This window comes from Strongylocentrotus purpuratus, unplaced genomic scaffold (assembly GCF_000002235.5).
Source record: "Strongylocentrotus purpuratus isolate Spur 01 unplaced genomic scaffold, Spur_5.0 spur5_scaffold_16, whole genome shotgun sequence".
NCBI classification, from domain to species: domain Eukaryota; kingdom Metazoa; phylum Echinodermata; class Echinoidea; order Camarodonta; family Strongylocentrotidae; genus Strongylocentrotus; species Strongylocentrotus purpuratus.
In genome coordinates, this window is record NW_022145601.1 from 19,787,638 (window position 1) to 19,859,726 (window position 72,089).

At 36.8% G+C, this 72,089-nt stretch overlaps 3 protein-coding genes across 5 annotated transcripts in view; 2 read left to right on the forward strand and 1 right to left on the reverse strand.

Moving 5' to 3' along the window:
- Positions 1–15,657: 15,657 nt before the first annotated feature.
- Positions 15,658–38,965, forward strand: LOC586463 (coiled-coil domain-containing protein 150). Of its 3 annotated transcripts, none has more exons than XM_030986997.1 (27): positions 15,658–15,746; positions 16,816–17,080; positions 18,208–18,357; positions 19,483–19,692; positions 20,215–20,283; positions 21,194–21,310; positions 21,921–22,050; positions 22,675–22,718; positions 23,350–23,442; positions 24,315–24,392; positions 25,254–25,375; positions 25,880–25,964; positions 26,339–26,431; positions 27,022–27,090; positions 27,613–27,705; positions 28,403–28,594; positions 29,221–29,283; positions 29,871–29,999; positions 30,410–30,579; positions 31,054–31,147; positions 31,623–31,792; positions 32,402–32,639; positions 33,231–33,481; positions 33,846–33,996; positions 34,584–34,772; positions 35,998–36,144; positions 36,949–38,965. In XM_030986997.1, exons 2-27 carry the CDS (start codon positions 16,886–16,888, stop codon positions 37,018–37,020), a joined length of 3,414 nt encoding a protein of 1,137 aa, XP_030842857.1. In that variant the 5' UTR covers positions 15,658–15,746; positions 16,816–16,885; the 3' UTR covers positions 37,021–38,965. The 3 variants fall into 3 exon arrangements, with proteins under 3 accessions (XP_030842857.1, XP_030842858.1, XP_030842859.1); XM_030986998.1 differs by having other exon boundaries at positions 18,211–18,357; XM_030986999.1 differs by lacking the exon at positions 24,315–24,392.
- A 1,060-nt stretch (positions 38,966–40,025) lies between these two features.
- Positions 40,026–59,106, forward strand: LOC578222 (solute carrier family 35 member E2A). Its single transcript, XM_030987000.1, has 8 exons — positions 40,026–40,121; positions 42,326–43,224; positions 43,891–44,026; positions 44,640–44,888; positions 53,227–53,280; positions 54,466–54,538; positions 57,581–57,711; positions 58,625–59,106. Exons 2-8 carry the CDS (start codon positions 42,555–42,557, stop codon positions 58,815–58,817), a joined length of 1,506 nt encoding a protein of 501 aa, XP_030842860.1. The 5' UTR covers positions 40,026–40,121; positions 42,326–42,554; the 3' UTR covers positions 58,818–59,106.
- An 11,398-nt stretch (positions 59,107–70,504) lies between these two features.
- LOC373516 (C-type lectin domain protein) overlaps positions 70,505–72,089 on the reverse strand; it is a 19,782-nt gene continuing 18,197 nt past the window's right edge. Inside the window, 2 exon segments of the mRNA NM_214640.1 lie at positions 70,505–70,738; positions 71,821–72,010. Coding sequence (NP_999805.1) covers positions 70,505–70,738; positions 71,821–72,010 — 424 coding nt within the window.

Sequence of the window (72,089 nt, forward strand, 5' to 3'; positions counted from 1 at the left end):
ATATCTTTAATATTGCTATTATACCAAATCATTTCATTTTCAATATCTGTTACTTTAAACATATCAATGTATTTTAAATCAGCCCAAGAACAAAACATGTCAACATAAAAGTTAGGCAACTGTTTTTTTTCTACAAATACGACACATATCGCTCTTTTTGCAATTAAAATGCAAACAAAGTGGCAAATCCCCATTTTCTTGATCCAATATCTAAACAAAATTTTCCAAGCACTTTGTTCATCTCTTAAATATTTATGAATCCATGAAAGACGGAGTGACCGGCATTTTGACTCTAAGTCGATCATTCCCAACCCCCTTAACTTCAGGATTGTGACAGATGTTTCGTTTCACCTTTTCTGTTTTAGAATTCCATAAAAATGTGTAAGCCAGTTTATTTATACGTTTAATTATTTTAGGAGGGATCGGAACTGCCGTGGCAGTATGTACTATCTGAGACATAACTAAATGTTTAATCACAACAACTTTTCCGTACAATGTAAGTTTTCTCATTTTCCATAAATCCAAGGTATTCTTTATTTTCTCTACCTTACTTTCCCAGTTTAAATTTTGAACGTCAAAATAATTTTTACCTACATAAATACCAAGACATTTTATAGGGTCTTCGGTGAAATATAAATCTTCAACTTCATCATCATTTATATTAAGTTTCATAAGATTTGATTTGGTCCAGTTAATTTTTGGTCCCGCATGTGCTCCAAACAGTTCTACTTCTTTCATTATTTCTTTAACACATCTAGTAATAATCGTCGTATCGTCTGCGTATTGAACGATACGTATATCTTTAAAATCAGCTTGATCTTCCTTGAAGTCTGGGACTTGGATTCCCTCTATTTTGGCGTTTTGTTTAATTCTTTTCCCTAAAACCTCTGCAATTATTATAAATAAAAGTGGAGAAAGTGGACAACCTTGCCTAACGCCTCTTTCTATTGCAAATTTGTCGGATATCCAACCAAAATTTAAGAAATGACCATGAGCACCATTATATAACGTTTCAATCCATCTTAAAAACGAATCTTTAAATTTAAGTTCCCGTAACAAGGACAATAAAAAAAAACATGACCAGTGGTATCAAACGCTTTTTTGAAATCCAAGAACATCATAACAACTAGTTTGTTTGCAAAAAGACAATAATCAATAGTATCCTGAATTAGTCTGGTACATTCAGATGCAGAGCGGTTTTTAAAAAAACCAGCCTGATCCTGTGATACAAGTTTATATATAACTTTCTGTAATCGTATTGAAAGAATGCGAGCTGCAAGTTTATAATCAATGTTTAACAGCGAAATAGGTCGCCAATTATCTAAAACATTTTTGTTACCTTTCTTATATAATATAGTAAGGATAGCTTGACTTTGTGTGCACGACAATTGTTGTTTGTCGTAACCCTCATTCAGACTGTCAATTACCATATGTTTGATATTCCCCCAGAAGCATTTATAAAATTCAACACTGAGTCCATCGCTTCCAGGTGATTTGTTCATCTTCATTGACTTCAATGTTTCCCAGCATTCATCCTCTGTGATTTTTCCCTCACATAAATTTGCATCTTCTTCATTCAAAACATTTAAGTTGATATCAGATACGTATTCTTTAAACCCAGCCTCGGTATTATTTCCCTTATAGAGTTTACAATAAAATTCTCGTATACCTGTCAAAATTTTCTGTTCATCTTTGATAATTTTTCCGTTACTTTCAAGACAATCTATTTCTTTCTTTTTCCCTTTAGCTTTTTCAAGCTGAAGAAAATATCTTGTTGACTTTTCACCAAATTCAAGCCAAGTTGCCCGAGATCTCACAAATGCACCTTTGCACTGATATTCATACCACTTGTCTATCTTTTGTCTCAAACTAACACTTCATTCTATCTATATCATATGCACATGATTGGGTGTCGATCCCGGGGGGGATGGGGGGATATATCCCCCCAATATTTCAGGTGGGGGGGATGGCCTGTACAATCATCCCCCCAATAATTCACCATCAAAAAAAAAAAAAAATGAAGAAAAAAATTAATAATGAGAGCCCGATGAGAGTAGTTGATGGTTATTACTCGCAAGATGACCATCGATATACACATTTTGCTATCTCATTTTCATAATACATACGTAAATGAGACAACCGCTCATATGGCTTCATCAGGTATTGATGAATGTATTCAATTATTCAATCAACAGCATCATAGAAATGCAGTGCGCCAAATGCAAAGCCGCAGCGTCAAAAAAGCAACGAGCTAAATGTTAAGCGCGAAGCGCAAAAGTGCAAAAAAAAAGAAGTAGAGAGTGTGAGAGAGAGATAATGAGAGACAAAAAGGATACAGGCGCGTAGCCAGGTGGGGAGGCGGTGGGGGCGGTCGCCCATCCCCCCCCCCCCAAAAAAAAAATGCCGGCCAAAAAGAGAGAGAGAGAGAGAGACAGAAAGAAGAAAGGAAAAGAACGTAGGAAAAAAAAAGATTAAGAGTCGAGAACGGTACAACAAATCGTTTATTTCTCTAATAATGTGATGAAACGCCAAAGCTTCCGCGCTTTGCGCGGGAAGGGGGGGGGGCGGAATTCAGACAAGGATTAAGAGTCGAGAACGGTACAACGAATCGTCTTCTTTCCGTAATAATTTAATGAAACGTCAAAGCTTCCGCGCTTCGCGCGGGAGGGAGGGGGCACTGAATTAAGAGTCGAGAATGGTACAACGAATCGTCATCTTTCTTTAATATTTTAATAAAATTTCAGAGCTTCCGCGCTATGCGCGGAGGAAGGGGAACGTGATTCTAACAAGGATTAAGAGTCGAGAACGGTAAAACGAATCGTCTTCTTTCTCTAATAATTTAATGAAACATCAAAGATTCCGCGCTTCGCGCGGGACGGGGGTGGAACTGAATTCAGACAATGATTAAAAGTCGAGAATGGTACAACGAATCGTCTTCTTTCTCTAATAATTTAATGAAACATCAAAGCGTCCGCGGAAGCTTTGATGTTTCATTAAATCATTAGAGGAACACCCCCTCCCTGTACCCACCCCCTAGGGAGCGCGCTTCGCGCGCTAGGTAAGTGATTCGCACGCTTCGCGTGCTCACTACCGCCCCCCTAAAATAAGATCCTTGCTACGCGCTTGAGAGGATAATAATCCAAGTTGCAAGCCCATTTTGGACCCACATGGGTCCCATATTCTCTGAAATGTTATCTTTATTGAGGGTGACTTGAGAAAGTTAATAACTTGTAAGGGAGGGGGTGCAACCTGCCACACGCTTCTACCTCTTGGTTGCTTTAATCCATTGTCTAAAATATTTTGGCACCTATCATCCTTCGCGCTTAACATTTAGCTCGTTGCTTTTTTTAACGCTGCGGCTTTGCATTTGGCGCACTGCATTTCTATGATGCTGTTGATTGAATAATTGAATACATTCATCAATACCTGATGAAGCCATCACTATGAATATGACAGACAAAGAAAGCGGACAAAATATACAGTTCCTCAGGTAAATAAAGGAACATCCCTTCACTGCTATTATGAAAAAATGTGTAGAACAGGTGAATATGCATGTGACACCTGTTCTACACATTTTTACATAATAGCAGTGAAGGGATGTTCCTTTGTCTACCGGAGGGACTGTATATTTTGTCCGCTTTCTTTGTCTGTCATGTTCATAGTGCATATGAGCGGTTGTCTCATTTACGTATGTATTATGAAAATGAGATAGCAAAATGTGTATATCGATGGTCATCTTGCGAGTAATAACCATTAACTACTCTCATCGGGCTCTCATTATTAATTTTTCTCTTCATTTTTTTTTTGATGGTGATGTATTGGGGGGGGGGGGGATGATTGTACAGGCCATCCCCCCACCTGAAATATTGGGGGGGGGGGGGATATCCCCCCCCCATCCCCCCCCCCCCGGGATCGACACCCATGCCCATATACATAAAGATGAATAGAAATGTTCTTTCAGTGTCTTTTTTGCTGGAGCATACACATTTATACATAAATACATTCGATCTTGATACGAAAATCTTAGTGCAATAGCCCTACCATCACCTTTGAAATGTTTGTCGATGACCGTAATAGGGAGACCTTCCTTGACTAAAATTGCTACACCTTTGGAATGGTTTGTACCATGATCAAACAAGCAAAGTCCTCTCCATTCTTTAGATACTATATTTTCTATGTTTCTTGACAAAAAGGTCTCTTGCAAAAATGCTATGTCGCACTTTTGGCGATGGAGCCAAAGGAATATTTTCTTTCGCTTCATCACTTCACGTATCCCTCGCACATTTAACGTAACAAAGTGAACATTGTTATCAATTTTATTTTTTACAGTTTCACAGTTGCTTTGTCCTTCGTTCATGTTGCTTCAGTATCAATTTTTCTGATTTTTTTTTGTAGTCACATTGTACTAGTATTTATTTCTTTTTCTTTGGTGATTTCTTCTTTCGTTTCAGAGGTATTCTTCCTTTAGTGGTCGAAGTTTTCGCGGGAGACTCAGGTGACAGAGATGAGTCATCCTCACCACTTTCGCTCTGTTGGTCATCGCTGACTGTTTCTTGCGCGTGCTTGATTTCATCGCGAGTCTTGCTTTGCGGTTTCGCGTAATGGATCGCTCCATCTGATGCGTAGGTGGAAGATGATTCAATGCGCGAGGCCGATCGTGTTCTTCTGGGTGATCGCAGATCCAAGACTTCGGCCGAGGCCGAGTCAGCATTGCTATTCTGCGCTGGCCGATGTACAAGCTTAGAAACGAAGTCCGCTAGACGAGTTTGCCTTATCTTGTTCGTGTTGGTTTGTTGGGTGTTTTCATCCTGCGTCGTGCTGTCTTCGAGTGCGGTATGCGAAGAAGCGTCAAGCGTTGCTAGGTTGCTGCGCAACGCCTGTCGGTTTTCCGGACATTCATTTCTCATATGCCCAGACTGTTTACAAACTTGGCATTTCACTTCGTTAGTGCATCTGGAAACGTGATGGCCTGCTTGCAAGCACCTGGAACAGGTTGCCTGGGCGCCGCGTGAAAACTCAGGTTGCCCGGAGTGATATACCCGAGCCATGAATGTGTTTCCAAAGACAAGCTTTCTTGGTAGAGGTTGAATTGGTGGAGAAATATGAAGCACACGATCTCCGTTCAAAAAATTTGTCAGTTGCCCATTTACTCTCAATTTTTGGCGATAAATATCTCCATGGATCTCATGTTTCATGGCCTGTAACTTCGCCCTAATCACATCATCGCTCACTGACATGGGTATATTTATAGCAACTCTCGTTAGATTTTTATCCCGTGACTTAGTAAACGGATTCACGTCAAAGACAGGGACGCTTGCCCCGCGTAGCGTCAACCCATTCGATATAAGCTCTACACGATCAGTATGAGAGTTCAAGTAAATACGCCAAAGTCGACGAATTTGCTGAATTCCCGCGATGTTATCCCCATTCAGCACTTTCACTAGACTAACATAGATCTCCTCACCTGGAATTGACTTCTTATCCTCATTTCTTATACCGTCAGTCCTGATAAAGACAGGTTTAGGTCCTTTGGGCAGATGCGATTCAGGGTGAGGTGTAGATTTCTCGGCATACATGTTTAGAACTCAGTTCAAAATACGCAATAAAACCAAAAGTACCGCTTTAAATCCAAAAAGAATCCCCGATATTTGCAATATATCGTAATAGAAACTTGATGTACTCGACGTAGCAAACGGATGGTTATTCCTTTCGGTGATATTTGTAGATGTTTTATTCCTTAAAGTAGAGGATGCAATAAGACGTCTTAACGCCGTTGTAGCGCCCTCAACCAATTTTCTCATGGCCCTGAAATGGCCCTGGAGAAGATTACCAAATCAAATTTTAGGTTCACTAAACAAGGGACAAGAGGCTATGTAGATTTATGCTCTTTTTTCCCCTTTCACTTACTGTATGCCTCAGTCACACCTTTGCGTATTTGGCTTGCGTATTGCTGCGCATTACCTGAACGCAGACAAAGGCAGTCATACTCAATAAAGCGCAATAAAACGTGCTCACTACGTACTCGCATATGCCTGCGTTGGTCGCTCGCTAGTTTTAATGCCTCAGTCACCCCTTTGCGTATGTTGCTGCGTATATTGCTGCGCTCTGCGGGGTATATCAAATCGCAGCCGTGCCCAGCAATACGCAGCAGATTTGAAGGTAGCAGTTACACTGTTGCGTATCTAGCTCGTAGGTAGCTCGTATGCCGCTCGTACAAAGACTACCTACGCCTGCCTATAGGCCTACGGTTGCGCATGACAACGCTATAGCTCGCTATTGCTCATAATACGATTCAATACGCAGTTTGCTCGCCATGTTGCGTATGTAGCTCGTTCTTTGCTCGTTTGCTGCTTGCTAGCCGCTCGTACTGATGCGTGCCAGCTCGCGCTACAGACAGCTCGCTCGGGCTGCGGCATATGTATAAATATTAGTTAATATTTTGCGGGACTGGGCATAAACATATTGGCTTCTGAAGAAGTTCTACAATGATTGATTGAGATTCAACTGATGAGGGAGCAGTGGAAGACGAGGACCAAGAGGCACTCACGAAATTTTTGAGGATAACCCCTGAAATGTTAAAAGAGTAAGAGCAGAGACTAAGACTGGAGAAGCAGGACACCTCCTTCAGGATTTTAGATCAGATTTTAACATTTTTCTGTTGGGGGGGGGGGGGTATAGGTGTAGCCTTTCAAAATCGTTAGAATCAAAGTACATGTATACAATCATGTATAAGATTTTTACTTTAATATCTTTCTTTCTCTCTCGCTCTCTTATTATGGTCAGCAGTTAGTAAAATGAAAGCAAAGAGATATGATTTATAACTTTCATTTTCATTATTATTACTTTAAACCCTGTAAAGGCCTACTCTATAATTCCTATAATGCCCATATTAATTAGATCCTTAAGAAAATTTGCGACCAGCGTATGCAAGTATATATCTGCTTGAGAGTCCTAGAACACGTTCTCTGTTGGAGATCGAGTTGGGCACCAATGTTGTGGAACAGTCTTCCTTGGTATCTTCGCTCTTGTATCCTGCTATCCACTTTCAAAACCCAACTAAAGACATACCTATTCCACATTGCCTACAACTACTCATCACAACCGTCTTTCCCAGGTGAATCGTAAACAGATTCAGGGGAACTTTATCCAACAAGGCCACCATGGACTTTTCATTTGTTCTCCTATTTCATTTGAAGTGTTTGCATATACCGAAAATTCTCTGCCTTCGTATGTTTATTTGCTTTTGATGTGTATTTTATAAAAATGAAATGAATAAACGAACTGAACTGTAATCAACATAATTCAGTAGTTTATCATTCTCATCCGCGCCTTTGATTAGACATTCAACTAGATATTGGCACTCTCTCAACATTTTTTGTTTACCTCTCTCTCGTTGTCAGATGGTGCCTATATGCACTGCTGTGGCCTTAAAAGCTCGCAATCTTCCTCTATCTCTAGCTATATTTATAGCTCTTACCATACTTCCACCTGACCAGACCTGTATTTCATCTGTCCAAGCTGTTGTCGGACAGCCTCTACCTCGATGTCCTTCCACGGCACCCTCATTAATTTGCTTCTCAATTCTGCTTTCACTCCTGACGATGCGCCCAAAATATTTCAGCTTCCTTTCTCTTATGAGAACTCTCACCACCAAACGTGAACCAATCCAAGCTAGTCTAACAACAACCATTACAAAAATGCTTGACGTTGTTGACAATGCTTTGGAAGGCTGGAAAAGATATGAAATCGATCGAATTTATATAGCATCGTATATATGGACAGTTGACACTAACTTTAAAAAGAGAAGAGGGAGAGACAGAAAGACAGAACATTTTAAGAATGTGTGTGTGAGGGTGTTTTAGGTGTGTTTGAGTGGTTGTGAAAGATAGCTAGAGAGAGAGATAGATAGCTAGAGAGAGAGAGAGCGATAGCTAGAGAGCGAGAGAGAGAGAGAGAGAGAGAAGTAGTAATAGTAGAAAAGGGTGGAAGAGGATTTTAGTGGGGGAATTTAGATTCGAGAAAGCTTTGACGTTTGGACTTTGACATCGAACTGTAACGTCATATTTTATTAGAGATGCTAAAACAGATTTGTATGTAAAACATAGATTGCGAAAATAAGTCAGAAGACCATGAATGACCTAGCTAAGAAATGGCAAATAGAAATTAGATTTTAACATTTTTTTTTGGTGGGGGGGGGGGGGGGGTTGTAGGTGTGGCCTTTCAAAATCGTTGAGCATCAAAGTACATGTACATGTATTATTTTGTATTTTAATATCTTTCTCTCTCCCCCTCTCTCTCTCTCTCTCTTATTATGGTCGAAAGGTAATATAATGAAATAAAAAAGATATTATTTATTTATTTCATTTTCATTAAGATTATTTTGAGCCCTGTAATCAGATCATAAAGATAATGTGCGACCAGCATATGCATGTCAATATCTGTTTGAGAGTCCTCGAAAAAAGGTAAAATTAACGTTAAAAAAATGTAAAAATACACATTTGTTTTCCCAGCGGGGAGTGGATCCGCCACTGTGTAGACTGTAAGATATTTTTTAATCATTTTGAAAAACATACAAAAATGCTATTTTGATTGTTTTGTTAATAACGTTTTTGAAACGTTTTTTGTAAAATTTGTACAACGTCTTAATGTAAGGATTACAACATTTTAACAACGTTTTTAAAATGTTCTGTTTATATCATATCAATGACATTTTAAATATGTTAGAAAACATTTCTTTTCTTCTTTGAAAACATTTGTATGATATAAAGAAAACATTTCATGTGGACCGTTTGTGAGATATTTTTTAAACATTTTGAAAAACGTTAACAAAATGATTTTTAAATTGTTTTGTTAAAAAATAAAAATGTTTTTGAAATGTTATTTGTGACATTTGTACAAAGTCTTAATGTAAGGATTACAACATTTTAACAACATGCTTAAAATGTTCTGTTTATATCATATCAATATCATTTAAAAGATGTTGTAAAAACGTTTCTCTTCTTCTTTGAAAACATTCTTATGATAATTCACGAAAACATTACATGTGGACTGGTTGTAAGATATTTGTTAAACATTTTGAAAAACATTCAAAAAATGTTATTTTAATTGTTATGTTAAAAACATTTTTGAAATGTTTTTTGTGACATCTGTACAACGTCTAAATGTAAGGATTACAATATTTTTACAACATTTTTATAATGTTTTTGTTATATCATATCTATAACATTTTAAAAGATGTTGTGAAAACTTTTCTTTGCTTTCTTTAAAACATTGTTATGATATTATAAAAACATTTAATGTGGACTGTTTGTAAGATCTTTTTTTTAACATTGGACGGGGGAATGGGGGGGGGGGGGGGGTGGTAGTGAGCACTATTTTTTTTCTTGCTCCCGAAAATTTGAAAATCACGCCGGTCGAAAATTCGCTCAGTGGGGGGGGGGGGGTAGTAAGCACACTTTCTTTTTTGGCCCTCGAAAATTTGCACCCCCCCCCCCCTTAAGCGCCCAACCCCCCCCAAAAGGTAAAAAATCACGTGTTCTTAAAGGGTTTTTTTTCTAAAGGGGGGAGGGGAGGCCGGGCCCCGCCCCCCCCCCCCCCCCTCTGGATCCGCCACTGGCTTAGCTTTCATCCTGATAAGTGTACTTGGCAAGTTACCGGCAGAAGCCGCTCTGTATTGTATGAAAAAGGGGACAGACTCTGTAACATTATCTGTTACAAAAGTAGAAAAGGACCTATGTCCTTGTAGATCGATTCACAAGTTCAAACTTATACATAATATATTATATACAAACCATCACCTCTTCCGTTTTGGTCTTGTCTCGACTAACTTATGCTCATTTTGCGAAAAAGATGAAGAAACATATAAACATTTATTCTATACTTGTGAATTTGCACAATCAGTGTGGGAAATGTGCACGAGATTTTTAGACTTTGAAATACATAACTGTAGTTTGGAGGAAATTCTGTATGGGAAAGAGGAGAGAAATAAAGGAAAATATCAATTAATGAATCATGTTTTAATTCTTGTTAAATATCTGATTTATAGAAATAGAGAACTTAAAAAAAAATCACCCTCTTTTAATGAAATAAAGAATAGTATAATAGGGGATAAAGTAGAAGAAAGGAAATTGGCAGCAATGAGGGGAACTCTCACTATTCATTTTTCTAAATGGGAAAACCTGAGTATTAGACAAACAATCGGAACCCAGAGCCAGTCGTCCACCGGTTAAGAGGGGGGGGGGGATGGGGATAAGGGAGAGGTCGGGTAGGGTAGGGTTAACAAAAAGAGAAAACTTTTCTCTCAGGACAACAGTATAAAAAGAAGTATAAGTTGCTACATTGTTAAAACAAAAAGAGAAAACTTTTCTCTCAGGACAACAGTATAAAAAGAAGTATAAGTTGCTACATTGTTAAAACAAAAAAAAATTGGATTATACAACTGCATATGTTTTCTTTGAAAATATGAATTTTGTTTCAAATATGATGTATAGGAACTAACTATGTAAGTTTCTTTTGAAGCCGTTTGTAAGACAAAAATTTATACTGATTTATAATGTCATCACATTTGCAGTGAGAGTTACATATGATGATTGTTATTTGTACTATGATTATAATTTGTTTCAAGAGAGAAAAGAATAAAAACTGACCTTAAAAAAAAAAGGATAGATATTGAGATATTGCAAGTCTTAAAAGACAGTGAGGGTAGATATATTTTTATAGACTGTAAGTTTCAAGGTGTTAGGTTGATTTTAGGCAATGTGTATTTTCCAACAAGAAATTTTGAGAGTGATCAATTGCAATTTCTTCGAAAATTACGCAATAATCTGGCTAAGTTAAATAAAGATAACTACCCGGTTATAATAGGTGGTGATTTTAACATGATTAGGGACATTGAATTTGATTATAACGGGAAATCTTTAAACAGGATTTCGAAAAGATTTAATCGAGAATTTGAAAAATTCATGGAAGATTTGCAGCTTTTGGATATTTGGAGATGTAGGCATTCTTTAAAAAGGCAATTCACTTATATGCAAAACAATCCCTTTATGCAAAGTAGACTAGATTACTGGATAATATCAGAATGTCTAGAGGAAATGGTTATGAAGTGCGATATAATTCCATCTGTTGCCCCTGATCATCATTCAATATTTTTACGTTTATTTGACAAAACAGTCAATAAAACGAATGGAAGAAAAGGGTCATATTGGAAATTCAATAATAGTTTATGTGAAAATGAAGATTATGTTAGAGAGTTAAAAAAGAAAATTTGTCAATTAAAAAACGAACTGCAAACTAAAATAAAAGACAAAAGGTTGTTATGGGATTTTAAAAAAATGAAAATTCGGAGCTTTACACAAAAAATTTCAAAAAAATTGGCTGATCAAAGAAGAACAATAAGAACAGATTTAGAAAAAGAAATACAATGTTTAGAACAACAATTGACGGAAAGCACTAATGCAGATACTTTAGAAAAATTGGAAAATACAAAAAAGAAATTAGAGGAAGTTTATAGCTATGTAAATGAAGGAATTAGGATTCGATCACGAGCCTCGTGGTACGAAAGCGGAGAAAGGGATTCGCGTTATTTCAATCAATTAATGCAAAATAACAAAAGAAAGAGTACTATAAAAAAATTAAAACCTCAGATGGTGCTATTTGCTGCGATGAAAAAAGGGTAACTGAAGAAATCCGGAAGTTTTACAGCATGTTGTACAGTAAAGTAGAGTACGAGTGCTCGGATAATTGTTATAATAGTTTCTTTCAAGGTTTACCGAAATTGACTGAAAAATCTCGAGAATACTGTGAAGGATCTATAAGTAATAAAGAATGCCTAGAAATCTTAAAAGAATTAAAACAGAACAAATCACCTGGAAATGACGGTTTTTCTTCAGAATTTTATCGTTCCTTTTGGCCGGATATTGGAGATTTAGTTAAAGATGCCTTGAATGAAGCATATAGATTAGGAGAATTAGCATCGTCTCAAAAACAAGCTGTAATTACGTTAATCGCTAAAGATGGGAAAGATCCCTTTTCACTGAAAAATTATAGACCCATTTCCCTTCTTAATGTCGATTATAAAATCTTAACAAAAATTTTGGCTAAGCGAATCAAGAAAGTATTAAATGAGATCATTATGGGAGATCAGGTGGGCTACATGAAAGGGAGGAATATTGGTGAGGCCATTCGCATTATAGATGATATTATTTTTCATACATCCCGTTACAATTTATCTGGTTTTTTGTTAGCTGTAGACTTCGAAAAAGCTTTTGACTCAATTTCACATCAATTTCTTCAAAAAGTTCTGTCGTCATTTGGTTTCGGTCCGTCCTTTCAAAAGTGGGTTAAATTTTTATACATGAACACTCTAAGTTGTGTATTAAATGAAGGAGGGTCCACTGGTTATTTCAAAGTAGAAAGGGGAGTAAGACAGGGAGACCCTCTTTCTCCGTACCTCTTTATCTTGTGTATTGAAGTAATGGCACACAAATTACGAATAGATAAATTGGTGGACGGAATTAATTTTGGAGATAAGGAAACTAAACTGGTACTTTATGCGGATGATATGACAATTTTTGTTCGCAATAAAAAAAATCAATTAATAGGTTAAAAGTATTATTTGCAGATTTCGAAAAAATTTCTGGACTGAAAATAAACAACGACAAGACTAAAATATTAAGGTTAGGTTCATGTCAACGTTTAGATTGTGATTTTGCTTTTGGCGAAATAGTTGACTTTCTTAAGGTTTTAGGGATTTTCTTTTCCCTCGATGAACACAAGAAAGAAGATCTAAATTATAAAGAAATCTTAAGTAAAATAAAAACACTTTTAAATTTTTGGAAGCAAAGGGATTTAACACTTATGGGTAAGATTCAACTATTGAAAGTGCACATTTATTCTAAAGTTCTTTATCGGGCGTCACTTACTCCTGTTCCAAAATGGGTTTATGATTCACTGGATGAATTAACTTTTGATTTCATATGGAAAGGAAAAACAGATAAAATCAATAGAAACACCATGTTCTTAGACTATAACCAAGGGGGGTTAAAGATGTTAAATTTTTCTGCACAAGTTAAATCGCAGCGAATTATGTGGATTCAAAAACTTCTAAACAAAGATGAAGACATGAAATGGAAACAATATTTTAACTTTGTCACTGAACACGTGGGTGGAGATTTGATATTTTCATGTGACTATATACCAAGTTTATTAAAAGTGACAGCTCCACAATTTTATATGGATTTATTAGAAGATTGGGTGAATACGAGACATATAAGGAGTATAGACATTGGTGATGTGGTAATTTTTAATAATAAACTTATTCGATATAAAGGAAGTTGTATATACGATAAGAGGTTGTATGACAAAGGAATTTACAAATCAAAACATATTCTGGAAAACGATGGTAAACTAAAAAGTGACAGGCATTTTATCGATTTAGGTGTTGAAGTAGATGAAATTGAAAAGATCAAGCACTTTTATGCCTGTTTACCAGTTTGTTGGAAAAATAATTTTAGAAAGGGAGAAGAAAACAACTAATATAGCTGATTTAAAATCAAAACAAATTTATGTACAATTAATAAAGAAAGATGATTTTAAACCTTTGGTTTTTTGAGAGAATTGGAAGGAACTATGGTTTTTCCTGTAAGGAAATAGAAAACATATTTTTAAGACTAAGACAGTGTACACTTAACAGTCGATTAAGAGAGTTTCAGTTCAAACTTATACATAATATATTATATACAAACCATCACCTCTTCCGTTTTGGTCTTGTCTCGACTAACTTATGCTCATTTTGCGAAAAAGATGAAGAAACATATAAACATTTATTCTATACTTGTGAATTTGCACAATCAGTGTGGGAAATGTGCACGAGATTTTTAGACTTTGAAATACATAACTGTAGTTTGGAGGAAATTCTGTATGGGAAAGAGGAGAGAAATAAAGGAAAATATCAATTAATGAATCATGTTTTAATTCTTGTTAAATATCTGATTTATAGAAATAGAGAACTTAAAAAACCACCCTCTTTTAATGAAATAAAGAATAGTATAATAGGGGATAAAGTAGAAGAAAGGAAATTGGCAGCAATGAGGGGAACTCTCACTATTCATTTTTCTAAATGGGAAAACCTGAGTATTAGACAAACAATTGGAACCCAGAGCCAGTCGTCCACCGGTTAAGAGGGGGGGGGGGGGGATGGGGATAAGGGAGAGGTCGGGTAGGGTAGGGTTAACAAAAAGAGAAAACTTTTCTCTCAGGACAACAGTATAAAAAGAAGTATAAGTTGCTACATTGTTAAAACAAAAACAATTTGGATTATACAACTGCATATGTTTTCTTTGAAAATATGAATTTTTGTTTCAAATATGATGTATAGGAACTAACTATGTAAGTTTCTTTTGAAGCCGTTTGTAAGACAAACATTTATACTGATTTATAATGTCATCACATTTGCAGTGAGAGTTACATATGATGATTGTAATTTGTACTATGATTATAATTTGTTTCAAGAGAGAAAAGAATAAAAACTGACCATAAAAAAAAAAAAAATTAAAGATCACGTACGGTTTCCCAAACAGTTCTCAAAGCACGAGTAGGCCTACTTGGAGTTATCCGTAGGACATTTATGTACCTCAATACTGATACTATGCCGTTTTTGTTTAAAGGCCTCGTTAGGCCCATTTTAGATTACGGACAAGCCGCATGGTCCCCATACAAATTAGGAGAACAGAGGTGAAAATATAATTTGTGGACTTTTTCATTCGTTTTATGTTAGTGTGGAAGAGTATAATATCAACAATAAAAAAGTCCCCTGAAGAGGATGGCACATGTTGGAAAGCGTACAAAGACGTGCAACAAAGATTATTCCTGGCCTTAGAAATTTATCATATCAGGAGCGCTAATTGACCAAACTCAAACTACCAACTCGTTCACAGGCGTAGAAGGGGGGGGGGGGGGGACATGATCTATGTGTATAAGTATGCGAATGGCTTGTACATGCACTGTGCAAGAGATTCCCTTTAAGATGAGTACAGAAGATAGAACTCGAGGTCACTCTAGAAAACTTGAAAAGAAATATTCAAGGCTAGATGTATACTTTTTTAGCAATAGAGTCGTAGAACTGTGGGTCGGTAAACTTGATAGTCACTGGTCAAAGAATGCAAGCCTTTTGTTTAAGCCGGTCTAGGTGTTGTCTATTGTCTTATGTTATTACACAACTTAGCTCCTCCCTCCACAAGTAGCAGTAATCATGGAAGAATCCTGGATCGATGAACAGGCTTAGACCTACAACATCGTAGCACATTTTTTTTTTTTTTGGTCCTCGAAAATTAAAAAAATTCACCCCCCCTCCCCTTGAGCGCCAGGGCCCAACCCCCCCAAAAGGTAAAAATCACGTGTTTTTACATGATTTTTTTCCTCAAGGGGGGGGGGGGGGGCGGGCCCCCCGCCCCCCCCCCCCCCCCCCCCCCCCCCCCCCCCCCCCCCCCCCCCCCCCCCCCCCCCCCCCCCCCCCCCCCCCCCCCCCTGGATCCGCCACTGAATATGTTACCACCATCATCCTCATATTATAAGCAGTCAATATTTTGTATATTAGTACCACTGGTAAATTCAATTCTGCAGATGGCGCTGTTTAATCTTAGTTTTAGTTTGTTATGAATTTGAAACCCGAGACGCGAATGGTGAGGAGCTAGATCGAGCCACTCTAGGTCTAGAGTCTTTAATCTGTAAAACTCAATAATTATCAGGTTCGTTTGACGGTTTTGAATTTCAACCCCATTTCGTAAATATACCTGATTGCAATTATATTAATGAATATGTTATGATTACTACCCGCCGCAGACCTAGGCGTAGGATTGATTTGTGGATGTTTTTTACGGTCCCATACGTTAAGATTTGTGTATCCCGATCCCCTCAGTTTCTATCATCTATGGCGCTGGCTTCTAAGTTCTAGCTTCTCCCCTCTCCCACTCCTCCTCCACCATCATGTCCACGTCCTCCTCATTCACGACCTCCTCCTCTTCCTCTTCCTTCTCCTCTAGCTTTGCCCTCCTTATTCTTCTTGAAATTTGTATCTTCATTAGGTCTATATATTCAGTTTCAGCTTTAAAATATTTAAAGACTTTATAAAGTTCTTGTTCTTTTTTTAAATAGTTTTATTTTGTTTTAGACCTCAGGCTCATGCATTGTAGGAGTGTTAAATTCCAGGACCACAACATCAGATGATCTTCTTCTAATCAAGTTCTTGTTATATTCTCTTTCTTCCAGCCTTCTATTTGACTTCCATCATTTCCATGACTTATTCTTCCTTGTCTTTTATGTCTCATTCTTTGCCTTTTTTCCTTTCTCTTTTCCAATCTCAGTTTCTTGTTATCAATTGTTAACCATCTTGAATACCTTGAATACCAAAGCTTCTGGAAGAAAGCCGTCTCCAGCTGCCAAGCTTCCAGGTCTAACTTCAAGGGGGGGGGGGGGGGGATGTCCCAGCTTCCGGGTCTTGCACCATAGTCATTTTACATCTGTATCTTGCTTGCTGGGTCATATCAGGATTGTCATAACTGGAGTGTCAACTGGGAGAAGGGTGAATGATATTGCTCCTTCTTCCAGTGTTTGTCAAGTCTGGCTTTAAAGCTGTTTCTTCTTCCAATCTTCTCTACTTTACGGCTATCTTCACCTTCATCATCTTCTAGCTCCTCCTAGCTCCTCTTCCTTGATCCCCCTCCTTTCTCATCTCCGTCTCTTTCTTTTGAGAAATTAGCCTATGGAAAATAGTAAATGTAAGGTCAAATTTTTACTCAAAGTTTTTTTTCTTTCCAGATGACCTGTAGTAAAGTGACCTCTCTTCTAAGAATCTGGTTCACAAAGCCAGTGGTACTTCTAAGATAGGATGTCATCAAAAGCGGTTCTTCCACCAAGTCGCCTCAGACGATCGTCTCCAGAGACTACTGTTCATCTCCTGCAGAAGAAGTTGGATGTGGCAGAAAAAGAGACAATCGGCCTTGTCCATAAGCTGTCAGGACTAGGTTTCAATGGCTCGAGCAGGCTGAAGAATGGAGGTGGAGAGCAGAGGGGTGATTCCTCGGTAAGAGGAATGCATTTGTACATTGTGTTTATTTTTTATATTTGTATACCGTAAATCTCTGTGTATAAGATGCTTTTTTGGGGGCCACAAAAACCCATGCGGGATTTTACTGCGAGGTGCAGTTAAAGGTGCCGATTTGTGCTTGTGAACTTGTCACAAATAATAGTAACAATGTCGTTTTTAAAACTAAAGATGACAGACAAATTTTCCTCAAAGTCGAAACAGAAATCCGGCCATACAGGTAGTGTTGGTCTAGTTTCTGAGTGGTGAGTCAACACACCTTGTATGACTGAGCTGGGAGACATTGCCAGGCACAGTGCGTCTTATTCATGGAGATTTACGGTACAAGTTTATTGACTAGTCATTAAAAAAAAGATATTGAGGGGAAGTCCACCCTGAAATTAAGTTGGTTTTAATAGAAGCAGAAGATTAAACAATTGGAACCTTTCTCAAACTCTCACCATTAGTCTTTCATTCAAATTAGTGAAAAGTTCTGTGTAACTTGAATTTCAAAATGTCAAAGGAATACCCTACCAGAAGATATCACATGAAAAGGAACTAATTCAATTCTTTTTATTCATCCAAATTTACAAGAATACATCGAAATTTGTTTTAGTCACACATTGTAATAATACGTAATATAATTTTATGAAAAACTATATCGTTGTTTGAAATCATCAAAATTAAAGGTAGACAAATAGAAATATTCTTTTATTCTAGTACATGTACCGGTATTACATATTGAAAATGATGACAAGGATAGAACATTAGTGTGAAATCAGGCCAGGGTGTTCCTAAAAAAAAAAAAGTTTATCACAGAGTTAGCGCCCTTCCGACTCTCAACAGACAAAACAGTACTTCTGTACTCAACCCTTCAGATTTCAGAATGTATGCATTTGAATGCCATCTGCGAATTAATCTTATTTTGTCCTAAAATTGAAAAAAAGGAGAAAACAAAATACATCGTACTGAATATTTAATTTTTTTGCCAATAAAATTATAAAGATGTGTACTCTTCCTTACACTGAGGACATTGATTATTTAATCATGTTGTTTCAGATAATGATCAAGTAAAACTTTTAAATTCTACTATTGCTTAGACTTCCTTCCTTTGTGGAATTTCCCAGCAGATGAATTCACCAGACCCTATCCAGCCCTTTATCCCGAGGTCGGCTGAAACGGAGGTACTTCACAAGAACTATCAGACGCTTGTATCAAGGTTGTGCCGCAACGAGAGTCAGATTCAGACACTGAGACTCAACTTTTGTTCAGTGCAGGTACTGTAGTACGGGACAGAATGGTTACTGACATTTTAAAGTGTACCAAACACCTACAGGAATAGTTTGTGTATAGCTAACTTGAATAGAATAAACCTGAAAACTCTTTACCTGGGATTCTTTGGGCTAATAGGTAATTAAGAGTAAAATGAAAATGAAAATGAAGAAAAACTTAAAGCCCCTCCCACAGAACCCGAGTTGGACTTAGGTTACATATGGACCGTATTCTATGCATATGCATACTGATGCCTCTCGGAGCTTACTTTTATGCTAATTGAGAGTGTATCTTAACTTGCAATATTTCTTTATAGAGTTAATATTGAGAACTCATACAGTGTGAGTCAGAATATAAATTACAATTCTATTACTTCCAATTTTAAGAGTAAATTATAAATATGGCGGTACGTGCTATGGGCGTATGTACTTGTAGAATATTTATCCCGGCTTCTTTTGGTACAATATTCAATTATGGGATGATATTTCCTGGTTGACTGCACACAGCTATTGTACTTTGGCAAGACATCAATCTACATTTGCCACTCTCCACCCAGGTGTAGTAAATGGCTACCTGGTAGGAATTTATTCCTTGTACGCTTTAGGCATTTACGAGCAGCTGGGCTAAAGCAAGGGTAATAATGATACTCTGTATGCGCCCCGAGCATCCCCTAGGATGGATATGTGCACAATATACAGCACACATTCAATTCAATTAAATTCCATTTTATTTATTTGTTATCCCACATTTTAAAGACACATATAAACAGTTGTAAATACATACATTGGCAAATAATAGATGATAAAAAAGCACAAAGCTTGTAAAACAAAAGGCACCTGAACATATCATATGAAATGATAACAAATCAAATATCAAACATTAATTACCCTATACAGACACAGTCCACCCCCCCCCCCCCCAACCACACTTACAAAATCAGACATAATGAATAAAATAACTTTGTGTAGTAAACCAGGATAGCATTAAATATACAGAGATACATCATCATGATCATGATGGAACTTATTATCAAAATATTGTTTCGGCTTTAATTTGAAAACATTGAGTCAATTGTAAACAACACATGTAGCTATGCATATCATTAATATTATTATTATTTTCAAATATAGACTGCCAGAGATCTGGCCAAGAAAGAAGCGGGGACATTGAAAGAACAGGTCGATGTGCTGGCTGAGACTCATCATGCCGAAGTGGGCAGGTTGAACAAGGAGTTGGAAAGGACCAAGAAGGAGTGCAGAGACGCGGGCGTTGCCAGAAAAGCCTCAGAAGATGAGGCCAGAAGACTTCAGGCTGCTTTAAATGATGCTGCATATACTAACGTGAGTTTAGCTAGTAGAGTAGTTTTGGGATAGGTGAACTAATTATTTATGAACTTTTGCATTCTTTTTATGTTCGTGTGGAAGAGTATAATACAAATGAAAAGGCCCCTGAAGAGGACGGCACATCAGATGTCCTCATATTTGAATTATGACAAGTATTAGCATTCCAGCCAGGCGTCATTTTTACAAGCGCACACTCGCTCATCTAACCACATTAACTTTCGCATCCTACCGGGTACGCATTCAACAGCTGGATGGAGAGAGGCAAATGTAGATTAACGTCTTGCCAATGAACATTAGTGCCAACTTGTGATCTGCAGTTGGATGACTCATCCACTAGACCACAACACCACATGCATACGCCCTATATAATTTTGTTTTAAATATTGGGGTCCGGACTTCTGGTGCCCATTTAGTATCCACATGTGTTTTAGTTTTAGTTTATGTCCCATCTTATCTTTATGCCGTCCCCTACTTTTGTTTGTAAATTTACAAATCTTTCTCTTTTCGTTGTTGTTGCAGTCTGACTTCACCGTTGGATTTGAAGATATCCAAATTGCTAAACAAAAACTTGCAAAGAGAGTCAACGAGGTAGGTGAATTTTCAGATTTATGTTTTTATATTTATATTAGGCCTGAGTCATGTCAGGATTTTCATAAACCGGGTCCCGACGGCCTTGTACCGATCGGGACCAGGTGTCCCGAAATCAGCTCGCAGGATTTGTCACTTGCCTCTATAAAAATCGCATTTCATGATTATTATCATCAGTATGTCCCTTAAAAGTGACCTTTGTTATCAATCAAATAAATCAACACATGCATACCTTGGCTTAGATCGGTATATTCTTCCATTTGACATTATTTTCATCCCTGATTTGCGATGTTTAGTGCCATTATCGTGCCTCTAAATGTTAAAAAAACTGGGGCAAAGATAGAAAGACAACATTCGAGCTGCCGTTTTGATTTATGCAGGTTGAATAAATCTGGTCAAAAATATGAATGTTAGAATAATAAAACAGCTTTCTAAAAAATTCTTTTTTACAATATACCGATCATATAATTTTTTAAAGACAAAATAAATATTTATCTCTTATTTTAAACATAGCATGCTTTTTTGTAAAAGCTGAAAATTACTTGGTAATCATAAGAAGTTTCGATACGGATAGCTGTTGCAAGGCAAGTTCAGACTAGTCTTGGAAAAATGCGCAGTGCTCCTCGTTAGCTGTAATGCGTGCCAGAACGAACCCAAACAAAGACGTGATCGTAACAAGAAAAAAATCATTAAAAACTACAAGAGCACAATTGGAAAGACAACTACTCAAAATTATCGTAAGCAGATACATAACTTGGAGGAAGAATACAATAGTTGTCCAAAATTAATGAAAGTGAAAGTGAAATTGTCATTATAAATCAAATGAGTAAATATTATGCAATTGGGTCAAATGTAGAAAAAGAATTAGACAGGGATCATGCAATCATTTCACTTCTTCCTTTTTTTAAAGTTGAGAGAAGAATTGGGGAGAGAGGTTAGTCTGCGTGGAAGCCTGGAAGATTCGCATGCCATGCTCTTACAAAGAACATGTGAAATGGAGTCAATACTTGAAAGCGAGAGAAGAGAGGTAAGGTGATATGAAGTGATATGATTAATAAATCCATTCATTCATCTATCCATCCATCCGTCCGCCCGTCCGTCCATCCATCCATCTATCCATCGATCCATTCAACCAACCGTCCATCCATCCATTCATTCATTCATCCACCCATCTATCCATCCATCCGTCTATCTAGCCATCGTTCAATCAATCAATCTATATTTTAATCAAGTTGTCAACTAATCAGGGAGTCATTAAATATATTACCGGTAGGTAGTTTATTAGGATGGGTAGCACATTGTAACTTTGAGTATCATTAATATTAATTATTATGGGTAACATAGTTATTCTTCTTCTTCTTCTTCGTATAATGATTAGAAGTAATACTTAATAGTAGTAGTAGTAATGGAAGTAGTTTATCATTGATATTTAATATCTTGTATTATAGTCATTACCCCCACCATCATCATTATCACCATTATTATCATTGTTATAATTTCAAATGGTTATTTTGCTACGTGATATGTTGCTAGAAGTTAACTTCTATAACATTCCACATGCATATTCCGACATAGCATCATAACATTATGACAAACAGGTCAGCTCTTACTTTCTACCTTAACATCATATGATATAGGTTGAGTCTATGAACGAAAACTGCATAGAGCTGAGACACGAAGGTGCTAGACTGATGGAAGAAAAAAATCAGGAGAGTGCAAGAAGGAAAGCCATAGAAGAGGCTCTCACCACACTCAAAGCTGAACTAGGTGAGTTCCAAATTTGATCCTGGAGATGTTGTGTCATAGTGGTTCTTACACTGGACTCCAAATCCAAGGGTTGAGGGTTCAAATCTCAGTCTGGCACTAACGTCCGTCGACAAAACAATGATCCACATTTACCACTCTCCGCCCGGGTGTAAAAGGGTATCTGGCAATTTGCTGGGGTAATACTAATTGCAGGGCTCTCAGGAACAATAGCATTATTGATGCTGATGAGGCTTCCCTGGGTAAACAAAATTATTAATATTATCTCAACAGAGTACAATTCATTCCTATTCATAGATATAGAGCTATGTGCTTATACCCGTAGTTACTTTGTTTTGGACAAGTTCCATTTATAACAGTTAGTATTCTTTGGCACTGCATTCATATTTAGCTTATTTCATAAAAGTGATAATAATAACATCTTGTAAAAATATTTCCAGTGAATGAGAAATAGATGCTACAGTCTGAGACGGTAAATTTATAAGAAATTCATAGTTGAAATGGTCTCTAGTACAAAGTTATGTAAGTAAAAAATGTAGTACACATGCCAGGTGTTATGTCATTCCAAAAAGTATGATGGTTATCTGTGATTCTAAGCTGTCTTCATTGTTTTCTATGTATTTAAAGCCTCAAAGGATGTCAAAGTAGCAGAGCTGCTTGAGCAGAACAAGGTTAGTTATGACTGAATCAGATCCCTATGCCATGTTTCATTCTTCTCCTATGAAACGAGCTATATATTGCGCCCCAGAAAAAAACGAAACCGAGAATTATCAATGTTTTATTATAACTTAATCACAATTATAATTAATATATGACACATATTTGTAAAGCTTAGATCGTCCCCTTTCATTTGATGCAACTCATACAATGCATGAGTGATTAAAAACAATTTGAAGAAAGGGTACCAAAAGGTCATTTGGCAAACGGTATCTGAATTTCAAAGAGAAAATCACATTTCTAGAAAGCTCATTTTCTGCCCTTTCATTTGACACCTCAATCGGGTAAAATGAGCCAGGAATAACAAAGTTTTGTTTGCTTGCATATTAAAAGAATTCGTTTTCATGGGCTGAAGCCTGTATTCTTTTGTCTTCTTTGTTTGTTGTTAGGGTTAAAATGGCCGCCAAGGCCAACCTGTCTACACAGACCACCTGTTACAACAACTAATTTTTGTGTTTCATTTAGGTGGTCCCTGTAGACAGGTTTGACTGTATTATTATTAAAGAGTGCTTTTTGAGTACCGGTAGGTTCTCCAATGCCAATCCTTGCATTTGTGATTATGAATATATCTTATACTTTGTGCAGGTGTTTGCATCAGCCTTAGCTGCCTCTAAGAAGACATGCAGTGATCTGCACACAGAGGTGGAGAAACAAGCCACGCTGGTCATAGATACACAGGTAAGGCAATGCCTGTACAGTTAAACCTGCTTTAGTGACCGCCTGTATAGAAAAACCACCTGTGTACAAAGACCACATTTTTTGTTTCCCTTGAAAATGGTTTCTCAATGAAACATGTACTAAAGGAACCTGTACATATAGACCACCTGCCTATAAAGACCACTTTTCTTGTCTCCCTTGGGTGGTCTTTATGGACAGGTTTGATTGTATATTGTCAGGGTCTGAACTTTCGTTCGATTGATCCATTCAGTACAATACATTTTTTGTATTTATATTCAATACTTTATGCATGTACTCTACCTCTGGGTCTTTGTTACATAAAATGTAGTGAAAGAATTCAAGGGGCTCATTGCTTTAGAGATAAGTTTGTGTAAAATATCTTTGAATTTTTAAAGTGTATTGGATGGAAATGATTTTGTTGGCATTTTTCTCAAGAGATGCGTGCAAAACTAGCAGAACTAGTGTAGAACTACAAGTTGATCGCCTGTCTGATTATCAAGATATTTATGATTGGAAATCAAAATTTAAAAATTTGTTTTCCTAACGGTTTTTGTAATGCTACAGTCTATTGGGGAAAATGAGTACCTATGGTAAAACCGGTCACTCAAAGATTTTTTAATTCTTTGAGGCACTTCTTGATCATTTTGAAGCGCAATGTTTTTAGGGCTTCAATATTACACCATATCAAAGACACTGATAACACGTAGGGCCGTGCATCTCAGATTTAACATTGTTAAACAATGCCTTTAGGTAGAGGACTGGAGTCACGACTTCGATCTAGCTTAAAGATAATGTGAGCTGCCCAGTTCTGTAAACAACAGGTGATGTGAAAATGCATGTCAATTCTCATTTCTCATTTGCTCATTTTTCAGACTTTATTAGTCCAAGTACAGTCAGAAAGAGAGACCTTACAAGAGTTTGTGCAGAAAAATACACCTCATCCTTCTCAGGTATAAAACAGATGAACCAACAAAGTGATCATCTGGGGAAAATTGAGATTTAGACTTCTTATTGAGCGTTGTTATGGTGTTTTGTTACTTCATAGGAAAGATATTTATATAATATTGGATGGCTTTGAGTGTGATACAAGAATATATTGTCTTAGCGAGAGTAATATATTCTTGTTTCACACGAAAACAATCCATACAATATTATTATTATCATCTGTATTTATTATTAGTCTGACTAGCGAAATAACAAAATTTGACTTGCCTCTGTAAATATATTTGTTTTTCTTTTTTTCTGTGTGATATCGAAATGATATTGATATCGATAGTTGAAGTTCCCGGATGACTGAGCAATATGAAAACAATATTGGTCAATCATCCGGGTACTGCGCTAAAGATATTGAATACATTGATTTATTGTACGCCTTATATAGATAATAATATATGATAACCGTTTAAGATTGGATTGAATCGAAATGACATGAAAAGAATCAGTCCAAAGTGTCATTGGCAGCAAAATAAACAGAATTAAAAAAAAAAAAAGAAAAATTGACAAAAGGGAGGAAGAGTGACATGTAAAAAAGAAATTTGTGAGTCATTTTAAACTCTTTGAACTCATATTCATTTTCTTCAACAGTGCATCAAAGATTTCAAAATCAGAAATAGTGCCTTTTGTCAGCACAAGCCCAAATTCGTTTGACATAATGTGGTATTACCAGTACAGCCATTTTATTTTCACTGTTTCATGCAAGATTTTGAATTAGTTGTCTAGGAATCACCTACAGTAGTTATACTTGGTCTGGGTCTGATAGTATTTTGTTATCATGGAGCTTATTTGATTGTTTCTTATCTATCGTTATTCAGGAAGAGCAGTCTGTAGTTGCAGGATTGGAGTCAAGGATAAATCTTCTTGAAAAACAGAAGCAGGACTATGAATCTAGACTCAGTCAGGAAAGACAAGGCAAGCAAAGTGTGCAGAGCTCCAGGTATTATTATTATTGTTAATATTATTATTATTAGTTTTTTTTTAAATTTGTTATTATTATTAGTTTTTTGGCAGGGGGGGGGGGGGGGAACATATAGATGACAAATTAAATTATTAAATAAAGAGAGCAGCCCCCCCCCCCCCATCAAAACTGAACAGTTTATTTTAAAATATCAACTGGTCAGAAAGTAACATAATAATGGGAAGGGGGACATTTGCAATGGTATTGGCTTCATACTCCTTCGCCAGCCAATTGAAAGCGATGTGAATATTCCATTTATTCAGTCTTGGATTCTCGTACTATTTAACAATAAATACAAGAATGGCAATAAACTTTGTTCATAGTTTGCCTATTATTTGTTACAATGCAGGTATTATGATCTCGAAATGTGAATAGAGTCAAGAATATTGATTCAAACGGTCTCTCCTACCAAGTATATGATCTAAGAACTTTACAGGAATTATGAACAAGTGAGTGGTATACTTGGGTTTTATTTCCATGCAGTTCGAGGATAGAGGAGCAACTGATTTCTGCCAAACTGAAACTGAGCGAGAAAGAAACGATACATCAAAATGAGATGGCCTCATTGGTAATAAATTATTTTGTTGTTTTTGTCGGTTGTTATTTGCCTTTTGTAATTACTATATTTAATGATAATGCCTTGTGTGCATATCTCTATTCAGTCAATCCCATCTCTTGTAATTTACAATGTTTACGTTTTTGTAAGTGGTTTGCATCTGCTTGATGTAAAGGTGCTATGAAAATGTTATGTTTTATGATTAGTAGTATTATTATTAGTTTTATTATTATTATAACTATAATTATTATTATTAATGTTATAATTATTATTGATATTTTTGTTGTTGTTATTGTTATCATTATTATCATTCTTATTATCATTCTTCTTATTGTTGTTGTTATTATTAGTAGTAGTATTATGTTTCTAATTGGTTATATTCCTAGGAGCATGCCATTGGTGTTGTGAAGGATGAACTGAATGAAGCACTGAAAGAGAAAGAAGCTGTATTGAGGTCAAAGGATTCGCTTATGGATGAGGTGAGCTCTGCTGCTTCTAAAAATTTGCAGAAAAGTCTTTTTTCTCCATTTTTGTTGTGTTCTTCTAAAATGCTGATGTTAGCCTCTTGAAAGCAACTCATATTGTGTTTTATTGATATTCATGTCTACAGTATATAATGTCCTTCCTATTTCTATATGTGATTCTATATATTGTTTTTCCCTCTTTCTCTATCTCTCTCTATCTCTCTCCATCTTTCTCTTTCTGCATTTCTGTTTCAGTATCTTTCACTGCCTAGCCCCTTGGGTGTTCGTCTCCACCTCCCCCTCTTCCTCCCTATATCTCTACCCTGTCTATCCCCTCCCTTCCCCTCTCTCTATCCCCCTTCTCTTCTCTCTAGCCCCTCCTCTCCCCTCTCTGTATCCCCTCCCTCCACCTTTGTCTCCTCTGTACTCCCATCCCTTTTTCTTCCTTACCCCTCTCTCTTTTCTCTCATTTTCTCTCTCTCTCTGCCCCCTCTCTCTCACCCTCTCTCTCTCTCTCTTGGTTTCATATCTTCTCCTTGTGTTTCTCTCTCCTCAGTTGCAACATTCGTTATCTTACCTCCTTTTATTATCTCTCTCTACATCAGGTGAATCAGGCCGTGGATAGTATGACAGAAGAAAGGCGATCAGTTCAAGAGAAGATTATTCAAGCTCAGGTCAGTCCTGTGCCATGTTACATGATAAGAAGAATGATGATGATGACGATGATGATGACGTGACGATGATGACGATGATGATGATGATGATGATGATGATGATGATGATGATGATGATGTTGATGATGTTGATGATGATGATGATGATGATGATGATGATGTTGATGATGATGATGATGATGATGATGATGATGATGATATGAAGAAGAAGAAGTCAAAGACGAAGACGAAGAAGAGGAGGAGGAGGAGGAGGAAGGGGAAGGAGGAGGAGGAGGAGGAGGAGGAGGAGGATGAGGAGGAGGAAGGGGGGAGAAATGGGGATGGGGAGGAGGAATGGGGAGGAGGAGGGGGAGAGGAAGGAGGAGGAGGAGGGGGAGGAGGAGGAGGAGGAGGAGGAGGAGGAGGAGGAGGAGGAGGAGGAGAGAAGTAGGAATAATAATAGTGTGGACATGTATTTAAAAGAATAATAACAGGGACTGACATCACTAGATAACGTGATATCGATGTCTTTCTGTATTACAGGCTGAGGTAACAAACTTAACCAGACACAAAGAGGCAGCTGAGCAAGATAATTCACAGCTGAGGGAGAGGATATCAATACTTGAACAACATCAGGTAAGTACACAAATATATTATTCATAAGGTCTTAGTCCTAATGTACAGTATGCATCACATGTGTTTAATAAGCAATATTTGTATGACTCAGTGAAAGAACACTTGTTATAACATGACTCCACACTTTTTTTGGAAGGGGGTCTGGATTCAACTTAGAGTCTGTATGCTTTAGCCTATGTTACTTTTCAAAATGATTGGGTTCCGGCTTTGGATTTTGGGTTTCCATGTGCCCTGGGCACTTGTTAGTGTCGCGTTCATTGGGCCTAGTTACAAGATTCAAGCATTAGTAGTCAAATCTGGACTGGATGTAAAACTTTTTTGTGCATCACTGACTATCATTGTTAAGTAATAAACAAAATGAGAATCAATCCAACAAATTCCTTTCCAGTGCATTTTTCTTTTAAACCAGAACTCGACTTTATCATGTAAAGTGTGCACATGTACCTCTTAATGGCAGCAACAAGTAGTCTACAGACAAAGATTCTGTTTGATTTTAAATCACAGTTCCATAAAGCCTTGAACTGAGCCTAGATCTGATAGTCACTGCTTTTCAGGAATAGCAATAGTTGCTATAGTCTTGCAGTCCAGACACTGTCTTACACACTACGACTGACAAGGGTGTATGCCAGCAAACTGAACTGCGAGTGCCATCAACGTTTGTATGTATTCATCATGTTATCTTCATACTTGTTTTCAGTCCGCCCATCAGAAAGTGGAATCGACCATCACAGAGTTGCTTGACAGTAAGAACAGGTTGGCCTACGAGAAGGGTCAACTCCAAAATAGGGTGGAACAACTACAGAGGGACATGAAAAGCATGGACAATGTTCATGCAGATGCAAGTAAGCTGAAAAGTATCAACGCCGACCTAGAAGCAAAGCTGAGAGAGGTAAGAATGACATTTATTGGCAGATTAATGAATGAGTAGTCCTACAAGCCTCATATTTCATGATTATTATAACAAATATAAAGATAAAGAGGAGGGAAGATGGAATAAGATACAGTCAAACATGCTTTAGTGACCGCCTGTCTACAACAAGCACATTTTTTGTTTCCCTTGAAAATGGTTTCTCATTGAAACATGTACTAGAGGAACCTGTCTACAAAGACCACTTTTTGTGTTTCCCTTGGGCGGTTGCTGTAGACAGGTTTGACCGTATTTCAGGGAATAATGGGCAATTAGGGAGAGAGAGAGAGAGAGAGAGAGAGAGAGGGGGAAAGCAAGAGATGGAGAGACATACAGATTAAACATGATACAGGCGTGGAAAAGAAGAGTCACAAGTTTCACTCTGAAAGAATATCAAAATCCAAAGAGAGAGAGAGAGAGAATATGAGGGAGAGTTGAGAAACCCTATTTAATGGAGATACTTTTTAAGTGATTATGTTTCCTTGATGGCCTAAAATATTCAAATATGAAGGATTATCACTATAAAAACTAAACCATCAATAAAAATAAACTTTCATTATTAATGTGTTATGCTAATGCTTTTTTTCTTGCCTCACAAACTTTTACAGGCAAAACGTGAACTAACTGAAGGAAAGCAGAACCTGCAACACATGGAGAATGTTTTGAAACAGGTACAGACTGTAGACAAAATAATCCTTTTTTAATTTATTTTTCTTCACGTTTCATGTTACAGTCAATATTGAGTTAATAAGATTAAGCCAGGTCATAGTTTTCTGCAACAATCCATGTTGAATACTCATTGAAAACAACAATAATTTTGTTTTCTTAGAATTTCCCCCTTTTTTTTCTTTTCTTCTACTTAGTATTCTTATCTTCTTATTTCCTCTTCTTTTTTTCTTCTTCATCATCTTCTTATTCATCTTCCTAGTGTTTGTCTTTTTCTTCTTCTTCATCTCCTTCTCTTTCTTCTGCTGCCTTTCTTCTTTTTTTTTTCTTTTTCTGTAAACGAATCTTCTTTCTTCTTTTTTTAAACTTTTTTTTATTTTAAATTTCCCCCTTCTTTTTAACCATAATCACTATCATTCCTGCTTTGTCTTCATGAGCTTTTTCTTCCTCTTCTTCTTTTACTACTTCTTCTTCCTGTTTTTCACACTCTTCAGCTTCCTCTTTTCTTCATTGTTTTCTTCCCCTTGGTATTGATTATATCGTTCTCTTCTTATTGCCTTTATGATTCTTATGATTGTTATATATTTTCTAGGAGCATGCCAATGCAAGCAGGAAAGAGGAAGACTTTTCACTCGCCATCCAAGTCAGAGACAGTGCCTTGAAAGATGCAGAGAAACTCAGAGAAGAACTTGAAGCTCTCAAACGCAGAGAAAAGCAGAAGGTAGTCATATCTGAAATGACAGTTGTCAGAATTGAATGATGTGTTTCTCTAGGTCCTTACATGCATGTATTGTAAAAGTCTTCCATACTGTGTAACGATTTGTTGATTGCCTTGAGAAAGGTCCTTTTAGTGGAATTTGATTTAAATTTGTATTATTTCTCTATACCTGGAAAGCAGAATTATATTTCTTGTAATAATTTTAGGATCTGCAAGAAACCTTTACAGATTGCAAATATTCTATGTTGTGGGATGAAACTTCTGTGGATGTAATCAATTCATGAAATGTTATGCATTCATGTCCATTTGCATTGTGTGTCCCTGTTAATAGTTTCCAAAGTTAGGCATCCACCTGCCCCAAATGTGTCTCGAGCCTTGCATTATTCTCATTCCTTCAATTCTCCCTCCCCCAGACGACCACTCTACAGAAAAACCTCTCCGATGCCAGGAGCGATCACAACAAGATGGCCGCCACGCTTGAGAGCATCATGACTTCCCATGGTCAGCTTCAGGTTGTCGTGGAAACCTTCCAAACAGAGATGGGCCAGAGGGATCATGAGTTAGCGGCTCTCAGACAAGAAAGGTAGAAAATATTCAGGTCTTTTTCACCCAGAGTAATAATTATGCAGTCAAACCTGTCTATAGCGACCACCGAAGGGAAACACAAAAAGTGGTCTCTGTAGACAGGTTTCTTTACATGTTTCAATGAGAAATCATTTTCAAGGGAAACATAAAATGTAGTCTTTTTAGACAGGTGGTCACTAAAGCATTTTTGAATGCAATAATATGTCTTGTTTACCCGGGGTAGCCTAATCAGTATTGATACTGTACCTCATCCACAGATGTAAGTAACATGGAACAGGAACATGTTTCATACATAATGACAAGGAAAGTTCCCCCTTTTTTTGGGGGGGGGGGGGGGTCTTATTCTTGATAACATATGCTACAGGAAATGACCAAATACCTTTAACTTTCCCATTTATGCATTTGCCTCAATTTATGTCTTGTCGTATTGTTGTCATAACGGCAATGATCTTCTCCCTTCCATCAAAATCAGGCAAAGTCACAAAAGATCAACAGAAAAAATGCAGAGGGAGGTGACCAGATTGCAAGAACAGCTTGCTGCCATGGAGACAGCTGACTCTAACCAGGTCAGAAACACATCTTGTTATTAAACATCTTAGTGGAAAGGGTCCATTGGTAAAACCGAAACCCGAAAAATAAGCAGTCTCAATTCTCCAAAAGAACAAAGTATGCATGTCAAAATGTATTTATTTGTAGTGTCTACATAAATTTACCCATCTAAGTGCTTTGCACGTGTCTCACTGCGCATTTCCATTGTTTACCTCACCAGCAACCATTGCATCTTTGCAATTGTGCACGCAAGTAGAACTATGCCCAGTCAATATTTTTCGCTATACTGCCCAGCTCCTCTGGGAACCCAAGATTGCACTATGCCCCTCAACTTTGTCTCTTGAGGGGCACAGTACAGTTTTGAGATCAACTTGGGCAACAGTTTTACCCATGCCTCTCAAAACAGTCAACATTTGTAAACAATTACCTCATTGAGGCTCATTTACCTTTATGAAAACTCAAACTTATTTGTGACCACTTTTATTGTACCAGCTTGCAAGCCTTAATATAGATCTCACTAAGGCTGCTCAGTCCCAAACCAAAATGGCCACCAGACTACAAGAAGCCTTAGCAACCGTCTCCAAGCAACAGGTTGCTCTGGAAGGTCTACAAGGTGAATTGGACAAGAGAGCTGCTCAATATCACATACTCTCAGATACTAGGTGAGAAATTATATTCACTGTCAGTTTTATTCCTTTGTCTTTGCAAGTTTTCTGTTTTCCAATTGATATTCAGTAATAAATGGGGTTTAGTAGGAATAAAACTGGATAAGCTTTTCTGATGCATTTTTTTATGAAGCTAAAGTTAGCTCAGTGACTTGTTTTGACATGAAAAGACACTCAAAGGTCTAACATTGGTAATATCGGTGAATAAAAACGTTGTAATTATACATATCCAAATGGCATTCTTTTGTAATAATTGAGTCTTATCAAGGATGTATAGATATTTGCTATCATATTGTCCTAAAAGTATGGTTCTATCACAATGCCATCAAATCTTTTTACAAAAATTATGCATATTGCATTCCGGACACCTCTTTTAATGTTGCATTATTTTGCTAAGCTACCTAAAAAAGAGTTATTTCTGTTCTATATGTCTTAAATTTACCAAGTTTAGAAGACTCCATGAAACAATAAGGGACCTTGTTGTGTGAGATGAAAATAACACTGATTGAAAAATTGATATTGTCATATAGATATTATTGCACCCATGTACATGTAGCTATTGGGAAAGTACCATCAATAACTATACTGTATATATATGCCATACAGACAACATGAAAAGGAAGAATCCCATCGGATCAAAGAAGAGTTAGCAGGAAAGGTTGAGTCACTCAAGCAACAACTAAAATCAACTCGAGACAGCAACCAAAAGAAACTCACTCTTGAGTTGAGTGAACTCAGACAAACTCATACAGACTCAAAGTCCAGAGCTGAGAAGCTACCTAAAGAGAACAAAGAACTCCTGAGCAAACTAGATGATGTGGAACAGAAGCACTCCAAACTCAAGGTAATGTTATGGGCCATTCCAACATTCTAAGCTGTTTAATTTGAGTTGAGTGAACTCAGACAAACTCGTACAGACAAAAACTCTAGATCTGAGGAGCTAGCTAGGAAGAGAGAGTGAGAGAGAGTGCAACAAACTAAAACAAACAAAATTACCACTGAACAGACTGCAGAATGTGGAAATTAAGATGTTCACACTTCTTTAATAGAAGCTTACATTAGAGTTGAGTGAACTCAAACAAACTAATCAGGACTCAAAGTCCAGAGCTGAGAAGCTAGCTAAGGAGAACAAATAACTCTTTAGCAAACTGGATGATGAATTGAGTTGAGCAAACTTAGACAAGCTGATACATACTCAAGTTTCAGAGCTGAGAAGCTAGCCAAAGAGAACAAAGAACTGATTAGTATTCTAGAGGACCTGGAAGAGAAGCACTCTAATCTCAAAGTAAATTATTGAGTAATTACTGTTTGGTACAAATTCACCTAAGATTTAAGTTGACTCAGAAAAAGTACCACTGACTCAAAAGGTCCAAGGTGGAAAAGTCTGTAAACGTGAATGAGCCATTATTGAGTTTTTATTTTCATTTGTCTGCAGATACGGCTTGCCAGTCAAAAGACCCAGCTGGACCAGTTTAGGAACACCCAGAGGTCCAACAAGGACCTAGAAACCCAACTGCTCCAGATCCAGGACCAGCTGAAAGAGATGGAACAGACGAAGACCGAGTATGCCGCCAAGAATCGGGACCAGTCCAGGACCATCGCTAGCTTCATGGACCAGATGTCAGGACTGCAGAGAGAGCTGGGGAGTCTTTCTGAGATCCAGAAAGAAGAATCTTATCAATCAAGGTAGAGATCTTTTTTTTCGGGGGGGGGGGGGGGGGGGGGGGGAGTAGGAGTAGGAGGTGGCCTTTGTGGATTTAATGTGTATGTGTGTGACACTCTTCATATTAAAGCATGATATCGGTTTAAAAATAGTTTGTAATATTGCTATAAAAAAATTTGAAAAACTATTGGTTGCACTGTGCACAATTGCTAAAAAAAATTTAAAGGAAAGTCTCAGGGAAAAACACTGATTTTGTAGCAAGGATAATTTTTTTAATATTTTTAAACAGCTGATTTGGAGACAAAGTTTCAAATGGGTTATACATTAAGTTATAAAAAAAAAATGGTTTACGAAAGTACTAACTCAAATGTTATTGTGTCCTCACAGAGATAAAGTTCGAAAGTTGGAAAAGGATGCTGAGAAGGCCAGTCGTATCCAGAAAGAAAATGCCAAGCTGAAGAAACAACTGAGAGAAACGGAGGAGAAAACGTTAGCCACTGAGGAGAAACTAGCTGAAGCCAGCAATGAATCCCTCCAGGTACGTGGGCTTCAAACCTTGTAGGGCTGGGGGAGGGGAGGAGGGGGGGGGGGGAGGGGGAGGGGGGTACAGGGGAGGGGGGACAGGGGGCTGAGTTCATCTTAGACAGAAATAACTGTGTGGTATGGGGGATTCTTAACAAAAAACTGACATAGGTCAACCTTTCCTTACACAGACAGTACCCCATGTCTCTTGAATCACAGGGGGTTAACTCACAATTTTGGCCACAATCTATCCAAAAGTGTGTCTCCATTTAGAAATAATTGTAACCATGGTTTTTGACATAGAAATCTAGGATCTGAAAAGAAAGATATAAAGTTCATCAGATGTCTCAGGGGAACAGCTGTTGATACAAGAGACTGAAGGTTTCAGTCTAGATCCACCTATGCATGAGAAAACTGCTGTACATATACAGTCAAACCTGTTTATAAAGGTTACTTAAGGGAAACACAGAAATTGGCCACTGTAGACAGGTTCTTTGACATGCATTTCCTTCTTAGGTTTGAATGTATTTTGTTTCAATCATTTTATTGGATGTTCTCCTACTGTTTTTTCAAAATTTAAATTTCCATTTTTTCTTTGTTTAGATTTCCAACCACCTGCAGGAGGCCCATGACTGGTTCCAGTCTCGTTACAGCAGTCTCCAAAAAGCTCTGAGCGAAACAAAAAAGAAACAGGCCCTGCTGGAACAGACGGCTGCGGAACAGCAGAGGGAGCTCTCCCACGAGAGACAGAAGTCCGAGTCACAGACTAAGAAAGCTGAAGAGATGATCAGGGTAAGGGGGTCTCGAGTTAATTACTTGAAACAATAATGATGAATAGTATGTTAGTGGGTTCTTGTATAGCGCTCATCTTTGCTCGATTTGACACACCCCCTGGGGGCTGTTTCACAAAGATCAAACTTAAAAGTCAAACTTAAAGTGACTTGGCAACATTGTTGACGGTTGATGAAAAAAATTGCTTAATTTTTGTATATAATGTTACTTACTATATTCCTTCTACTGTACTAACCCTCTGTCATGCAAAAATTCCTGAAACAAATTCTCATACCAAGAAGATATCTATGGTGGTTTTCTTTGAAAAGGTCGATGTATGACACACTCTAACAGTGATTAACAGTAAATTCTCCCAACCATTTTTGAATTTTCCCAACCGTTTTTTCATGAAAAAAAGACGTAAAACAGGCTATAAAACATCTGTCAACACTTAAATGTCTGGAATGGAATGTAGAGCTATTTTATTGCTTTGTGACGATTTCCATTCACCTAAAATGTAATTGAATTGTAATAATATAGTTGGGAGAATTAAGGAATCGATCAGATCAGTTTTTCCCTATTTGTACCATGAATAATGGTCCATTTTCAGTCAAATTTTCAGATTATCTTTAATTGTACATCTAGCATTGAAGTCACTACCTTAATAGCACCACTATCTCTCATCTTAACAATGTTACCAAGTCCCTTTAAACATTGGACTTGAACATTATGGACAGCCATTTGTAGCCTTCAAATAAAATATATTCAAAAGTAAAAATGTTAAGTATTTTTAGACTTTTCGTAAATTCCACATCAAGAACATGAAGTCTCCTTGATAAATAGAAAATATGAATGATTTGAAGCAACATTTTATGCCTTTGTAAATAACTATTACAAAATATTGTTCATAGAGGCTAATGGCTTTCCATAATTGTTAAGTCCATTAAGTTCGACTTAGGATCTTTGTGAAACACCCCCAAGGACTGATTGCAAGTCCTCCAATCAATTGCAACCTCACAAACTCTTATCTCTATAGTACAGAATTTAAATTGATAAGAAGCTGCAGTCAACGTGAATCACTCGCAAGACGGGGCAGTAATTCATCCGACGAACAATTGTGCCTTGCAACTACAACCAGAGAGAGAGAGAGAAAGAGAGAGAGAGAGAGAGTATTCATTACTTTATTTAATAGTATAATAAACCTTGATCAATATTTGTTAAAATCATATTATTTTTTGTATTCCAGGCCAGTCGTCAAGCTCTAAATCAGTTAGCTAACCAAGCTGAGGTTGACCAACTTGAGACCAAGACTCAGATGCACAACCTTGCCATGCGAGTGCAAGCAGAGCGGGATCACGCAACTTATGCAGATCACAAGATGCAGAAATTACTAGTAAGGCATCGCTTGTTCTGATCGTAATACAATATTGATTATAATATTCCGGGTTGACTGGTTCCAGTCTCGGTTCAGCAGTCTCCAAAAAGCTCGGGGGGGGGGGGGGGGGGGGGGGGGGTACAATCTTCATATCTATGATGCCTCTAAATGCTTTACAGAAATATTATCATCCGAGTCGGGCTTGCCCGTACACAATGTACCCTAATGCACATTCTCCACTCCCTGGGGAACATTCCAGTCAGGCGCTGGTTTACAGATGGTCACAATGCTAAGCACACTTCATTGACTTTTGCATCCAAGAAAATACCTATTTAACACCTGCGTTGAGAGCAGCAGTATAGATAAAATGCCTTGCTGGGGATCAAACCCATGAACAGGGACCTGTTTCACAAAGCCTTTTTTCAATGACAAATGACAAAAATCAGTGACAAATCTGCTGATGACCAATCAGAAGCAAGGATTTCAGTAGCTTATAACAAAGACTCTCATTTGTCACTGATGACAGATTTTGTGAAACGGGTCCCGGTACTGTACTTCTTGATATTTTGTGCGTCTCATTATTGTGTGGGGGGGGGGGTATATTTTTCATGTGTACTTATTATTACTATATGCAAGATTGAATGATGTGTGTGTGTAGGGGGGGGGGGGGGGCTGTTGGTGTGTAGGGTGTGCACAAATTGTCTGGTAATGTGAGCTAGGGTCAACACATCTACTGAATGGTTTTAGTGGACGGTCCATGAACATTTCTTATCATTAACATCAACATTCTTCTTTTTCTCTCTTCCTCTCCCTTTCTTCCAGAACACCAGTGCTGAATTAGTGGAAGAATTGACTCTCGAGTTAGACCGGTCCTACAGCAATACAAGGCCTTAATGATGATTTTCTAACAGCGATTAGCGATTTTTAGTTTAGACTCAGTGGCCCAAATTCACAAAGGAGGTTTAAATTTATCCATGGATTAAAATTAACGAAAACTAAGCGTGCCTTGCCTTGCACCGTCTAATATTGGACCTCTGACTTTGTCACACTTATTTTGCGCTATTTTTAGACCATGGGTTGAATTTGAACCTTTTTTGTGAATTTGGGCCAGTAGGTGTAGATCTTGTTGTTATACAATTTTGCAGCTGTAAAAAGCCTTTATGATGGTGCTCTGCGGTGTTTGATAAAAAGTACACTTTTACAAATTTCTTATACACACGATAGATGCTGCCATTTACGACGCCGTGGCGATACAAAGTCTTCAGTTCTCCAATCCCATGGTTACATTGGATGATAATAATCATTTTAAGAAAAAAATTTCAAGATAATGTAATACAAACATGAAGAGAAAAGGAATATTTGTATAATATTGGATGGTTTTGAGTGTGATACAAGAATACGTTGCTCGAGCTATGACAATATTGGATGAGTCGAAGATGAGTCCAATTCGTCATAGCGAGAGCAATATTTACATAGCATTACACGAAAACAAAGCCATACAATATTATTATAAATCTATATCAGGCCGACTAGCCAAATAACAAAATTTGACTCAATAATCAAGCAATGTTGTATCGACAGCTGAGGTTCCCGGGTGACAGAGCAATACAAAAACAATATTGATCTGTCATTCAGGTACTGCTGTAAAGATATTAAATACACTGATTTATTGTACCACTTGGAAGCCTTATATAGATAATAATAGTATATATATGGTGCCAAACTAACATTCTATGCACTCTATAATTGTTCATTTGTTGTATACCACCGATAATTCTTCAGATGCTCGGATCTTTCAGCACTGTATCTCTTATGCAGCTTTTCTCCCTTACACTATGCATGTTTTGTAGTATTTTACTTGCCTGGCATGATCTGGGGCCCATTTCATAAAACTTGTTATCTATAACAACTGCTAAATTTCTATGTCAAATTTTCTCTTAGCTAATCAGATGCCATGATTTCAGTAGCTTATAACAGTAGCTTGTAACTTGTTATTGATAACAAGTTTCATAAAACAGGGCCCAGATGTCTTCTCTTCACCTGCTTTATGTAAAGATGGTTTCCTTACCGAGAGGAATACTATCAAAACATTTATATTTTTCAGACAATAAGTGAATATCAGTTATATAACACCCTAGCAGTGATTGGTCAATTAAGGAACAGCTATGACATCATCATTGCTGAATGGCTGTCAGCTACATTTTGGATTTTTATATCAATATGTGAAAAAATGTACAAATTTGGAGATGGGAACATTTCACCATTGTTCTTAGATATATGACCATGGATCATTTAGGACAAAATAAAGTACTTCCCTGGGGGAGACCGTGGAACTGAAGAATTCTGAGGCTTGGCCCATGGTCTAACAGTCTCTCATATGAAATATTTTATATCACATGCAATTACCTGTTTAAATCACTATTTAAAAAAAAATTGCAGAGTACAATTTATACTGCTTTCAATGCCTGTTTTAACCATTTTTATTCATCAACCATACATATAAGGTTCACAAACTTTAAAATTACTGAAATATCTTTGATTTATTTTAACATCAATGCAGAGGCATGCAAATATGAATGTTGCTTGAATGAAATATACTTACACATTATTATACCAAAGTAGCTCTTTTTCTGTGCATGTATTAGAACATAAAATATGACAGTAAGCAACAATGTGTCTTGAGAATAAGATAAAGCTGTTATAAAATTTACAGATGACATTTATTGTGCCAAACAAACTGAAAATGTACATATTGTCCATACTATTTATTTTGTAAATTTGGGGATTGTTCATATATATTTGATTTCTGAAGCAATAAAGAGGTTTTATTCATGAAAAAGATTAGTTTATACATGAGATTTGTTGAAACTACCGGTATGTGATTTTAAATAAATATTAATCCTTCTAGTGAGTGGCCCTCTCCTAGATATAGTACCTGATACATGGAATAAAAAAAGAATTTGAGAGAGAGAGTGAGAGAGAGAGAGAGAATGAAAGAGAGAGAGAGAGAGAGAGAGAGAGAGAGGGGGGGGGGGGGGATAATGGGGCATATGAAAGGGGCTAGGGAAGGACGAGTGAAGAGGACAAGAAAAAGAAGTTGAAGAAGTGAGGAGGAGGGGGAGATTAAGAAAAAGTAAGGGCTGAGGACGAGCAGAAGAACTTAAGAATGAGAAATTAAGAAGAAATAAGGAGGAGGAGGAAAAGAAGACGAAGAAGAATTATATTCATATTATGAAATATATAGTACTTGTGAGCTTATATTAGTATATTTGATTGTGGCAAACACTTTGTTTAAACAAATATATATGTATGTATCAGACTCTTATTTATGCACTGTTACATATCTCTTTGTATTTGAAATCCAACCTTTTGGTTGCAATAATGGAATAATAATAAAAGAAGTATATACGAAGACGGAAGATGAAGATTGAGGGAGAAGAAGATGCATGAGGAAGAAGAAGAAGATGATGGAGACGAAGATGATGATGGAGATGAAGAAGAAGAAGCTAGGAGAAGAAGGAATAAGAAGATGAGAAATAAAAAGGAAGGAGAAGGAGAAGGAGAACAATTCCTCGAGAAAAAAATCTCAAGAATATTAGAGCGGATATCGAGCAAAATAGAACTGATGAGAATTGAGAGAGCCCCCCCCCCAAAAAAATACATCGTCTTACTAGTGTTAGTCTAACCACTCGAGTCTCTTGTTTAGATTGTTGATTATAGTTATTTAACTTTTACCTTAGATTCAGTTAAATATGTAGATATGAATAGTATAATTTTGCATTTGTAGGCATATATATTTTCATAAGACTAAAAAAAGAAAACAGAGGTACTATAATTCCTGTTAAATTGCACCCTTTCACATTATCATTTTGATCCGTGGCTCGTGTAAAGGCTAGCAAGCATGTCATTCATATTATTTACCATCAAGATTAAAATTGGGTCGAAAGACTATCTTTTTGCTAGGTCACGACTTTGTTCAACTACTTAGCCACTTCGTAAGTATAACTGATTGTTATATTATTTGATATGATTCGATATTTAATTATGTGCTAATGCGATAATGGTTTTTTGAAGCCTTTTAAGTCACCGAAAAACCAGAGTCGAGCTGGATTGCTGACTTCAGCATTGTTTCTCCACGTCCATCGTACCCGCGGTGCATGGGGCAGATGTCCCGTGTGATTGTGGACAAGTCTGGCAGCCAGCTGCTTCTTGTATGCATTGAAGATTGAGCTGAGGCAGCGGCCGGATAACGTGTGACAAAGATGCGCCACGTAAACAATAGCGGTTGCTTAGTGGATGCATATGCGGCATATTATGAATAGAACTTAGAATTAGAAGATGGTTGTATCCAGATTCAGGTCTTTATTAACCTGACTCAAATGTAACTTTCTTTGGAAAGTAATTTTGTTCAAAGTTTTACCTTTAAGTTTAGGGAATGTAGATTGTGATGTTAATTATTTATTGATGACCAGTAGGGGCGCTGGTCCAAGAATAAGGATCGTCTTCATAAACGAGGATCGTCTTCGTAAACACAGACCGATGCGTCCTCAAAAATAAGGACCGTCTGCATTTTCGCGGACGTTTCATATTTTTGATCGGCGCATTGGCGATGCAAAAAACAGATTCTGCAATGATTTTCTTGAATCATTTTACATTGACTTTGTACAGAGATCTTCACATTATGAGCAATAAATCCTTGGGAAGACGGACAACCCATAAAAGTAGACGGTGAACTAGGGTTATTTTCCCCTGGGGAATCCATTTTTGGCATCGCCAGCAGGCCGTTCTGTAACATGAAACCCCCAGAGCGCCGATGAAAAAAAACGTCCTCGAAAATGCAGACAACCCATATTTTTGAGGACGCATTTTGTCTGCGTTTATGAGGATATCCTTGTTTATGAGGACGATCCTCATTCTTGGACCAGCGCCCCTACTGATGACATAAGTCATTGGTCAAATTTTGAAGATTGATTTTCCAGGCAGGTTATGTTTCCAGATTTTTTAAATTTTAAACAGCAATTTGAAGAAGATTACATGCAATAGACCCTATTTCATAAATCTTCTTTTATATTGAACAATATAATTATGAATATTAAAGAACAAATATTCAGGATGGTTAGTGATAGATTTGAATTGAATTGGAGGCGAGTTGGCTCAGTCGGTAAAGCGTCTGCCTGCGAACCAAAGATCCCAGGTTCGAATCCCACCCAGGCGGATGATTGAAGCCTGCGTTGTGTGTTAACATGCCCCTTGTTCATAGACGCACGCTATGTTAAGTGGAAAACACTCTGTCCCTCGGATAGGACGTTATATGGAGGCCCTGTGTAGAGAAGAGTCACTACCTTTGCATGTTAAGAACCCACTGCACTATTCGTATAAGAGTAGGGGGAAACCTCAGTGTAGTGGTCCACCTGCACACACCCCAGTATAGCACGATAATACTCTGTAAAGATGTATGTACTCAAAATGGAAGAAGGATAAATATTTTTTGTTTAATCCGAGGTCAAAGGAAAAGGCTTCATCATGTTTGTTAAGTGTCTGAACACACGACCCCCTGTCCCCCTGTCCTAAATGAAAAGCCACAGATATTCAAAACATGAAAAGGTCCCACCTTGTACATTTTTGAAATAATTACTCCTACCAAGAACTTCTTGCTCCTACAGAGATGAAGGTGCTACATAAATAGCCTTTGATTCCCCTTTTCAAAGCATACTTCCACCTGTGTATTATGGAGTGCACTGCTTATGCATAAATGAATAATGATTGCATAACTTTCATGAGCACTTATCCAGTATTTTTTCTCTGTGAATTTCGAAATTTTGTCTGCAATGACTTTTATCTGCTCATCCAAGAAGTTGCCAGCAAGACTGAAACTATGAACTGCCTTATTGGAATGAGCATTGCCATGATAAAGTAAGGACAAGGGCTGGACAAGTTAAGATTCCTAAGATATAGATTTTAAAGTTGCATGTATATTTAGATAGATTAATTATCTGTTGTGGCTAGAATATGAATTAAGATAAGAAAAATGTCTCTTTTTTGTATTTGTCTTCTTCTTGTTCTTCTTTCATTAGTGTTGGAGATCAGCAGCTGTTTGCTGCAAGTCTAATTTACAGTTGTTGTTCATGCTGAAGAAGTATTTTGTATTTTTGTTATTGCCAAAATAATTCATTTTTGTATGTTTGTTATCATTGAACAGGTCAACATGTTGATAAGGGTCTGAAGTGTGAATAACTTCTGTGATCAAACAGCGAAGACTCACTTTCCAAATGGTTTCACTTTCAATATAAAAACGGAAGTGCTGCTTAGGCCTGGTTTAGAATCTGTCCAAACTGTATGGCTCCTGTTGGAGTCTCGAGTACTTTAAGATCATCAGCTGAAGTCCCATGTGCATATAGGATGGAGATATCGATGTGAAGTCGTTTAGAATGAATCATCAACTTGGCCATCATGGGCCCTCAAGTCCTCTCTTCGACATGGTCCAGCCAGGAGGATCCAAGAGCCCACTGGTCTCCCCTGCGGACATCAAGAACACAGGTAAATTCTTTGAGACAGATGCCAGGCACAGGGGTCCTGAATCCTTCCAGATCCAGTCACGGATACGGACCCGTTCGACAACGGAAAACAGCGGCAGTGCGCCCCTCAATGTTGATAATACCATGGGGATTGACGGGGCTTCCATATCGCTCTCCGGAAGTCTGCCAAACTCTACCGGAGCTTTCAAGAAAGCTCTCGCAAAGTCAAACTCTTTTGACCATCCGATGGAGAAAGCCTCTACAGACACGGTGGTTTCATTCTCGGACGACGAGGGCGTGATTCACAGTAGCTCCTCCCCCTTCGCATCCGAAGAACACTCGAGTACGAAGAACCACAAGCTCCCTGTTACGAGACAGTCATCATTTCACAGGGAGTCTCTTCAGGACAAACGAACCATTCCAGTTCAGGGAATCCGTATACAAAGGACTAAAGATTCCCAGGACAATCTGCTCACGGGAACCGCTATCACTTACCTCTTACTTTGGTATTTCTTCAGTTTTTGCACACTCTTCCTCAATAAGTACATCCTCAGTTCTTTAGGTGGCAACCCAGGAATGTTAGGTGAGTCGATAATCATTCATTTCTGTAGTAAAAATCACACATTTTTTTTTTCTTCAATTTTGCACACGTACATGTTAGAATATATGTCACTTTGAAATATTTTGTTCCTAATTCTGTGCTTGCATGAAAATTTTTTTTTTTTTTAAATTCACTAAATTCGGGATTGAGTATTGAGTCTTTGGTAGTCCCTTCCTTCTTCAGTATATATTCTTGTGGATTATGTTTTTGTTAGTTTCACAAAGAGGGGCTCTACTAAGTCTGTTCTTCCAAACAAAAATGATTCATTCCCTTTCCAAGGAATTAAATTGTAACTTTTGTTCAGGTTGCCTGCTAAAATGACATGCTTTGCCTTCAGGCAATCAACATGTTCAATGTATTCCGTTAAAAAGCATATTTCAAGGGTTCCGTGACACTAAGACGTAACTCCATATTTTGTCAAAATGAGTATTTGATATCAAAATGTTCAGAAAAATGTGGGCTTTCTAGGAAACACAAAGACTGAACTCCACCCAACACCCCATTGAAGTCAATGGCTAGTGAAACATAGACAATGCCCTAGTGCTCAGTGACACATACTGTAAACCACTTTTTCTCAAAATGGAGTTACGTCTTTGTGTCACTGACCCATCGATTTATCATGCATTTATTTTCTGATATTTCTGGTAGGTTCGGTACAGATGATGATGACGACAGTTTGTGGCTTCATCAAGATGCACGTCCCTTGCTGTCTCTACCGACATAAACCCAGAGATGAGAAGCCACACAACTTCAAGAGAAATATGGTTCTACTAGGAATAATGAGGTGACGTACAACAAACTACACCGCCATTTGGTTGGCAGAAAGGCTTATTTATGTTGCACCCTTTGGTCTAATCCGGTGGCGTTATAGTTGGTCAATGGCACCCGGGCAACCGCTAATTTCGAGCCCTGAATTTTAACAAGACTGGACCAAATTTCTTGTCATTTTGGTGATTCCAGAACCTTGCAGATATACACACCAATACTTATCAACCTTTTCTTTCCAGTTCCAGTTTTATCTTTAAAAGATGGTATAACAGTATTCAGCAGTAAACATCTTTGAAGCAAGTTACCAGAAATTTGCTTTATGTGTGCATGCTACATTATCTTCATCTACATTGATTCTTGGTAGACCGTTTGTTTATTATTGTTCTCATTGTTTTTGATATATATATTTTTGTTTAGGTTAATCAATTTGAACTTCAAAAACAAAACTCGTAAAAAAGAATATAAAAAAACCATGCAAGGCACCGAAAAACAAACTAAAACAAATCTTGTGCATTAAGTTTTGACTGACAGGTGAATGTGCCTGCAAAGTATATCGAGGGCCAATTGTCCTTTGCTCCTGTTTATTGCCATTCATTTCATCTTCGAAAATCATCATTTGTCATTCTCAGGTTTGCTACTGTAGTCTTAGGCCTGGTCTCGCTGAAGCATATAGCAGTGTCTTTCACCGAGACAATAAAGAGCTCCGCCCCCTTCTTCACCGTCGTCTTGGCCAGTTGCGTTCTTCGCGAGAGGACGGGAATGTGGGTCAAGATGTCTCTCATTCCCGTCGTCGGGGGCCTGGCGTTGACGAGCTGCTACGAGCTTAGCTTCACCATGGTCGGTTTCACTGCTGCCATAGCAACCAATCTTGTAGACTGGTGAGTGCAAATATTTGTTCAAAGAAGTGTTCCGTGTATGTTTGGTGATATTCTCAGAATTAATTTGTGATTAGGCCCGAGTCAGCATGGCTTGATGACACCGAATCCCGACCGTCGCGATCGGGTCCCGGTTTCATTTTTTGGAAACCGACGCTCCGACAAAGATAATGAAATATATAAGAAATTGCAGTATTGCACACCACAAAAATTCATATAATGTAATGCAGACTTTGGGTTTGCGCCTCACGTATTTTGGACTTGTGCCTCACAGCCATGTTCTATATGACTGAAGGGGATTGTGTCTGCGTTTTGCAATGCGGGCTGTAATAATATTAATAATGATAATACTCAGCTTTTATATAGTACAAATTACAACTAAATCTCTAAGCTCTTCCAAAATTGAAGATTATTACCCCGGGCTTTTGCTGTGCTGCCATTACGGCGCTCTAGCATTTCAAGGAATTAATTCCTGCCAGGTACCAAATTACGTTACGTGGGTTGAGTGTGGCAAATGTATATCAATTAGTGCTGCGGCGAGACTCGAACCGAAAGATCTTGTGATCGACAGTCTGGCAACGTAACCACTCGACCACGACACCTCTACACCTCAACACCTGTACACTATGTACACTGATAATATGCGCTATTTATAGAGGCAAGTGACAGATTCTGCTAGCTGATATTGGCAAGACCTTCGGGACCTAGTTTATAAAATTCCGCCATGACCCAAGCCTACATTATTAGTGATCATTGATTTTTTTCTCGTTTTCATTAATTTAAAGAGTGAATGCGTTCACCATCTGGTAGACTAGTAATTAAGTGCCGATATAATTTGGTTCATGGAAGTGAATGATGCATGTCAGTCATATTGTCATAACTAATTCATGTTTCATATTCATTTACATGTATTACTTTTTTTAATTTTTGCATGTCTGAATGTACAGTGTATGTATCATTCTTTGTTTGTATCAGGAATTGTTTATAATACATGTATATTTTGAAATCCTTAGGACACGATAAACCTTATTTTGGATTCATGGTAGATGGTTTCATGCCAAAAGATTTGCGTAAGACAATAATTTTTTCCCCTTTTATTTACTCCGTTTTGTAGACAAACTTTAGGAAAATGCACAAAAATGACCTAGAAGTTCCATTGATTTTTTTATGTGCTCCCCTGTGTTTGATTTAACATGTCGGTTAACTTGATCTATAAATAGCTTTATTCCAAGCAAGAAAAAAAGGAAAAAAAGGAAAAAAAGAATAATGAATACATAAAAATAGTACATACACAAATGTACCTGAGGGTCATAACTAGTAATATGGGTCGAGCCTTGCTGTAATGTACAGTGTACATGTATGATTGAAATGATAGGAAATGAATCAGAGTATGTTTCAAAGATACATGTAGATAATTTATCACATATTTACAGTTATTCAAGGAGAATTCCCGTTTTCTAAAACGCATTTTCTCCGGAGGTCCTGTCAGAGTACATTGGACCGATAATTAAATTATTTTTGTTCAGACACTTTAGTACAATGTAAAATACATTATATACACAAAATAGGCATTTTTGTAATGTAATCAAATGTAATGCATAAGTCTTTGTGAAGTGCCTCAACCCTCAATACAAATTATTTCATTCACCTGATAAGAATAATAATAGCATTTCAATAGACAGAATCCGAACTGTATACATTAGTTGTTGCCAGGTTGGACAAACATTGTGGCTTGACCTACCTCGCAATATCCGAGTTTGCATTCTGACTATTGAAATACTATTCTTCTTATCGGGTGAATGAAATAATTTGTATTGATGCACTTCACAAAGACTTATGTATTAAATTTGGTTACATTACAAAAATTGCTTATTGCATACCGGTAATGATGTGCATGAATGTCTTTGCCTTACATGAACTACTGAAGGTTAAATTTCAATTGCGTGTGTGGGTGTATCGGTATTTTTGTTGTACTTCAGTATTATACATGTAGGTGTCCATTCAATTCAATTCAATTCAATTCACTTCAACATTAAAATAGCTGGTTATTTGGCAAACTCAAGCTGATGAAGACAGGCCTTCTGATCACCCAAAATGAATATATCAATGTGGAGCACTACCATAATATGTACATGTAGGTCAAACTCAAAGGTCAAACAATATTTTACAGGACAGGAACCTACCGAAAGTAGGAAGGAACCCCCTCGATGATAAACATCTATTTTTGGACACAAGCATCCTACTGTGTACCAAAGATAATTCTGGGTGAAATACAATTTTAAGCAGCAAGTGTCTTTGTTAAGGGATTCCAGGGGACATTAATCATTTAAAAACTGAAGGAAAAAAAAGAATTGAAGCCAAATGCTGATGGATGTACTTTATCTCATGTGGGATCTATCGCTTTAGTATCGCTTTTCACTTTTGGTATTTTGTTCATTTCAAATATACAAAGGAAAAAAAACATAAAGGTTAAAATATAATAGATGTATCGATACATACATGTAACATAAGAATAACACAAGCAGAGAAGACCTGAAGAACAAGGGGGAATTAAAAACAAAACATGTACAGTACAGTGTACATGTACATTAATGAAAGCATAATTTGGAGACAAGACAGGAAGGCCCGGGCCTTCTGTAAAAGTCTGTCCTCACTGATTGTATTAAAAAACTGTACATTATTGAAAAATTTTAATTAAAAGGGAAAAAAGGAAATGATTTACTTTCACACATATACACTGTACACACTCCCATACACACCAAACACACACTAACTAATGGAAACATTATTAACCTTTTTGTAATTAAACTATTGAAAGCCAGTAGGGCGTTGGTTCATAATAATAACATAGAGTTAATGACATTCTGGCTCGTAACAGACAATGTAATGTACGGTTGTAATTAACGAGGATTATTGGGTGTTATTGGATTGAGGCCTTTTCCCTGTGAATCGATTCATACTACGTTGACTGAAAATGGCTACATTGGCTATAATTAAGGACTTTCAAATTCGTGTTCATCTTGAAATTACTCAAATTAAACCAGATGGCTATTTTATAAAAATTACTTATTGTGGGAATGAAGTGATGATGGATTCTTATGAAGAAATATAAATGATGTATAGTGTTTATTTTGAAGTGTATAACCTAGCCGCTTGTCTTTTGTTTTTATCCCCCTTTATATGTTTTGATATGTATTTTTCATTTTTATATTCCTCATATATATTCAATTTTGCAATTATATTATAATACCAAGGAAAAATAAACGAATGAATGAAAAATCATTGATTCACAAGTTAACTTCATTCTATCAAGGGTATTGCGAGGTTTGTTGATTCACAAGTTAACTTCATTCTATCAAGGGTATTGCGAGGTTTGTTGATTCACAAGTTAACTTCATTCTATCAAGGGTATTGCGAGGTTTGTTGATTCACAAGTTAACTTCATTCTATCAAGGGAATTGCGAGGTTTGTTGATTCACAATTTAACTTCATTGTATCAAGAGTATTGCAAGATTTGTTCAACATGCTTACATGTACATACTTGCTCAATGACTGGTATGTTTACCCCACGTAAGCAATGTGTGCACAAACTGCACTTATGATACTTTTTCATTATATTAAAAAATTGTATGGATACATATTCTTGACCTTTTACAGATATCGTTGACAGTTCCAATCACAGTAATTTGAAATGACTACATTGTAAGACCTTTCTATCAGTATATGCATTCTATATTCAATCATGAGAAAGCGTAGAGCAGTGGTCTTGCAGACCTGCCAACCACTACGATTTAGTCGTATTTCGTATGATTGTTAGAAGCAAATACGACAGTACGATTTTCCTCAATAAAATATGATTAAAAAAATATAAAATTGAAAAATTCAATATTTTTAAAATATTTTTTTATATTTTGTATGGTGTACAGTATGTGTTCCATTTTCAATGGCAAATGCCCATTCTGTCCTGTAAAAAGTATCCTACAAGCTTCTCACATCCGCAATTTGGGGATGTTCATTGGTTCATCGAACACAACCGTTGTGACGAAATCATGCATACAGTGTATTCAACCAATGATCCATTAAAACAATTCTTCCTGTATGTAGGAACTGTAAGAGGCATTGATCTGCGTAACAGTCCGTGTTTATTTTTTAAGAATACAACTTTTGTCAGTAAAATACAACTTTTTGGATTAAAGAATACAGTTTTTGAACTTCAGAGGTTGGCAGGTCTGGTCTCGTAACCGGTAGGTCCCGATGGCAACTTTTCCCCACAATTCCGAACTATACATGTACATGTATGTATCTTATTTTTAATCAGATTTGTGCTCTAATCTACACCAACCTGTTTTTCTCATTTTTTCTGCTTTTTTTAAATCATATAAATATCAGGGTGGACAAAAAAAACCAATTAATTGTGTACATCCATTTAACATCAAGTTATTTTCAAATAATACAATTTTTAGGGTGTGTCTTCCAAATTTTGGTTTTGGTTAAGAAATTCATTATAAGTGTACACAACCTCTAAAAACAAAACAAAAAAAAACTGCACCAAAAGCAACATTGGAACTGACTCCATTTATAATATGAGTTAAATGTATTAACAATTTAATCAAGTAAACTTATTTAATTTTTATTTTGTACATACATTGTACGTGTGTAGTTCTGTTTTTTGAGGATTGAACATGTATGTGAAATTAAATCTCAATTTACGTAGGAATTAAAATTGCATACCATTATGAAGTATTGTTTACAGTGTTCATGTACTTGTAGGGATATTTTCATACGTACACATACATTTGTGCTTTTTAAAGGGAATTGGGACACCTAATTTTTCCCCTACACAAACAGTAGAGTATAATTGTGCGTATGGTTTAATGGTATATTGGTGTGCACACAAATCTATCTGGATCAACCCACTTTCTTTTGTCTCCACGTGGTAGCAGCTGGCCAGGATGTGCAGGTCGCTTTGGTTGATTCATTCACAAATCACGATTACTATTATAGTATTAATGACTGCTTTGAGAGAAATAGTTGTTTTATTACGCTCAAGGGAAGGTTAGAATTGTGCTATTCCCCGAGGCTTGCCGAGGGGAATAGCCCAATTGTAACCTTCCCGAGAGCGTATGAAAACAACTATTTCTCGAATATTAAAGCAGTCATTAATACTTTTATATGCCGAAAAAAAATAGACTAAAAAATAAAAAATAAAAAATCCTTTTTGTTTTGATCGAAGATGAGATTCGAACTCTTGCGTACAAAAGGTGATGTGTCTAAAGTCAGCGCCTCAGACCTCTCGGCCATCGCGCGTTGTTAACATGTACGGCAGTTTTGTACAATATATACATTAAAATGGATTGAAACCGGCTTCGCGTGTGATGAATGCTTCGCAAAAGCTCCATATACGGACTCTTCTTTTACTTTTGCAATGCATATTGGCACGAACTTAGATCAAGATCTATCGGCAGATGTTGTTTTTTTGTTTTTGGAAGTTTATTTTCGTCTTCATGTCAACAATGCAAGATAAAATTGTCGGTAAGATCGATCGAGATTCAATTGTATTGAAATTACCGACCAATCCTTCGCACACATACGGCATCCTCCATCGCTCAAACCATTTTTTAACATGTAAACCTATGGGGTAACCATGGACGCTGACCAACTTTTTTTAATAACCATGGTTATTAAAAATATTGAAATGTTTTATGCATGGTTACCGAGAATTTTACAGGAACAGTTGAAGTTTATGAATGCAATTCGACCAATCAGATGGCTGGATTTCTTAAGTGAGGTATATAAATGGTGTTATTCACCTTCATATGCAGGCCACGAACGAATATGTATTGCGCTGAGTTCACACAGAGTTTTGTTCTGTAATCAATATTCACTTTTCCATGATCTGGAAAAGATACCAGGAACATGTTGTGGATCAAAGTGCCTGTCTAGGGCAGAAAATCAAAAATTGTTGTACTACTGCATAAATAAAACTGACAAGAGTGAAATTTATGTCAGTAGCATGGCAATGTGGGGGGGGGGGGCACGTGGTTCCAAATTGAATGACAAGAACAGGAAAGGAAAGAAAAGGGGAGGGAGGGGGGGAAGGGAGGATGAGAGGGACAATTATAGGACCCCTAAAGTAAGACTGGTGCTACCGACCTTCCAATGCTACATTAAAGATAAAGTTGAGTTCTGGTCATTTAATTCTATGAGAATTCATTTTCTTTTTTTTTACCAGAACTCAAGTTTATCTTTAAAGATGCTGGTTGAAGTCGGATATGGCTCTTGACATTGGCCTCTCATAAGTGCGTAACTTGAGATGTACTTGAAGGCCTATGAAGTGCCTATGTAAAAAATACTGAGCAGTCTTATGAGTTGAACTTGAGATTGATCGAAACCAATGGTATTGGCAGGTCTTCCAATCAATTGCAAGTTTACAGTCTCCTATCTCTTATGTACATAGTTGCGATTGATATCTATCCCAAATAAGATGTGTTTAATATCAACTTTTCATAAGACAGGGCCCACGGAAGTCCCAAAGGCAGTATAATGATCAGGATCATTAATTTTTCAATTTTCTTCCATCTTGCTGTACTGCTCTTCCCTCGTTCCTTCTATCTCTATTCTCCTCTCTATCCGCTTCTCTTTGTATTTCCCTATTGACCTTATCCTTCTGCACTGTATTTCTTTCTGACTACTGTACCTCCACTGTATCGATCTAATCTTTAACCCCCTTTTCAATCTTGTTGAACCTAAAGTAATCCAGAATGTTTCCTTTCTTTTCTTATCACAGTTCTCACTCTGAATCTATCATTTCTCTATCTTGACCCATTTTCACCATATTTATTTCCTAATGTTAATACTGTTTACGAATATTGTAGTGCACTATGTGCAGGCTTCAATGTACTTTGCAATGTTATATCTTTGTACTCACGTGTTCTTTATTCATTCACTTTTCTCTTGTGCACACAAGTACAATGTATATGTGACTCATCAGTTTCTGTGTACAATGACAAAGTAACTCAAAATGTCATTCCGTTTGTTTCCCACTTTTCTTTTGTGTACACCATTATCTTTCTCCCTACCCTCTCTGTCTCTCTTTCTCTTTTTCTTTTTCTTTTCCTTTTCTTTTTCTTTCTCTCTCTATCTTTCTCTCTATCCCCCTCTTCCTCTCTCTTTACCCTTTGCTCTTTTTCTCTATTTCCCCCTCTCTTTTTCTCTCCCCTCTCTCTTCCCCTCTCTCTCTATCTCCTTCCCCTCTCCTTCTTTCCCTCTCTCTCTCTCTATCTCCTTCCCCTCTCCTTCTCCCCTCTCTCTATCTCCTTCCCCTCTCCTTTCCCCCCTCTCTATCTCCTTCCCCTCTCCTTTCCCCCCTCTCTCTCTCTCTCTACCTCCTTCCCCTCTCCTTCTCCCCTCTCTCTCTATCTCCTTCCCCTCTCCTTCCCCCCTCTCTCTCTATCTCCTTCCCCTCTCCTTCTCCCCTCTCTCTCTATCTCCTTCCCCTCTCCTCCCCCCCTCTCTCTCTCTCTGTATCTCCTTCCCCTCTCCTTCTCCCCCTCTCTCTATCTCCTTCCCCTCTCCTCCCCCTCTCTCTCTCTCTCTCTGTATCTCCTTCCCCTCTCCTTCTCCCCTCTCTCTCTCTCTCTATCTCCTTCCCCTCTCCTTCTCCCCCTCTCTCTATCTCCTTCCCCTATCCTTCTCCCCTCTCTCTCTCTCTGTATCTCCTTCCCCTCTCCTTCTCCCCCTCTCTCTCTCTATCTCCTTCCCCTCTTCCTCTCCTCTTTCTCTTTCTCCCCCCTCTCTCTATCTCCTTCCCCTCTCCCTCTCCTTCTCCCCCTCTCTCTCTCTCTATCTCCTTCCCCTCTCCTCTCCCCTCTCCTTCTCCCCCTCTCTATCTCCTTCCCCTCTCCTTCTCCCCCTCTCTCTTTCTCTCTCTCTCTCCTTCCCCTCTCTCCTTCTCCCCCCTCTCTCTCTCTCTATCTCCTTCCCCTCTCCTTCTCCCCCTCTCCTTCTCCCCCTCTCTCTCTCTATCTCCTTCCCCTCTCCCTCTCCTTCTCCCCCCCTCTCTCTCTCTCTCTCTCTCTATCTCCTTCTCCCCCTCTCTCTCTATTCCCTTCCCCTCTTCCTCTCCTCCTTCTCTCTCAATAGCTACCATGAATGCCCTCAATCCATTTTTCTATCCTCCCATGTTTCAAATTTGCCTTTTCAACCTGTTAGTAGACACACATACACAATGTACTTGTAGTCACATACAATTTCCATGTTTAAACTGCCACCACCCTCTCATTTCAATCCAGTAACCATGTTCTTTTTTCTATATTTGCCTGCCACTTTTCTCATCCCTCAGCCTCCAGAACGTCTTTTCAAAGAAGCTCCTAAGTAGTAGCAAGTACAAATACAGGTGAGTAGTCCCATGTATTGTGAACCATTTAACGGCTAAATAGCACACAAGTACCATCCTTTGTTAGGTGAGGAATCTCAGTAACAAGTAAGTGACACTGGTGCAAACAGTCAGCAGTCTCAAGTACTAGCTGTAGAGACAGGTACAAGGTGTTTCAAAAAAATAAAGGTCAATTCCTATCTCCAAATATGAAATGTGGTAGTGGTGGTGGTGGTTGTAGTGGTAGTAGTAGTAGTAGTAGTAGTAGTAGTTGTTATTTATGTTGTTTAGACGTGAAATGGTCAATATTGGTACTCCAAGAGAGCTCTAGAAATTAGGGAAATAATAGAAAAAGGGGCACCACATGAGGAAATCTTACATTTTGTCATAAATGAAGAGAAGATAGGGGATCCTAAGAAAAAATATTTAAATTTAAAGTTATATTGTTGACTGTTCTTGTCGTTTTAATACACTTAACAATATTCATTCTATGTCCAAGTAACATTTTTCATGTACCTGTAGATATGGATGCCATCGCATGTTAAAGCAGATCTAGAGTGATACTCTTTTTTCTTTAACACCATGTAGTCCTAGCATGATTGTATTTGAACAAAAAATACAAAAGGATTGATATACCTGTAAAGTGTTTGCATGTCGCCCATAGATTAATTAAAAGATTCTCATTACAGAATGCTGTTCAGATGAACTAGTCTATATTCAGACTCGATGCTAATAATTTTGATATAAATCAACAAAAAAGTCTTCTGGAAAGTCGGACTAAGTACCCATTCTGATTCAGTATCAATTACTACCTCCCAAAACAAGCAAAAAGAAAACTGCATATCTAATGTAGATGTTTTGGAATTAAAATGTTTATTTTTATATTTTTAAGGGTTCATTTATTTTTTTGTGCTGGTATTGGAGACTATTGATTTTTTGTTTAGCTGATGATGCTGCCTTGATCGGTTCACAAGAGCGAAAAAAGGAGAAGAAATTGTGGGAGAAGAGAGAGATCATAATAACATATTTAAATTCCTTGAATTTATACCTTTTCTCATTCCTCTAGTCATCGGGTTAAAATATGATTCATAAACTTTCATTGATGCCTGGATGACTTTTATTCGTGCTCACACGTGAATGAATAATAAGAATAAACATCAAGCTGATAATTAAGTGTAAAAGGAATGTCTCGCTTTTCTTCCACAGCCCTCCTGAATTACAATTCTACACAAGCACAGCAGCTGTAATACTTCTCATACCATCCTGGTATTTTATATTGGTAAGTAACCACGTATTCAGACTTCCAGAATTCATCATATCAAGGGGTCAGTGACACAAAGACGTAACTCCATTATGGCCATTTTGAGAAAATGTGGTTTATGTGTCACTGAGCACTTGGGCCTTAAGGAGTTAAGTCTATGTTTCACTAGCCATTGACTTCAATGTGGTGTTGAGTGGAGTTAAGTCTTTGTGTTTCCTTGAAAGCCATCATTCTTCTGAACATTTTGATATCAAATACTCATTTTGGCAAAATATGGAGTTACGCCTTTGTGTCACTGAAACCTCGATATAGCCATACGTTTCTAGTTCAACTACAGTGTATATGATCAATAAAGACCCTTTTCCTGGTCAGAACGTTGCATTAAAAAAACCGTCATATAACAAAATGCATGTGTCAGTATTGATTCAAACAAAATCTCAATTAACAATCGGGGTCTCTTTCTAGTTTGAACGTCGTATTGTATGAAAAATCGTATAACTGGGTGGGGCGTATCTTGAGCTTGCACAGATCCAATCTGCCCCTTTTGCGATACAATGATTCTTTATACGAGTTTCATTAAAACTTCCTGCAATCATAACACTTTATTAAACTGATATTGCACTCACTCACAACATTGTAGTGCATACTTACAAAGTTACAGTGTATTGTAAAAAGACATTTTAACATTTTTTTGTTGTAGATAATATAGAACTACTGCGAAGTTACAGATATGATGGTGCCTGTTAACAGGCAGAGAGGCACAAACTCATAAGTTCTTACATACAATTAACAAGTGTATTTTTCTTAGCCCTTATAATTTTGATGTTTTTTGTATTTTTTCTATCATGTGAATTCCACCATGATTTTTTGCATGGTATCTTTCAATCATCAATACAAAGTAATCATCTTTAAAAAAGGAGTCATTTAAAAAATTAAAAAAATTATTATAAAAAATCAAAAAAAAATCATAGTAGACTATACACAAATTATTTATATTTGAAAATTAAAACAATTATTAAAAGAGAAGAAAAAAAAATCAACATACATTTAAATACAAATAAATGTAAAAACGACTAGCAATAATACATTTATTCAGAAAGAGGCACATCAATGCTAGCAATTAATATATGAGATCTGAAACTTGTCTTTTATGCTTCACCTTTTGTGAATGTGTGATTACAGTAGCTTGTCAAGGGAGCGGCAGTCCTGATCAAACGATCTATGGAACAAATATTTGTTCAAGGACACCTTTCGGGATGTTCAATTAAACCTGTGCTTGCTACCAAATATATGTCATACATGAAAATGTAAGCACATATGCTATATGATCGAGTGAAGCACTTAAAAAAAAGTCAATACTAGTGTGATATTACAGTATTAGTATCTTGTATGGTACAGTATTACCAACAGGAGAAACGCCACTTGTTCTATTTTGAGCATATTCTATTGTATGATTCATGGTTTCGTAAGCATTGTTTTTTTTTATTAAATAATAACCGCAAGCTGAATTATTCATGATATATGAGTAATTTGATGTACCAGCAAAAAAAAAGGATTTGTTTAATTTTGCTCAGCATACTATCTTGATGATTATATTTTTGTGTGTATAATTTGTGGAAATATTTATCTTTCTCTCACATTTGCAAGATAAACATTTTAGTTTTCAGTTTAGTTTGGTTTATTGAAACTCAACGACTGTCATGGGGTATGGGAGTGAAATGTATTTAAATTTAAATTGAACAATTCTGTATGCATTGAACAGACAATGTAAAACTTGAATATATTATACACTACAAAAATAACAGTAAACACAAAATAATTATATTTGATATATATTAAAGGTACTATGTCCCATTTGCAGGCCAAAAAAATTAAGTTAAATTCCAACTGCATTTGAAAGATAATACTTATTTAGAACTTCCCTAAAAAGGGAGGGGCTTGAAAATGTCTTCAAGTGGGAAAATAATGACTATTAGTTGTCAAATCGACTTTAGGGCTATAGAGCCCAAAAGTAATAGTCTTGATTTTCAGACAATTGTACCGAATGGTCATACGTTTTATGCTGCGCAAAGATTCAATCAGTTTAATCTTGGCCATCATAAGAAGTGGGTTATTGATGTAGACAAATGCTCATGTACCCTTTACAACTCTTTTCATGTATGTTATTACCAAAGAAGAAAAAGCCAGTCAGTCACTCAATAGTGTCTGACAGTGAAGTCTAGCAAGTAAACGGGTTTCCTTGCATAATATGAATATGAGGACACTGCTAACGTTTAAATTTCACAGATAGGACATACATGACATATTCATAATTCCTACAAAGTTCTACAGAATTTGAGGTTGGCTGCAAAAGGGACATAGTACCTTTAAGTTAAATTGGAATAGTATTAATAAAAATGGTTCTGAAGTTTAGTGTAAAGCACTGAAGGAGTAATGAAGGAGTTTTGCAGTTTAAATGAATATTTAATTTACATTCAAACCTGTCTATATTGACCACCAAACCTGTCTATAGCGACCACCCGAGAGAAACACAAAAAGTAGTCTTTGTAGACAGGTTCCTTTAGTACATGGTTCAACGAGAAACCATTTTCAGGGGAAACAAAAAAATGTGGTCTTTGTAGACAGGTGGTCACTAAAGGAGGTTTGAAGTAGTATTAGATATGGTTGAATATGGTTTTAGATATGAGTTAAAAGGTTTTATTATCCCAACGTTTAAATACAGTAATATAACAACAATAAATGTATGTTAAACAAATATCTCAAATTAATAATAAGGACCAGAAAATAGCATAAAATGTGTATCATGTCTGGTACCTTTAAAGTACAGTATCTTAAAATTTAACAATTTGTGTATATATTAATGAATTCAAGTACACTTAAGCTACATACTGTTCTATGTATCTAACATATACATGTTTGTGTGTTTAGTACAAAGGCTAAACTTGTATAAATAGACATTCCTTATTAAAGATCATAACTGTCTACAGAGTACATTTTTATCGTCTAATAAAAGGCAATATGAATTTCTAATGTGTTTCTTTTTTTGGTAACCTCTTACAGGAAATTCCTTTTAAAGACGGTGCTCCAGACCATGTGCTCGTCATGGCATTGCTGGTCAATGGAATCTTCTTTCACCTTCAGAGTATTACTGCTTACGCCCTCATGGGTAGGATATCGCCAGTCACACACAGGTTAGTACTCTAGAGGGAGACATACACATTAGGGAGACATACACATTTGGATACTTATGGAAAATATTTTAAAAATATGTCTGTGTTTATAATGTATGAGACAATGTACTATGTTTATATTCTAAGAACAATTGTGTTCCTATTTATCATTTTGTATAATTATGAAAATCTGAATAAAGGCAAAAAAGCTTTATAAATACAAAAAACATACAATTTACGGAAAAAGACGGATGGATTTTCTATAATTTTGGTAGTATTGTGGAGGTGTCATTGTCTAGTGGATACTTTGCTGGACTGTGAATCACATGGTTTTGCGGTTCGAGTCCCACTGCGGTACTAACGTCCTTTCGCAAGATATTAATCTACATTTGCCACTCTCCACCCAGGTGTAATTAATGGGTACCCGGTAAGGAGAAATTCCTTGAATGCTTGAGGGCCTTCCCATGGTAGCTAGGCTAAAGCCGGGCTAATGATATAATTGCAGGGCCCTCCTTATGTGCTTGTTCCTATTGCTTTCATTTGTTAACACTATTATTCAATTTGTGGAAATAAATAGAACGTGAAGTTGAACTTCAAATTGAATTTTTGATAACTGATGATAGGCAAGAATTACTGAAATTAATTCCTACCAGATATTCCATTTTCATTCTGAACTTACTGGAATGACTAGTCCCTGCTCAAACTTGCAATTGTACAGTCAAACCTGTCTATAGCGAATGCCCAAGGGAAACACATAAGTGGATTTTGTAGACAGGTTCCTTTAGTACATGTTTTGATGAGAAACCATTTCCAAGGGAAACAAAAAATGTGGTCTTTGTAGACAGGTGGTCACTAAAGCAGGTTTGACTGTACATCTGGTTATGCTTTGAAATCTGAATATGTCGATTGATTGATTTGATCCGTTCACACACAGCGTTGCCAACACGGTGAAGAGAGCCCTCCTCATATGGCTGTCCATCCTGACCTTTGGTAACCCGGTCACCCTGTACAGCGGGATTGGAACCCTGATCGTCGTGTTTGGGGTCCTCCTCTACAACAAGGCCAGGGAGCACGAGCAGCTGACGCGCGAGGTTGCCAGGCGCCAGACGCAGGAGATAGATTTATGACAGGGTGACCAAAAAAAGTAGCAAGTATCATTGTCATAGACGTCACATCATTGATATCATCACAGGCATTGTCATTGATGTAATTATCATATGGTTGTTATTTTCAATTTGTCATTGAGATTGACCTTTCCTTGACCTAAGCCTTCCACATCATCTGGGAGATGTGTGATCAGGGGCTTCTGCTTCATGACCTCCAGCCAGATCTTCCTACCTAGTGATGTTCTGGTCGCTTCTGTAAAGCAGGGCTCCCACTTAATAGCCGAGTTGTATTAGCGAGTTATGGCGAGTTGTGGTGAGTTGCCTCAAAGAGGCACTCGCAATAACTCGCGAATAATTCGGTATGGCTTAGCGTAACTCTTTACAACATTCCTAGACTCTCCTCGAAGTCGCGAACAATTCCAAAATTTTGAACATGTTCAAACAATTTCCTTGATTCGTTGCAATTCGAGGTGAACTCGCCTACACTCGTAATATACACGCATTACTTGTAACAAGCTCACGCTGCACTCTTCATAAGGTGGCGAGTTGCTACGAGTATATTACGAGTGTTAAGCAAGTTCACCTCGAGCTACAACGAATCAGCGAAAATTTTGAACATGTTCAAAATGATTCGTTGTTACTCGAGGTGAATTCGTTGTTACTCGAGGTGAACTCGCTTACACTCGTAATATACCCGCATTACTCGTAACAAGCTTGCACTGCACTCTTGATAAGGTGGCTAGTAACTACAAGTTACGAAGAGTGCAGCGCGAACTTGTTACAAGTAATGCAAGAATATTATGAGTGTAGGCGAGTTCACCTCGAATTACAACAAATCGGGGACCTTTTTTGAACATGTTCAAAATTTTGGAACTGCTCGCAACTTCGAGGAGAGTCTAGGAATGTTGTAAAGAGTTACGCTAAGCCATACCGAATTATTCGCAAGTTACTGCGAGTGCCTCTTTGAGGCAACTCACCACAACTCGCAATAACTTGCTAATACAACTCGGCTAAGTGGGAGCCCTGCTTAAAGAGAAGGTTGAGTTCTGGGAAGAGGTAAAAAATAATATGTGAGCGTTATCATTGTTATTATGCAAGGGTGGAAGAACATCAGATTAAACATGTTCCCTGAAAAGCATGGCTCTTCAAATGCCTTCATATTCTAAATATGACATGAAGCATCGTAAAAATCGGGGGGGGTAGGTTTTTTCGCCATGTGCTCGTGTAGTCCCATATACATCATTCTGTGTACATTGCTTGTAACTTTGCCAAGATTTGGCCAAATTTCTTATCATTTTGATGATTCCAGAACCTTGCAATACACACAAATACTTATATACTAGATGATCAACCTTTTCTGATAGATTCCACACCGTTTCGTTCACAATGCAATCACATGACCAGAACTCAACTTTATCTTTAAGGGATGCTAGACATCTGGTTGCAAATGTCATTGAGATTATCATTGAAATTGCCATTGACAGTGTCTGTTAAATTTGCATTAACAATGATATTGTCTTTGTGATTGACATTTTCTGTGAAATTGACTTTGGGCATTCATACCGTCATTCACATTGTCATTGACATTTTCCAGGTAGGTTTCATACCATACATGTGTACAGTATTTTTTCTATGAGAGAAATTAAAATGACCACTATATACAGGTGGCCTTTACACAGAGGTGGCTGCAATGGCCAGGTTGTCTCTAGAAGGCAAGTGGCCATCAGTACCACGTGATTGGGCACACTCTGTTTTTATTTTCAAGTTGATTATTTTTATCCACCACAAATATCCCAACATTGATGGGCATGGTGGGAAAAACATCCTATGCGTGTGTACTATGGCATTTTAATTCTTAGCATAATTTGATAAGAGCAAAGCTTTTTCCCTTCAGTCTTCTGTATTTTTAAATCATTGGATATGAAAATTAGCCCAGAAAGCGGACTTGAAGATGTGGCTGAAAACTTCAGACATAGCTTGATGAAAATTTTGTTAACAAAGGAGTGTAAAATGACATGGTATTTTGTTTTGAAATAATACACAGTTTGCTATTGCAGAATATCTTTTTTATTTATACACGCGCACAAGCACACGTTTGAGCATTTTTCAAGGGTTGGATGGAGTGATTTAAAAAAAAAAACCATAAACGAAGTTGAGAAATATATATTTGTACTTACAAATTGCCAGATCAGAAAAAATTGTAGTTCATATAGTTCTAGAGGAGGGCTCAAGCCTTCACTTTTAGATTTCCACCCCCGATCGTTAAGATTGAGTTGGAAATAATCAGATCACTTAGTATATCTATAGTGTACTCCGATCAGGAGGCATAGATATTGGATGTTACTTGTCAGATATACTGCCGATGGTTCTTTTTTTATAGATCTTGGGCCGTATTGTCATAAATTCAATTTGGTATGTGGATTTTACTTTGCATTTGGCTTGGTTAAGTTAAATGTCTTATCTCTTATTCAGATCACATGTCGGTGTTCCAATAACGGGTTGTGTCGAATGCACACTTATATAATTATGTGCAACTTACAACAAAGACTTATGAACTCCATTGTCTACCAATAAGGGCCTCCAAAAGAATTGGCTTAAGTCTGTCTGGGAGCTGTCCAGAAACTGAATCCAGAAGTCGGCTAAGTAGTTTATCATTGTATTTTGTTTGTTACAGCGCTTAGAGACTTCAGTGATAAGCGTTTTATAAGCACCGTTTTTATTATTATTATTATTATCTAAGCCAAAAATTGAGTAAACTACTCATGTTTCTGACATACCTTCGAATTGAATACTGGCCCTGGGAAAAATGATGTAAATCAGCCAATCACAAAAATAAAAGGGGCACAGACAAGTGCCATGAACATGTCAGTGCATACTTAATTTAGATCCCAGAGGTCAACAATCTCCTGTCAAAATGGTTGGAAACAGTATCTATGACTATCCCCTTTTTCTTTGATTATGCTTAAAGTCACATTATATAGCTTCCACGTTTTGTTAAGATGGCTTTGTGCAAATATCTGAATTGTTATAATCTGTCTGTATTAAACACTGTCATTTTAATTTCATTTCTGAAATATAGAAAATAATTGATTTAAATTTCCTGAAATCATGTCGAATTACGCATTCCTCAGGTAGTGGTTCCTTTGTACTTAAATTCTATTCTAATGAATACTAGTCCATGGATTATTTCTAGAAATTATGATTCTATATAACAAATTACACCTTTAATAAGGTACCGGTACAAACATTTGTCTAAAAGATTAGAATATATACTGTAGTGTGGTTTATCTCTAGTGATAATATGACCTAGCCAAATCTAGCCTTTTTTCTTTTCTCTTTTTATTTCGTTTTTAAAGAGAGAGAAATGTTCATACTTATTTACAATTTTTACATCACTTTTAAAAATGACATTCTGGCATCTTACATCTTACATATATGGGTGTCTATATTAGCAGCATGGGGATACAATACAAACAGCACACAAATGATCCCTACCAGTAAATTGTGTGTGTGTGGCCAACATTGCTAGGTTCATGTTACTCCAGAATCTAGCCGGGTTTTATGTCAACAAAGCTCTCCTATTTCTCGATCTCTCCCCTACCTGCTGCAAGCCGGGCGCACAAATTTGGGAATCACGCCATCTCTGACTTGCAGCAAGTACGGCCAGATCACATCGGTGGAGATTGTTCAAATTAAGTCAGCCAAATTCTGGACAGGGTGTGAGCATGTACATGAAAGACGTTTTAGAGACATGAGATTAATTACTGCACTTGTTCACACATAACAGTAAACTCAAGAACTGGGCCCCGTTTCATAAAACTTGTTACAATGACTGTTATAAGCTACTGAAATCATGGCATCTCATTGGCTGAGAGCTAATTTGTCATAGAATGTTATCATTTGTTATTGATGACAAGTTTTATGAAGCAGGGTCCAGGTCGTGTGATGGCATTACCGGTATGAGAAAAGTAATCTTGAATTACACGTATGATAATGAACAGAATATGAGAAGTTGTGTATTTAGATTTGTAGTCATCCAAAATGGGTAAGAAATGGTTGGGAAAAAAAATGAAAATCACAGTAAGTTGCAAGGCATTTATATGCACATCTGTATGGATATCTGATTATCTGGGACTACACAAATATATGTGGCATCAAATACTGGTTCAAGTTTTTGAATTATTAGAAATATTACAAATATATCCGGGCATTTCTGGAGCAATCATTTGTGTTACTTTGCTAAAGTGATATTCTTCCATATGGGGATATGAAGGTGGGAAATTTTGTTTCTTTTTTTATTAATACCAGCTTTCAGCTGACTTTAAGCTATAATGTTGTAGTCCCTGCTGTTCTCATGTCGTATACGATTTCTTGTGTTATCGTGTAAAATGGATGATTTTGTCATTTTGTAATTGGCAAAATATACATGCATGTATCTGTCAGTGCCAAGAAGTTACTATTTTGAAATTGATTTTTAATGAAGCTTGATCATTATTCTACAAACAAAGTCCCCCTCACACTTTTTTTCTATCTTCTTTTTTCTTTTACATCATTGTATGATCGAAATTCTTAACCAGTAACTTGGTTTAGTGCTCGTTTAGAATTCTGCTTTTTCTCGGTATCCATAGATAGATGTCTTCTTGTGCTGCATTTGTAGTGTTAAGCTTATGCATGGACCTACTTAGTAGGTCCATAGTTTATGATCCTCTCATCTTGCTTCATCTGTTTTTATGATTATTCAATCCAAACCTTGCCAAGGATATGTTATACAATCATACCTATATCTTTATGTCTTTAATTCATATTCTCTTTATTGTAGAAGTCTAGAAGATATACTGAGCGATGTTGTTCCTATTAAGTAGTGACAAACCTAAATTTAACTCCTAGAGTAATACTGAAATGCAACCTAACCCTAACCCAAAACTGATGACAAAATAAATCCTGAAGCAATTGTCACTGAAACACACACTGCATCACAGATAGCTTTACTCTTTTGCTGTGCCAAACCCTTTTAAAGCAACGTGCCATAAGATTTGCAGCGATCGCTGAATTCCAATTATAAATGTGAAGTTTTTGTTTTTTTTAATTTTTTTTTTTAGTATATTTTGTGTGGTCCAGAGACTCACGACCATTCTGCATTTCCTCTTTTAATTTTTTGTGTGAGCAACATCATAAAGGCTAAGTACAAAATAGTTAAATGATAGCAATAAAGGTGACAAAAAGTGATTATTTCATAATCTCAGACATTATTCAGGGCCCCAGCTATCCTAGAAATAAGGAGAAAACCTGAAAAATTAGTTCTCCCTTTTCTAGTCAGGGAATTAAAAAAATTATTCATATTTATAATGTAAAAATCCGGGAATATCAGTGGCCCTAAAAGGATGTAATCAGTTACAATTTTTGTCTTCTTCGTTTTGTGCCAAATAGCAAATCTACTGGATGAATGGCTGGTTGCCTTTTAGTGTTTAAAATGCCTCCTCTGGTGATCTTAACATTTTGATACTCCTATTGGGGAGAAGTCAGTAAAAAAATCAGGAAAATTTATTTTCATCTCATACTGGAAACTGTTGATTATTCTTGTAATGTTGTTTAAATGTGTCATATTTTGAACATAAAGTTTGTTTAGAGCCAAATTGGCATTATTAACTCATATACTTTTACATACATAGTTAAAATTCCTTCTCGTTCCAAACAGACCATGTGTAAATGCTGTTTCATTGTGGGTATACTTTGTGCCCTGGAGGGGTTTTATTCCTTTTTTTCCCCCTACCTGTATGACTCATGCTCTGTTCTTTCATTCTGTTCAAGAGAAAACAAAACGTGGCTGAAAAGCGCAAGGATATTTGAAAAGGTCAGAGGTAGTTACTTTGGGGTGTGCGGGGATGTACAGAGATGTTATCTCTCCTTAACAAAAGATAGGTTAAAAAGTTCAAGCGATTTTGATCTTTTAAAGGACCAATGCACTTGTACTTTGTTTTAAAGGTAATCATGCTTGTAAGTTATGTTCTGTTACTGTATTTCAAGAGTTGAGCCTTTCGAGAGAAATTCAGCTAGTGGTGTACTAAACTGTTTAAAAGGCATTTATTTTGGGCCAGCAAAGATATCACAACATTTACAAAAACTTAGTGACTATCAAATGCAATCGAAAAACAACACCAACACTCAAGTGTACATATGGGACTACATGTTCAAATATTGAGATGATGTTTTATAGATAACCCAATTGAAACAAATTCATTTTTAGGTCATTACTCATCCAGTGAAATGCTTATTTGTCATAGCCTTTATATTTAAAGCCCCACTGTACTACTTGTAGCTACTTGCTCCCTCTATATAGAAAACAATGCCTAATCGGTGCCCGTCGGTCCCCCATGATCCTCCTTTTCTTATGTTAATTGAGAGCTGAGTTGATGAGATAGCCACCTGTCAGTGACCATGCTGGGTGGTCTAATCCCTCCTGGCCAATCTAGTACAGACAGGCTTTAATAGATTTTGTGACAATCATCCCACCATTATCAGAAATTTTAATGAGATGCCACCTATGTCACCAACAATCCACCATCCTTTAGGAGACATCAGTAATTGTTATATTTCACAGGGGAAATGCACTTTTCTTGTATTCATTCCCGGCATGTGTGCAAATAATTGTTCATACAAATTTTTAAAAGGTTTTATTTTAAAGATTTTTTTTATTCGCTTTTACCTGATTCTCAAATAGTACAAAAGTACATTAAAGAACGATTCAGCTATTTGTAGACTTAGATATCAGATGAGGTTTTTTTTCCCCCCTTTTTGTTTCTCTTTCCGTATTTTAATTTGTTAATCACAATAATGATTGAAATCATATTTGAATACTGCTATATATTGCTAGTATTGTCTTATTTTTGTATTGTACAAGTGTGCTTCTAATTTTTCTTTAAGATTATCTGCATGTATTTGTTGTAATTGTTGCTTTGTGCATAAGACTTAAGTAACTTTATAGTTTAATTGACTATAGCCCTGTACCATAAAGAGCTATGATTGAATGTATTTCCCCCAAATTAATTGCACCTCCTTCGATCAGTTGTAACTTTACAATAGGCCTGTCTTCATCAGCTCAAGTTTGCCAAATAACCCCCTATTTTCAGACTCTGGATATTATCCCGAATCTCAAAGTTGCATCTTCACCAGACCGATACGCTCACCACAAACTAGCTAAGACGGGTGCAAATTAGCCCGCTATTTCCCCAAAAGCGAGATATTTTGGAAACAAGACCAAGAATTCTCAGGATATTTTCACGACCAAATATCCCGCTATTTGCAACTGCGGGCTGATGAGGACGCAAATTAACAGGCTAATTTGCGATCGGGATAGTTAACATAGCGGGCTATTTGGCAAACTTGAGCTGATGAGGACAGGCCTAATGAATGATTTCGTTTAATTGAATGTTACAAATCTATACATCCTTACAGCGCTTGATGAGGTTCAATTATTTGTAGTAAGGTTGGAGAGAATATTTTTTTGTTCTTGATTTAAGATGAGTTTTATGTTACATGGCCTAGGTTCATCATGGAATGAAATACCGTATTTTACTTTGTAGACTGTATTTTACTTTGTAGACTGTATTTTACTTTGTAGACTGTATTTTACTTTGTAGACCGTATTTTAGCTCTATAGATTTTTGTTCTTGCCTAAGATATCTTAGAAAGGTAGATAGAGAGAGGAAAAGAGAGAGGGAGGGAGAGAGAGTGAGAGAGAGAGAGAGAGAGATAGAAAGAGAGGGGTGGGTTGGAAAGTAAAAAGGAATGGAGAGAGAGAGAAAGAGAAAGAGAAATACTGAATAGCTTGCAATTATACGAATATAAATTCATTGTTCATGGTTTACAGAAGAAATGTTAGCCAGATGTTCCATGCAGTGTCTTCAAGGTTTGTTCATTGTAAGCAGGTAAACCTAGACTAGAGTTAGTCAATTAACAGATAAAGTGTGCCAAAATGTCCTCTTCAGTTTCATATATTAAATTCAAATGCTGACAATCAAGTCTAAACAGTGTATGGGCTATTTTTCAAATTGTTCATCTGTATGTAATCTTGTTTTCATGTCTCAAAGCTTGTATTTCTTGTAGAAATTATGATTGCTCGAGTCTGCTGCAATTGCGACATGATTCGATAGACAATGAAGTTTAGTATTGCACCTAACTATGGGACCTTTTCAGAAACAGGTTTCAGTAATGCTATGATGCAACCTTCAAATCTTGTTATTTAAACTTTGTTGTCAAGCAGTAAGGCCAGTGTAAAACCTCAATTGTTTGTCTTTGTTTCTTTTTGTCTTGATTGAATATATATCTAATGCCACTGTTAATTGTCACATGTGCTTAATTGCTTGTATATTGATTTGTATTATGCTTAGCTAAGTTAACAATTCATTGATTTATTTTATTTTCAAATAACTTCATTGATGCTTTATTTTGTCCAATGACTTGCTCCAGCATACAAATTTATATCTTTTGCCACAATGCTATTGTTAAATTGTCTCTTCTGTTTTATTTTGTTTTAAATTTCTATTTGAATGTTATGTACGACACCCATGTAATTGTTCAATCAGTGATTTGATTGATTTATTATCACATTTTGAAAAATGAAATCATATCTACTCATGTATACTTTTTTTAATTCTCTCATTCATGTTGAATGAGTATTATCATTTAATATTTTCTAAGCTGTTTTCACGTCTGTGTTTAGGGAAGTGTCCTTTATTACCATTTTCATCTCTGCAGAAATAATGTCTACATTGTCCAATTGTAAAAATGCACCATCACTGTCACTTTACAATTGGTCGTATTATAATAAACAGTTTTGCCATAGTACATTTTGATGAAGTAGCCATATCTTTTGTATAAAAGAGTAATAAATTGCTCCAAGAAAGCATGATTATTGAATCGTCGGCATTCTCCTTCAATTGTGTCTTGTGTTATATAAATATTATTTGTCTTATCAACATATATATTTAATACTGTATGTTTGTTATTTTATTTAACTTTTTATTTGATGTACTATTGACGTATGTCTTTCTCCATCTCTTTTATGTTGTGTTTTCTGACTCCTCTTTCCCCCACTTCTCCACACTCTATATATAATGTATGTGTAACCCCTCTCCTTTCCTATTTCCCTCCAATACGTTCACTCTGTCTCTCTAACTTTATCCCTTTTTCTCTCTCTCTCATTATTTTCTCTGTCTCATGTTCTCGAATTTTATTTCTTTTCTGAAATAAAGTTGACCCCCTTCTTCCATATTATAAGTATTTACATAATATATGCATGTATCTATTTTCTTCCTCTATCTCTCTCTCTCTCTCTCTCTCTCTCTCTCTCTCTCTTCCTACCTCCCTCTCTCTTTTCCTCTACTCTGTCATTTTTTCTCAAACATTTACATTTACTTTCCACTATACTTGGAATATTACCATATTGCCATTACCTTCCCTACGTACAGGTTTTACTATCTCTCTTTTTTTTTTAAATGTCTTTTCCTCACACTCATTCTATCTATCTATCTCTCTTCCTATCTCACTCTGTCTCTGTCTCTGTCTCTCCCTCTCTCTCTACTTTAATATATACCCATATATCTATCTTTCTGTATACCTATCTGTGTGTCTATCTTTTTATTTATTTATATCATTCTCTTCCTCTCTGTTTCTCTTTCTCTCTGTGAACCTTTTTGCTTTACTGTTTATAATTTCCTTCCTTTTTACACCATTTTATATATTTTGTCTGTCCACCTTATGCCTTTCCCATCTTAAATATATATATATATAGAGAGAGAGAGAGAGAGAGAGAGAGAGAGAGAGAGAGAGAGAGAGAGAGAGAGAGAGAGAGAATACACTACTGTCCATTCAGTTCATGCAAATCAAACACCATATCACGTTTCACAGATTAGAGATAATTCTGCACACATTTATTACACAGCATATGTACAGCTTTGAATATAATACACCTAAATGCTTGAAGAAGTTCGTAATTTTACTATCAACTAAATGAAGCAGTCAGCTCAGTGCTTTGTACACCCAAACAAACATGAATCCGTATTCTACTAACTCAATAACCCCGGCCATTGGTCTAAGATCTCGTTTAGAGAAGGAAAACTTAGACCTCGGAGTGTCTTCCATTGTTAAACTCGACTTCGAGCAAAACGGCTCACGCAGCGTCGGGTTTAAATTTGAGTAGAAAACGAGTTCAGTTATGAGCATCCTACATGTATGAAACATTTCGGCGAACAAAATTTTCAGTCATTTACATCGAATATACCTACAGAGACTGGTTCAAATATTCAAATTTAATGCATACTTCTACTGCAATGGCTAATAAGAACATTCATAAAGCTTGTCAGAGGAATGCCCGACATAAAAAAGAGTATACACACTTTTCTCACTGACACTTCTTTCACCACCTGCAAATAAAAATAGTTTGAAAGAAATTGAAGTAACAGTTTTTGCAAATGTTTGTTATTTTTCACTTACAAATACAATACGTTTAATTGATATCTATATTAGACATCACAAAGAAAAGGAGAAAAAACGCAAATTGTTTAAGGATACAAAATCATGGTGATAGGCTACTTACAACATGATGCGAAACGCTCATATTTACAAGATTGTATGCTATCTACACTTTGGGTGAAATGACTAAACTTCGTTTCGTTATTAAGAGAGTGTAAGTAAAGTTAAGAATTAGAAGAAAAAACCACATAAATAATCATTGTACAGAGACACCCTCATTAACCTGAATAAAATGGTTAAAACAATGCCCTGTTGATGAATATTGCACACTGAATTATCATAATAAAAAATATTGCACTTATGTTCTCGGCTTGAATTATCTAACTTTTCTGAAACGATATTTTTTGTCAGTATTTAAAAAAAATTAAGTCTTTCAATAATTTTTTTAGTACTAGATAATTTCACCCATATATGATTTTATCTGTACGCATTTGTTTAGTAAATGCTTGTCAAATCTATAAAAAGGATTACAGCTATCTATTCAGCTTAAACAAAATAATAACATATTATAATACAGCTGGCGAAAAGTATCATACATACATCTGCTTCTGCAACGTCATAATATGCGCTTGATGTGACAACATGCTTAAACAAAGAGTAGATGGCTCTTTCAAACTTTCATCAGCCCAGCACCAATTCAATATTTTCTTGCAACATATTATGTTGTCAAAAATTTTACCAAAAAACCCTCAAACTTCTCGAACTCTGATCCATAATTTCATTACTCATGAAAGTGGTGCTTTTTCGCCAAAGGATGTTAGGTGTCCTTGTTACGTTTCTTGATTTAACCGTACCTACTAGGCCCATATTCACTTCGGTCTAAACGTCGTGATGTGACTAGCGAATTTCCCATTGTGAATTTACGACAACATCCATCGTGACATCGTGATGTGGTAAAATCGAGCGTCCTTATGGTTCGAATTTTCAATGGTCCGCATTCTACTAATTCATTTAAACCCGACCCCGTGTCTGAAATCTAGTTTAATAAAAAAAGAAAAATTTGACCTCATAATAACGTCCTTTCGTGGAACCCAATTTTCAAAAAAGGGGAAGAAAAATGGCTTAAAACTAACCTCGGGTTCAAATCTTAGTAGAATACGGGCCACATCACATGTTTCTTTTTCGAAAATGTACGATTTTTTTTCTGGATGTCGGTTGGAAAAAAGGTGGAACTACTTCTACCGAGCCATTTTACAGATGTAATGGACGATGTAATCTCCGTGGGCGTCTGTCATATCGAACCAAAGTCCTTCGTGGTTGATCTCGACGCTCATCTGTGCGTAATCCTCGTTGCCACCGTTGTTGTTGGGTTCGCCCGCCCGCCAGTTGGCGTAGTCGAGATTCGTTCCATCGGACCAAGTCCAGAATCCTTCCTGCTTCTTGTCCGTCAAACCGAGCCATAGACGTTCATCCTTCAAAGAAAAGTCAAAGAAAAATTAATATGGTAATTGCAAGTGACAAGGGATGTCCTAATTAAAGTAAAGGAGGTCACTTTTTAGGTGGAGGCATATAATATCCTGATGTTTATCTTTATTTTTTCTATTTCCATCAAACAGCTCCATTTTAAACGTTTCTCTGTAGGGGTTTATCATGGTTAGATTATTGATAGAAAATTGTTGGAATGATTCTATCACTATCCTTGACTTTGGTATTACATTATAAAATTTCGATCATTATTTGCATACTTGATTTCACTTTTATTTGTTTGATACTCTTTTCTTATGTGTAAATTTGTCGAAACACTTAAGACATTCGACCAATTTATCTAATACTAGCACTTTCTTCGTTTCCTAAATATTGATTATTATATATATATTGAAATTTTGGTAATTATAATACAATATAATAATACGAACATATATGGTGATTCAAACGCATTTGTGGTTCTGAACTAAATTCCATGATACTGTAATTTAAGTTGACATTCATGCTCATCAACACTGATCAAATGGTTTGTCTATCTCATGTGGAATCAATTCAAACATGACCACAGACGATCACAACATTATGCTGCTTTCAATTACTAGTAGCCTTTGATCTACAGAATTAGAATGAAATATCCCCTAAATCATATCTGCACGCGCTCGCTTTTATATCTCTCAAATTATTATGTTACAGAGAAAATTATTCTGCTATTGAAACCGCACTTATTTGTTCAATGGGGATTGTAAATTGTCCTTTCTTTTTTGATTACAGCTTTATAGTGCAAATGTGTTGTCTAGAAGCAATAATGACATGCAAATATCTCTCTACAGCTTTTAACATATTTTTTCAAACCTGGCAATGCCTTAGTCCCTCCCCCCCCCCCCCCCCCCCCACCCCAGTTTGAAAAAAACATCTGCCGCTCCTGCCTCCCCCCTGAATATAATTCACGACCCCCACAATCGATTTCTTTTAGAATACACGAATTATCGTAATTATACGGGTAAATTTTTCATACCCTCACTCCCCCTTTAATCTGAGGTCGAGATACGCTACTGGTTATTACACTTACCCTAATGGGGCCGATAGCGGGCGGTAGTTTATTCCTGACTGTGTCGAAGTATGAAAAGAGGAAATCATTTTCGTCCTGCGAATGAATGGACACCAGATGAGCTTGACCGGTCTGCCCCATGCATCCACCGGCACCGAACGTCCGGCAGTAGAATTCCGCTTCAAGCCATGTCTTCACATCGTTGAAATATCTGTTGATGGAAGAGCAGCAGAGAAGAGATTGAAAATAATGACTTCCTTTATAAATTTACAAAATATTACGTAGTAAGC

What these genes read in the sequence shown, in the direction of transcription:
- LOC586463 (XM_030986997.1), top strand. Translation starts at nt 16,886, where the DNA reads ATGTCATCAAAAGCGGTTCTTCCACCAAGTCGCCTCAGACGATCGTCT. An exon ending in AGCTGCTTGAGCAGAACAAG is followed by an intron (nt 22,719 to 23,349) that starts GTTAGTTATGAC and finishes TACTTTGTGCAG; the next exon opens with GTGTTTGCATCAGCCTTAGC. An exon ending in ATACACCTCATCCTTCTCAG is followed by an intron (nt 24,393 to 25,253) that starts GTATAAAACAGA and finishes ATCGTTATTCAG; the next exon opens with GAAGAGCAGTCTGTAGTTGC.
- LOC578222 (XM_030987000.1), top strand. Translation starts at nt 42,555, where the DNA reads ATGAATCATCAACTTGGCCATCATGGGCCCTCAAGTCCTCTCTTCGAC. An exon ending in TGGCAACCCAGGAATGTTAG is followed by an intron (nt 43,225 to 43,890) that starts GTGAGTCGATAA and finishes TATTTCTGGTAG; the next exon opens with GTTCGGTACAGATGATGATG. An exon ending in GCAACCAATCTTGTAGACTG is followed by an intron (nt 44,889 to 53,226) that starts GTGAGTGCAAAT and finishes CTCATCCCTCAG; the next exon opens with CCTCCAGAACGTCTTTTCAA.